The sequence below is a fragment of the Toxorhynchites rutilus genome, chromosome 3, assembly GCF_029784135.1.
Source record: "Toxorhynchites rutilus septentrionalis strain SRP chromosome 3, ASM2978413v1, whole genome shotgun sequence".
NCBI classification, from domain to species: Eukaryota; Metazoa; Arthropoda; class Insecta; order Diptera; family Culicidae; genus Toxorhynchites; species Toxorhynchites rutilus.
The window spans coordinates 204,182,248-204,235,033 of record NC_073746.1 but is presented as its reverse complement, the minus strand read 5'-3'; the positions used below and the strand labels follow the sequence as shown (position 1 = coordinate 204,235,033).

General features: G+C 39.4%; 3 protein-coding genes and 1 long non-coding RNA gene across 7 annotated transcripts; 3 read left to right on the top strand and 1 right to left on the bottom strand.

The window, feature by feature from the left end:
* Window positions 1-989: 989 nt before the first annotated feature.
* On the bottom strand, window positions 990-2,472 carry LOC129778131 (uncharacterized). Its single transcript, XR_008743376.1, has 3 exons — window positions 1,562-2,472; window positions 1,380-1,497; window positions 990-1,315 (listed from the first exon to the last, which is right to left on the bottom strand). It is a non-coding gene; the product is annotated as an uncharacterized LOC129778131 (long non-coding RNA).
* Window positions 1,671-10,631, top strand: LOC129778130 (uncharacterized). 4 transcript variants are annotated; one of them, XM_055784841.1, is made up of 8 exons: window positions 1,671-2,076; window positions 2,129-2,242; window positions 2,307-2,423; window positions 2,494-2,763; window positions 2,826-3,130; window positions 3,196-10,197; window positions 10,261-10,378; window positions 10,443-10,631. In XM_055784841.1, the coding sequence occupies exon 6, from the start codon at window positions 6,142-6,144 to the stop codon at window positions 7,450-7,452; it is 1,311 nt and encodes a 436-aa protein (XP_055640816.1). In that variant the 5' UTR covers window positions 1,671-2,076; window positions 2,129-2,242; window positions 2,307-2,423; window positions 2,494-2,763; window positions 2,826-3,130; window positions 3,196-6,141; the 3' UTR covers window positions 7,453-10,197; window positions 10,261-10,378; window positions 10,443-10,631. The 4 variants fall into 4 exon arrangements, with proteins under 4 accessions (XP_055640816.1, XP_055640815.1, XP_055640814.1 ...); XM_055784840.1 differs by having other exon boundaries at window positions 1,672-2,076; window positions 2,826-10,109; window positions 10,295-10,378; XM_055784839.1 differs by having other exon boundaries at window positions 1,672-2,076; window positions 2,826-10,109.
* Window positions 10,632-22,790: 12,159 nt separating this feature from the next.
* LOC129773863 (uncharacterized) lies at window positions 22,791-24,445 on the top strand. The gene is made up of 2 exons (XM_055777522.1): window positions 22,791-23,009; window positions 23,265-24,445. Exon 2 carries the CDS (start codon window positions 23,306-23,308, stop codon window positions 24,443-24,445), a length of 1,140 nt encoding a protein of 379 aa, XP_055633497.1. The 5' UTR covers window positions 22,791-23,009; window positions 23,265-23,305.
* A 767-nt stretch (window positions 24,446-25,212) lies between these two features.
* LOC129773862 (uncharacterized) lies at window positions 25,213-26,992 on the top strand. The gene is made up of 2 exons (XM_055777521.1): window positions 25,213-25,558; window positions 25,812-26,992. Exon 2 carries the CDS (start codon window positions 25,853-25,855, stop codon window positions 26,990-26,992), a length of 1,140 nt encoding a protein of 379 aa, XP_055633496.1. The 5' UTR covers window positions 25,213-25,558; window positions 25,812-25,852.
* The last annotated feature ends 25,794 nt before the right edge of the window (window positions 26,993-52,786 follow it).

The window sequence follows — 52,786 nt, the reverse complement described above, 5'->3', positions numbered from 1 at the left end:
CGACATCAGTTATCAACCAAAGAAAGCATTTCTTGCTACCGAGAAAATTCGTTAATGCTATTCTGCATACAATGTGTTGTAATTTGAAGCCACCTTTAATTCGGAAACCATGCATGGGTTTGTGAAAACTGAATGATCAATTTAAAAGACCCCAACCACCAATAAGTTCAAGAACAAGCATAAACAAAATACATCAGTTTATATTATATGTAATATTATGTCACTTTAGAATGCATTGATATTGTGAAAAACTTTTAATAACTCTTCTTTGAAATGTTTAATGGCCCTGAAAAGCGCCGTGTTTTACGGTGGCTGGTTTTGCCACCAAAACAGTCTGTATAAACAAACTTTTTCCTTCTTCTACCTGCTGCCGTTTTGCGATTGCGTTTGCCACTCGCTGAAACTAGTTGTTGCCACCGAACCGAATGTGTTCTGTTCTGTAGGCGGGTTTTCTTATTGTCGAGCACTCCGGCGGCCGAAATTCTATAACCGCTATTAGGTATACTGGTGCTCCGGCACCAATCCGTTGATGCGATGTGATGTAAAACGATGCTATTCAACCACACTGATTTACGGTTTGAAAGAGAATGATATATTTTTCAGCGGATCCGCGCGTTTTGTACTATAGCGGTACACGCTCACAGGATAGAGACAAATCGGCAGACTCAGCCAAAGGGGCGAGTCCAACAAGATGAACGAATGAGCGTTAGAAGGCAGTGATGGCAAAAAAATACATTCATTACGATTTGTTCGCTCGTTGGATTCACATGCAGGCTAAAAAGGATCCCATTGCCCAGCAAACATTAAATCGCATAACAAGCGTATATATAACATCATATGCCCTAAAATTTGGTTGGCATATAATGCGCCTAACTGGCATATGCATGCAAAAGTGGAGGCCATATACATACATGGCAAATGCATACCGAATTAGTTTGGATGAATATGCAACTTTGACTGGCCATGATAGCGATTATGTTGAAATGCAATGCGATCTAATATGAATATATTCATGAATTGTCAACGCACCTAATACGACTTTTGCCATACTCATATACGATTTATTACAGACATAGAAAAAAAAACAAATGGCGCAAAATATTTTCGAAAAATGTTTGTTATAGTCTCACGAATCGCCATTTTTATATATGAGTATTTATGTTTGTAGATATAATAATTATTTAATTGACTTATGTTGGGAGTAGAATATGAATGTTTAAAATGGCACAGATTGGTGTTTGGTGAAAACTGCTCCGTTGTGGGTTCGAACTCCGGTCGTCTGGATTATCATGCACCAGCTATCTCGCGCGACTATCTGAAATATAATTCAACAGCGGTTAAAACTCATACATATGATTCGATATGATATAACCTAATACATTTTATGCAGTAGGATCAGTCATTCCTGGTTGCCGATTTTATTATTTAACTATGTTGCAAAGATAAGAGGATCTTTGATTTCCCTATCATAGACACCAAATATATAATATCATTGAACTGGAATAATGAAAAATAAATGACTATCATTTAAACTATCTCAATTTTAGATTATTTTTATTACAATTTTCACTGTACAATTTGTTTTCTCAATCATATCCAACTAAGTTCTGATTACTATTATAATAAATATAATAAATCAATCTGGCAACCTTGCAAAGCGGTGCGATGCAATGTGTCAAATTCGATGTCGTATATATCAAAGACTGGCGTTCAATGGCGTAGTTCACTTCGTTTTGCTGCATATTTCATTAGAAGGAATGTTCACCGTTGTTACTTTGATCGAACATCAGCAATTTCGAGTGCTGACAGTTCCGACGTCCTGGATTAAAGATGGACTATTAATGTGGCCAACGAAACTGCCGAATAACAAAATTAATAAAATGAGACGATAGGGTACAGAGTATCATGGATCTGTTAAATCAATACCAATAATAATAAACCGCAAGTTCCGTAATTTTAAGTCGGCTGAAGTGGAGGCCGATATAATTTTAAAAAGTGAATCGCTTAAGAAAAACAGCAACAATGAACGTTCCGAATATCCGGAAAGAGAGAAAAAGTATAACACGATTTGCCAAGGTAAAATAATCTCTAATTAGAATTTCTAGTTCTGTAAATGTTTTCATTTCAGATATTATAAATTCTCGTGGCCCAAAATCGTGCCTTCTGCAGCATAATATTTACTCCTCGTCTCAAGAACCATTATCCACAATTAACCATGAAGAAATTGCCTCGGATTTACCAGGTAACCACACGAAATATCAAATATTTACATCCTTTGTAACCTTATTTTTTTGTTATCATTCTAGGAACATCTAAAATGACGGAAGCGTCGCAACAGATAACATCATTTTTCAATAACGAATCGTTTTGCAAATCATTCCTAACACCACCCTCCTCAAAATCTTTCCAACAAAATGATTCCAGTGAGTAAAAATATTCATCATTGTATAACACATTTTAACATTCCGTACCTTAATATACCTGTAATTTAAGATGATTCAAGTAATTTAACGAAATTGGAACATGTAATAGACGGATTTGAGAAAAAACAAAGAACAATTATCTTCTGTAGAAGCAGCTGTTACAAAATGTTTCGAACAAAATTTTGCACGCTTGGCATCTTTATTGGAGATTAATAAGAAGACTGAACAAACTAAGCCTAATATAAAAATAGGCTTGGAAAAATGGAACTTGGTAACAAACGAAGAAGAACTTATAGAGTTGAACGATAAACTAGATGATTATGAGCTCCGTACAAATTATGTATGTACCTTTTAATATAAATAATTCCCTTTCTATTATAAGACATTTTCTAATATTTTCAGCTTGAATATTTCTCAAAAGTTGTTTTGCCAAACTCCTATGCAGGTAAAGGAGACGACGCATGCTATATCATCGTTGATTGCCTTTTTTCACGTGAATTTTGGAATTGTTTTACGTGGACCGGAATAAATCGCGGGCAAAAGAAATCCAGTCGAGGATTCCGTCAATTTGGAAATGTTACAAAACTATTATTGGATATTGTTCAAATTGGAGATCCTCTGTACACGTTTCAAAAATTATAAGTTTTCTGTAAAACGCGATTGTTCCGCTACACGAAAGCACGATCTTCAAATAAACAACTTCGAAGGTCAGCTTGTCGTCGTAGAAAAAACACAACAGAGAAGGTTAACTGTAAAAGTTATAACACTTCAGATGAACGAATCCACGGAAACTCTGCTATCGAAGATGAACAAACAGAGAATGATGAATTCATAGATGAACATTACGAAACCATATCATTACTGAATGAAGATATGTATGAAGCTGTGAACAATGAAATATTTGTGCCAACAAACAATGGAGAAAATTCGAACGAAGAAGAATATTTGGATGAAAACTATGACTTATGCTACTGACCTCAACGTTCGGTTCGGTACGGCATACTCGTTGGAATAGTATAAAAAAGGCCATATTAACAAAAATCGTTTTGTTATGGATAAATTATAATTTATTGTTTAATGATCTCTAATAATTATAAGATTTATTCTAATGTATGTAAAAGAGGAATAAATACAGTGTCATCTTCATCAGCTATTGTAAGTAATTTACACATGATCAGGCCTACATCATAGTATCTAACGTCTGACATATTCTCTGTGTGTATCTTAGCGACATATATATCTAGAAAAGAAGATTTCATTGGGTTTTGCAAAAAATCACGTTTTAGTTTCAAACATTTGCCTTTGATTAACCAAGATGATTTGTTCTTTTCAGCTCCAACTACACTAATAATGTTTGAATCGTTAGTCATAAACCAGTTATCTTTGAAATCAGTACTGAGAATGAATGTAGAAAATATTATTTTACATTTGCTTTCACAGTGTTCTACTGAAATGACTTGATTTTTTTTAGTTTTATTCGAATTCATAGTAATAGATACGTCATGTTTCATTGATTCTGATAGTCGATTTGCCACTTGGATAAGAGAATTTACTCCGGGGTGTACTAATTTTTTCAAAAAGTGTAAAGAATTTTCGAAAGGATAAGCTGATAATGTTGATAACATTCCAAATTTTTCCACTTCATCAACGATATGGCATAAGTTATGCATATTACTTGTTATATATTGAATACCGTACAGCAATTTGAAATTATTTATGAAGTCGATGAATAATTCACTGGCGACAGGTAGAAAATGCTTGTATCTTGTGGCAGAACATATACGGGTTGCACAAAATAATGTCGAAAAGTGATTATAGGTAAATACTTGGTAAATACTCTTGGTAAATACTTTTTTAATAGAACTATGCCAACGTAGTTTTAAAAATATCTATATTCAAGACCTTTCCAAAGAGAAATAAATTCTAAAGAACGCATACGACGATGCAATTCTGATGGGAACGTTATGCTACACAAGAACTTCGAGATCTCATTTTTTTCAAATGTACTCCATTTTAGTTTACTAGTTAGAGATCCCGTGCGCCATCCATTGAGAAGCCTACGCATCACCCCCAATTCTAACAGATGTAAAGAATCGGCTACAATGACATCTTCTATTATATCAATTGGTAGTTTTGCAAGAGGAGTATCAAGAACTTGATGACATTGATATTTTTTTTCGCGAAACATCTCGTCCATTGGTTTAGGAGCATTGAGATCTGGATAAATCATTGTGCGGGATGTATGACAGTATTGTCCCTCTGTAGTACATTTAATACAACCAAATTTACCGTTAAAATTCACAACCCCTTTGATGAATGATCTTGCTGGGGTATCACATATAAAACAACGGATCTTAACTGTTAAAATGTGACCATTTACTACTAATCCTGATTTCAATATTGGCAATATTTCATCCACGAAGGGTGAAAGATATTCAAACACACATTTCGGTTTACCAATTCCATGAAAAATACCAATTACCACAGGAGGAATATCTGGCTGTTCATATATGTTGCATACAATAGGCCAGAAGTTACGCATTGAATTTCTGAACAGTGGTAAACCATCTATGTTGATATTAAGCGATATTGTCATAGGCATAGTAAGATTATTGAAAGAACGTTTAAGGCATAATTCCAATCCTTGATGCCAATATTGTCCATTCCCTTACATATTGAGTATGGTTACACTTTTTGGTATCTGCATCAGAGTCCTTGGATCACGTGGCATATTCAATTCCAGGTTCGTTTTCAAAATAGTAATCAGTGATTTCAGTGCAGTTTGAGATATCCGATATTCAGAAGTCCATTTTTGTAAATCCATAAAAAATCTATGGTTTCCTGTAATAGATTGAAATTGAACACGTTTTATGAAATCATTAAAAATTAAAATTAAATTACCATCATCAATTAAGTCATTGAATTGCTCCATTCCTGGAATCAAATTAAAATCCAAATTGTTTTGTTTTGTGGATTCGTTCAACATTCCATTTTCATCTGTTAATTGATTATGAGTTTCGCTCATATTTGTTTCGATCCGTTTAGCTTCTCTCCAGCGATTGCGATGTTTTGTGAGTAATCGACTATAAGAGCCACTTTTTTTAAATGTAATTATTTTGTTCTTCCGCATGTGATCAGACATTGCTGTTATGAAATGAAACTTGTCAATATTAAAGCATTTCATTGACATTTCAATGAGATGTAATATGTTTTTATTAGGATCTAATATGATTTACTGTTTCATGATTTTCTTCAGCATGCAACACGATTTACTGCAGTACTGAATCGATTTAAACTATACGCTTATACGACACACAAACTGCATCAGCGTGATATCCCAGCAAACATTAAATCGTATAATTTTGCACTTGCTAAGTCTTACAAGAAATCAGAATAAATCATAATCGCATATAATATCAATCAAAGTATGTATCGTGTATATTTGAAATCGCACAAAATGTAAAAACTCGATTTTATATATCATTATCAAAATAAGTCGCATTTCGGTATAATAAACATCAGTTTTATGATGTACATTGTCGTAAAATAGATTTAATCTGCATCATATGCGTATATCACGCTGATGCAGTTTGTGTGTCGTATAAGCGTATAGTTTAAATCGATTCAGTACTGCAGTAAATCGTGTTGCATGCTGAAGAAAATCATGAAACAGTAAATCATATTAGATCCTAATAAAAACATATTACATCTCATTGAAATGTCAATGAAATGCTTTAATATTGACAAGTTTCATTTCATAACAGCAATGTCTGATCACATGCGGAAGAACAAAATAATTACATTTAAAAAAAGTGGCTCTTATAGTCGATTACTCACAAAACATCGCAATCGCTGGAGAGAAGCTAAACGGATCGAAACAAATATGAGCGAAACTCATAATCAATTAACAGATGAAAATGGAATGTTGAACGAATCCACAAAACAAAACAATTTGGATTTTAATTTGATTCCAGGAATGGAGCAATTCAATGACTTAATTGATGATGGTAATTTAATTTTAATTTTTAATGATTTCATAAAACGTGTTCAATTTCAATCTATTACAGGAAACCATAGATTTTTTATGGATTTACAAAAATGGACTTCTGAATATCGGATATCTCAAACTGCACTGAAATCACTGATTACTATTTTGAAAACGAACCTGGAATTGAATATGCCACGTGATCCAAGGACTCTGATGCAGATACCAAAAAGTGTAACCATACTCAATATGAAAGGGAATGGACAATATTGGCATCAAGGATTGGAATTATGCCTTAAACGTTCTTTCAATAATCTTACTATGCCTATGACAATATCGCTTAATATCAACATAGATGGTTTACCACTGTTCAGAAATTCAATGCGTAACTTCTGGCCTATTGTATGCAACATATATGAACAGCCAGATATTCCTCCTGTGGTAATTGGTATTTTTCATGGAATTGGTAAACCGAAATGTGTGTTTGAATATCTTTCACCCTTCGTGGATGAAATATTGCCAATATTGAAATCAGGATTAGTAGTAAATGGTCACATTTTAACAGTTAAGATCCGTTGTTTTATATGTGATACCCCAGCAAGATCATTCATTAAAGGGGTTGTGAATTTTAACGGTAAATTTGGTTGTATTAAATGTACTACAGAGGGACAATACTGTCATACATCCCGCACAATGATTTATCCAGATCTCAATGCTCCTAAACCAATGGACGAGATGTTTCGCGAAAAAAAATATCAATGTCATCAAGTTCTTGATACTCCTCTTGCAAAACTACCAATTGATATAATAGAAGATGTCATTGTAGCCGATTCTTTACATCTGTTAGAATTGGGGGTGATGCGTAGGCTTCTCAATGGATGGCGCACGGGATCTCTAACTAGTAAACTAAAATGGAGTACATTTGAAAAAAATGAGATCTCGAAGTTCTTGTGTAGCATAACGTTCCCATCAGAATTGCATCGTCGTATGCGTTCTTTAGAATTTATTTCTCTTTGGAAAGGTCTTGAATATAGATATTTTTAAAACTACGTTGGCATAGTTCTATTAAAAAAGTATTTACCAAGAGTATTTACCAAGTATTTACCTATAATCACTTTTCGACATTATTTTGTGCAACCCGTATATGTTCTGCCACAAGATACAAGCATTTTCTACCTGTCGCCAGTGAATTATTCATCGACTTCATAAATAATTTCAAATTGCTGTACGGTATTCAATATATAACAAGTAATATGCATAACTTATGCCATATCGTTGATGAAGTGGAAAAATTTGGAATGTTATCAACATTATCAGCTTATCCTTTCGAAAATTCTTTACACTTTTTGAAAAAATTAGTACACCCCGGAGTAAATTCTCTTATCCAAGTGGCAAATCGACTATCAGAATCAATGAAACATGACGTATCTATTACTATGAATTCGAATAAAACTAAAAAAAATCAAGTCATTTCAGTAGAACACTGTGAAAGCAAATGTAAAATAATATTTTCTACATTCATTCTCAGTACTGATTTCAAAGATAACTGGTTTATGACTAACGATTCAAACATTATTAGTGTAGTTGGAGCTGAAAAGAACAAATCATCTTGGTTAATCAAAGGCAAATGTTTGAAACTAAAACGTGATTTTTTGCAAAACCCAATGAAATCTTCTTTTCTAGATATATATGTCGCTAAGATACACACAGAGAATATGTCAGACGTTAGATACTATGATGTAGGCCTGATCATGTGTAAATTACTTACAATAGCTGTTGAAGATGACACTGTATTTATTCCTCTTTTACATACATTAGAATAAATCTTATAATTATTAGAGATCATTAAACAATAAATTATAATTTATCCATAACAAAACGATTTTTGTTAATATGGCCTTTTTTATACTATTCCAACGAGTATGCCGTACCGAACCGAACGTTGAGGTCAGTAGCATAAGTCATAGTTTTCATCCAAATATTCTTCTTCGTTCGAATTTTCTCCATTGTTTGTTGGCACAAATATTTCATTGTTCACAGCTTCATACATATCTTCATTCAGTAATGATATGGTTTCGTAATGTTCATCTATGAATTCATCATTCTCTGTTTGTTCATCTTCGATAGCAGAGTTTCCGTGGATTCGTTCATCTGAAGTGTTATAACTTTTACAGTTAACCTTCTCTGTTGTGTTTTTTCTACGACGACAAGCTGACCTTCGAAGTTGTTTATTTGAAGATCGTGCTTTCGTGTAGCGGAACAATCGCGTTTTACAGAAAACTTATAATTTTTGAAACGTGTACAGAGGATCTCCAATTTGAACAATATCCAATAATAGTTTTGTAACATTTCCAAATTGACGGAATCCTCGACTGGATTTCTTTTGCCCGCGATTTATTCTGGTCCACGTAAAACAATTCCAAAATTCACGTGAAAAAAGGCAATCAACGATGATATAGCATGCGTCGTCTCCTTTACCTGCATAGGAGTTTGGCAAAACAACTTTTGAGAAATATTCAAGCTGAAAATATTAGAAAATGTCTTATAATAGAAAGGGAATTATTTATATTAAAAGGTACATACATAATTTGTACGGAGCTCATAATCATCTAGTTTATCGTTCAACTCTATAAGTTCTTCTTCGTTTGTTACCAAGTTCCATTTTTCCAAGCCTATTTTTATATTAGGCTTAGTTTGTTCAGTCTTCTTATTAATCTCCATTAAAGATGCCAAGCGTGCAAAATTTTGTTCGAAACATTTTGTAACAGCTGCTTCTACAGAAGATAATTGTTCTTTGTTTTTTCTCAAATCCGTCTATTACATGTTCCAATTTCGTTAAATCACTTGAATCATCTTAAATTACAGGTATATTAAGGTACGGAATGTTAAAATGTGTTATACAATGATGAATATTTCTACTCACTGGAATCATTTTGTTGGAAAGATTTTGAGGAGGGTGGTGTTAGGAATGATTTGCAAAACGATTCGTTATTGAAAAATGATGTTATCTGTTGCGACGCTTCCGTCATTTTAGATGTTCCTAGAATGATAACAAAAAAATAAGGTTACAAAGGATGTAAATATTTGATATTTCGTGTGGTTACCTGGTAAATCCGAGGCAATTTCTTCATGGTTAATTGTGGATAATGGTTCTTGAGACGAGGAGTAAATATTATGCTGCAGAAATCGTGCCCTGAAATGGGCCACGAGAATTTATAATATCTGAAATGAAAACATTTACAGAACTAGAAATTCTAATTAGAGATTATTTTACCTTGGCAAATCGTGTTATACTTTTTCTCTCTTTCCGGATATTCGGAACGTTCATTGTTGCTGTTTTTCTTAAGCGATTCACTTTTTAAAATTATATCGGCCTCCACTTCAGCCGACTTAAAATTACGGAACTTGCGGTTTATTATTATTGGTATTGATTTAACAGATCCATGATACTCTGTACCCTCTCGTCTCATTTTATTAATTTTGTTATTCGGCAGTTTCGTTGGCCACATTAATAGTCCATCTTTAATCCAGGACGTCGGAACTGTCAGCACTCGAAATTGCTGATGTTCGATCAAAGTAACAACGGTGAACATTCCTTCTAATGAAATATGCAGCAAAACGAAGTGAACTACGCCATTGAACGCCAGTCTTTGATATATACGACATCGAATTTGACACATTGCATCGCACCGCTTTGCAAGGTTGCCAGATTGATTTATTATATTTATTATAATAGTAATCAGAACTTAGTTGGATATGATTGAGAAAACAAATTGTACAGTGAAAATTGTAATAAAAATAATCTAAAATTGAGATAGTTTAATTGATAGTCATTTTTTTTCATTATTCCAGTTCAATGATATTATATATTCGGTGTCTATGATAGGGAAATCAAAGATCCTCTTATCTTTGCAACATAGTTAAATAATAAAATCGGCAACCAGGAATGACTGATCCTACTGCATAAAATGTATTAGGTTATATCATATCGAATCATATGTATGAGTTTTAACCGCTGTTGAATTATATTTCAGATAGCCGCGCGAGATAGCTGGTGGATGATAATCCAGACGACCGGAGTTCGAACCCACAACGGAGCAGTTTTCACCAAACACCAATCTGTGCCATTTTAAACATTCATATTCCACTCCCAACATAAGTCAATTAAATAATTATTATATCTACAAACATAAATACTCATATATAAAAATGGCGATTCGTGAGAATATAACAAACATTTTTCGAAAATATTTTGCGCCATTTGTTTTTTTTTTCTATGTCTGTAATAAATCGTATATGAGTATGGCAAAAGTCGTATTAGGTGCGTTGACAATTCATGAATATATTCATATTAGATCGCATTGCATTTCAACATAATCGCTATCATGGCCAGTCAAAGTTGCATATTCATCCAAACTAATTCGGTATGCATTTGCCATGTATGTATATGGCCTCCACTTTTGCATGCATATGCCAGTTAGGCGCATTATATGCCAACCAAATTTTAGGGCATATGATGTTATATATACGCTTGTTATGCGATTTAATGTTTGCTGGGATACGCATATGATGCAGATTAAATCTATTTTACGACAATGTACATCATAAAACTGATGTTTATTATACCGAAATGCGACTTATTTTGATAATGATATATAAAATCGAGTTTTTACATTTTGTGCGATTTCAAATATACACGATACATACTTTGATTGATATTATATGCGATTATGATTTATTCTGATTTCTTGTAAGACTTAGCAAGTGCAAAATTATACGATTTAATGTTTGCTGGGAAGTCCCCAACTATCAATAAGCTCAGAACAACTGACAAATTCACATACTCATCAGATCCTGGCAAACAAATTATGAAAAAATCTGTTTGTGTTTTATTATTATTTTGGATATTATTTTAGAAAGCATTGAACTGTATTTCCTAAACTCTTTTTTGAAAGGTTTAATGGCCCTGATAAGCGCCGTGTTTTATGGAATGGTTCCAATTTAGAAAACTTTGTACTCGTGGTTTTGAAAAAAAACATTTCGAACGCCCTCGATGCCGCCTTGTTCTGGATTTGCCACCAAAGCAGTTTGTATAAAGAACAAACTTTTTTCTTCTGCTACCAGCTGCCGTTTTGCGATTGCGTTTGCCACTCGCCGCTCGCTGCAACTGCCTGTTGTCTTGATGTCCACCGAACCGAATGTGTTCTGTTCCGAATGCGGGTTTTCTTATCGTCGCGAGCAGCTTTGCCAGCTAACTCGATCACTTCGGCGGCCGAAACTATATAACGCCGACTAGGTGGACTGGTGCACTGGTACTAACGCGCTTGGCCTAGCTACCCTTGCGGGGAACTCGAGACCGTGGATTATCATCCACCAGCTATCTCGCGCGGCTATCTGAAATTTAATTCAACAGCGGTTAAAACTTTCGAGTGCATCAGTATTTCATTGACATTTCAATATGACGGTTTACTTTACGGTTGGAATGGAATCATCATATTGAAATGTCAATGAAATACTGATGCACTCGAATGTTTTAACCGCTGTTGAATTAAATTTCAGATAGCCGCGCGAGATAACTGGTAGATGATAATCCAGACGACCGTGTCTCGGACACAACCCTCCTGTGACTTTTTTCGAGATGACACCAGAGCTCGAAGTTTCATGCAATTTCAAGACATTTGGCATCAATTTGTCTTCGAAAACCCCGATTTCCCTTGATTTTGATTCTTTCGATTCGAGTGATTTTTCGATTTTCAAAAAACTCGAACTTTGACCGCTTTGTGCCACTTTCCCTTAAGTCCGATTGAGCTAATATTCATTTATTAATTTGCGATTGCGTTTTATTTACTACGTCTTCAGCTATAATGCTTGTTGTTGTTGTTGGATGGCTCTAACGTTCCCAGTGGAAATTTGGCCTTCTCTACGTAGGTATTATTCTCGTCATTTTTATTGGTAGTACTTAGTTGAGACTTCTATGCCGAATAACAAACCTTGAATGTATTCTGGAGTGGCAAACTCCTGAATACGTGTGACCATAGTGCAAGTCGGAAGAAATTTCTTTGATGAAAAATTCCCCAGCCAGAACGGGAATCGGACACGAACTCCCGGCATTATAATGTGGGACGCAAACCATTAGGATACGGGACCCAGCAAACATTAAATCGTATAATTTTACACGTGCCAAGTCTTACAAGAAATCCGAATAAATCATAATCGCATATAATATCAATCAAAGTATGTATCGTGTATATTTGAAACCGCATAAAATGATAAAACTCGATTTTATATTCCATTATCAAATTAAGTCGCATATCGGTATAATAAACATCAATTTTATGATGTACATTGTCGTAAAATATATTTAATCCGCATCATATGCGTATATTACGCTGATGCAGTTTGTGTGTCGTATAAGCGTATAATTTAAATCGATTCAGTGCTGTAGTAAATCGTGTTGCATGTTGAAGATAAACATGAAACAGTAAATCATATTAGATCCTAATAAAGAACATTTTACATCATATTGAAATGTCAATGAAATACTGATGCACTCGAATGTTTTAACCGCTGTTGAATTAAATTTCAGATAGCCGCGCGAGATAGCTGGTGGATGATAATCCAGACGACCGGAGTTCGAACCCACATCGGAGCAGTTTTCACCAAACATCAATCTGTGCCATTTTAAACATTCATAATCCACTTCCAACACAAGTCAATCAAACAATTATTATTTCTACAAACATAAATACTCATATATAAAAATGGCGATTCGTGAGGCTATAATAAACATTTCACGAAAATATTTTGCGCCATTTATTATTTTCTATGTTTGTAATAAATCGTATATGAGTATGGCAGAAGTCGTATTTGGTGCTTTGACAATTCTCGCGTAACTTTTGAAAAGGTCCAATGTAACATTTTCGTCAACTCGAGAAAAATGAAGTTGAAGACCCGAACATTATTCCGCGAATTGTCTTAAAAGGTATCGATCTTTATCACTACTTTTACCACTAGCAGTCAATAATAACTCTGAAAAACCAATCGTAAAGTTGTTCCGTGATTTGAGCTTAAATTTGAAGCCTCGGAGCGAAAAATGTTACGTTGGACGTTTTGACTGCCCCTGTTTGCACATTGGACATATTACGTTTCACGATAAGAATTTGAAACTAACTACTGAAGAACAATCGAAACATCAGCATTTCATTCTAAAGACAGATTATTATTGTCATCACTCGTTGAATTGCACTGACATAGATAACAACACCTGAAAGAAACAAAAACTCAAAACGACCGAAGTACGACTTCGTGTTGTTTTGATTGCTTTGTTACTTCGGATGTTTCGAGCGTCGGAGGAAAGAGGCGAGTGCTTAAAATCCGAATCTGTACATTGGATATTTTTTGCATCGGCGATTAAAAGATGAAGAAGATAGATACGTGAACGATTGTTTTTGTAATGCATTCAATGATTGAAAACTAATAGCGTGCATCCATTAACTCGATTTGTTTACATTTGTTACATAGGACCTTTTCAAAAGTTACGCGAGAATTCATGAATATATTCATATTAGATCGCAAATCAATTTCAACATAATCGCTATTATAGCCGGTCAAAGTTGCATATTCATCCAAACAAATTCGGTAAGCATTTGCCATGTATGTATATGACCTCCACTTTTGCATGCATATGCCAGTTAGGCGCATTATATGCCAACCAAATTTTAGGGCATATGATGTTATATATACGCTTGTTATGCGATTCAATGTTTGCTGGGGAGCACTATAATGCTATAATGCGGCACAGACTGAAAACTTTTATAATATTTGCCTTATTCTATTTCTAAAACTTTCCCTATCAATAAACAAAATCAGTAATATTTAATAAATTAAAGCTCATTTCAAGAGGATGGTTTTGTCCGAGCACAGCGCGACGTCTAGCGTTCGCGAAGAGCAAACGCTGGCGAGAACGTCTTGCTGGAACAAAAATATTCATTTGATGCAAGAGATCTGGGCAGTCGATTCGGTTGCTAACTAAATCGAACGCAAACATTATCCGCAGGTATTCTCTTCGCTGAGGTAGCGTCTCTAGGCTCATTAGTCCACACCGATGTTGGTATGGAGGTAATCTAACCGGATCACTCCATGGTAATCTACTCAAAGCATACCGAACAAAGCTCCGTTGGACTCTTTCGATCCGAGCAATATAAACTTCCTGATAAGGGGCCAGACTCAAACACTATATTCGAGTACACAGTGAAAAGGACAGCAATATAGTGTCTTCTGCGTATACATAATGGAATTCAGTTGCTTTTCAGCGTATGAAACCGAGAATTGCAAAAGCCTTTGCAGTGTTTGCAGTGATGTGTTCGTTGAATGTTAATTTGCAGTCCATTGTTAGGTCGGTAAGGTCGGTTATTTTTAACGTTATTAATATTTCCGGATTTGTGGATAGGTGTTACCGCCGAAATCTTCCAGGTATCCGGAAAAACCGCTTTCGTTAACGACAATTAGGTGGTCCTAATAGGTGGCGCGAACAACGTCTACTACAGTGAAAGTTGGACACGGAAAGTTTATATTGTACGACGTCAATGAATTCAGCAATTCCTGGGAGTCAGGTGGGAATCAGCATTATAGACGGATTTGAAAAAAAGCAAAGATCTCGACTGAGCCGTCGATATCATCACTGTTCTTTTGATGGAAGGACATTACCGATGGGATCGACTGTGCGTTTTTCCGCTCTTGAAAAATCGTCAGAAAGAGGAGGGATTTGCCTTGACCTCGTTTTCGATTCCAAAGATATACTCACGGAAAGATGAAGATACACAGTTGTCGTAGTCAGCCCCCAGCTTCCTAAGTTCAGTGCGGTTGTGAGCGTTACGATGACGCAAAAAACGGAGTCGAGATTTACGGAGAACCTTGCGTCGATGTCGAAGCTCAACGGTCCACCACGGTTGATTGTTCAACCGGCGACGATTAGTACTGCGAAGAGGCGTATGCGCGCTTATGATCCTGAATAGAACTTCATAGAACGCTGTAACTGCAGCGTTGACGTTTGAGTCGTTAAGAATTACAGCCCAGTTCTGCGAACGTAAATCTACGATGACGGCATCGTAATTGCTGTAGGAGTCAAGCCACTCAAACACCAGCCATTTTGGAGATGCTTCAGATATCAGTCGCAGAGAACACGACTTACCTTCACCACAGTCCGAATACGAAAAACGGTTGATGGGTTATACCTATGATATAACCGCAAGGTTGACGTAGGACTGCCGTTGGTAATCATTGGTGTTTTTTCAATCGTGTAATCGCACTTCGAATGTTCCTCATTGGGTAAATCATTGATCTAGTGAATGAATGAAACAAATTACGAATTCAATTGCAAACAAATCCCTATTTAGGTCAATTCATGTATTATGGCGTCGTGCACAAATAACGTATCGCGATAAGGGGGGGGGGACGAGGGGGTCGAGGTTGCGTTACTTTCTGTGTATTAGAGATAGGAAATTGCGTTACGTAGGGGAGGGAGGGAGTCCAAAATCTGGATTTTTGGCGTTACGTAATTTATGCACGACGCCTATAGTAGTGGTTATCGCCGCAAACAGTTATCAATTTGCCTAATCATCTAACGGTATGCGAAGAAGTTCAGTGACTTCTTCTGGCGACATGAAGAGGCATGCAGTCCTGAATAGCCGAGCCAAAGCGTTGTATTTCTACCCGATTTTGTAGACCGTGTTTGCTAAACGCATTCCGGAGTGTAAAAATGCATGGGGTTATAAAACATGTGTTGCTGCTTGAATCTGTTTTGAAATGCCGATTTTCCTTGGCTCCATGGTTTTGAAGTCTGTGTTAGGGAAACATTCCGACTTGCAAAAACGCAAACGAGTACAAAAATACCCGCTGCTTGTATCTTATTCTGAAATGCCGATTTCCCTTGACTCCATGGTTTTGAAGTCTGTGTTAGGGAAACATTCCGATTTTCCAAAGCGCAAACGAGTACAAAAGTACTCACTGCTTGTATCTACTTTGCAAGGCCGATTTCCATTGGCTCCATGGTTTTGAAGTCTGTGTTAGGGAAACATTCCGATTTGTCAAAGCGCAAACGAGTACGAAAGTATCCGCTGCTTGCATCTATTTTGCAATGCCGATTTCCCCAGGCTCCATGGTTTTGAAGTCTGTGTTAGGGAAACAGTCCGACTTGCAAAAACGAAAACGAGTACAAAAGTGCCCACTGCTTGTATCTATTTTAAAATGCCGATTTCCTTTGGATCCATGGTTTTGAAGTCTGTGGTAGGGAAACATTCCGATTCGCAGAAACGCAAATAAGTACAAAGGTACCCGCTGCTTGTATCCATTTTGAAATGCCGATTTCCCCAGACTCCATGGTTTTGATGTCTGTGTTAGGGAAACATTCCGATTTGCAAAAGCTCAAACGAGTACAAAGGTACCCGCTGCTTGTATCCATTTTGAAATGCTGATTTCTCCAGGCTCCATGGTTTTGAAGTCTGTGTTAGGGAAACATCCATTAATTCCTGCGATGGTACCTCAATCGCTGTTCAATTATAACTGAGTGGATTTCCGAGCGGTGCTCGCTTATATATCGATTGGTGATTTCAATAGCCTGTTTTGAAAGCAATTTTAAGGCTATTGTGTAGGATCTGGCATCACTGCAAGAGTGGTGAGAAAAGGGATAGACACCTGAAGCGAAGAAAGAGGGGGGAAGCGAGTGAGAGTTCGGACACGAAGGTCGTGAAAAGATTACGCTCTGTGGATAATCCAATAAAAAGTTAATAAAAAGATTGAGGTGTTTTTAATTCTACAAATTGGCGACGAGAAGAAAAAAAAACAGGAAGTGGGTTATATCTATGATATAACCGCAAGGGTGACGTAGGACTATCGTTGATTTAGAGATCATTTGTTTGAAGTAGAATCTAAATCCATTCTGAATGAATGAATAAATGAATATTTGGGGGACTTCGAAAACGAGAGCGTTACGTTGGAGGCACAAGGATTTATGCATTCAATATAGGATACGAAAAACCTTGTTCTGAAGAATTATCTTCAGAAGCTTTCCTGCTAACTGTACTTGAGTGACAAATCACAAACCCAAATGTATTATATGGATATTTTATGAGCTTGAGCTTGAGCTTGGGTAGACTGTACAATTCGTAGTTGCTCTCCGTGATTGACCTGAACCAACCAAATTGCACAAAGAACACACAGAATGACGCTTGGGACTAGCAAATCATTCTCGTTGTGCAATTTTCGGTGAATCGAGCTTTAAATTGTCAATAACGACGCCGGCCACGTCCTTACAGTCACCAGGGGAAGGGAAGGAATGTTAGTATGATATTCGCCGCCCGAAGGCCAGAAGGGTCGCCTCTATAGCGTGGTTCCCTAGCGTTTATCATGGAGCGGATGGTTGTTAGTGGGCCGAGGTAAGAATCAGGATTCACTGCGGTAAGTGATGTGATTATATAAACGCTAACTAACGACCACTCTACGAAACGAAAATGTGAAACTCTGATGTCACTACACGCGGCAGAAATTATTTTTAGGTATCCTGAGAAGGAAAACCTATAAAATTAATTGAACTCCTATATACCATCTTGATAAAAAAAAAAGTTCACGGAATAAATACCGTGTGGCGCTTTTAGTCACCCGTTTTATTTTTCTTCTATTTTGTAGGTTGGCTCATCTGTCATTGACATTGTATGAAATTTGTAGTGGGATACACTTTAATACACTTACACTTCTAAAAGTTACGCTGTATTGGGTACATCTGCTATTGTGTATGCCTGTACAAATTGCAATTTGTACAAATCAAAGGGAAATTGTTGTATAGTCTTGTATGTTTCATTTTCTGAATAAATTCCGGGAACTTTTTGATCAAAATGGTATTCTAACGATTCTTTTCGCATCGTACCCATCGCACTTTTTTATCGCAATCCAACTACGACGGTGGAGAATTCACTGGGGGAAATCTGAGAAGCTAACCATAAAACATGTTTAAAAACAACCTATAACTATAATCCGTTATTCCACACGCATAGTCTTCATTCAACCCCATTCGTAGTAACGGAGATCTTTAGGAAACCTGAGCAATCAGAAATCAATCGGACCTGCGAATAATTCCGTAAACCATCGAGTGTATTCTTTTATAGAATTTCGATTGCGACGGTGGTTGGATTGGAAGAGAGTTATGAATTAATGAATTGAAAGATTAAAAAACTAATGATTTTAAAAAATAAAAAAAAAAGAATTGAAGAATTAAAGAATTTATGAGTATAATAAAAAATGATATGAATTTTTTGAATCTATGGATTTTAAAATTTATGGATTTATGCATCTGTAGATCTAAGAATTCCTGAGTTTATGACTCTATAAGTTTTTCACATTTCCATTCCATTACTGCAACTGTCTCCAGAAAAGAAAGAAGCAAAATAATAATGAGAACACGAGAGACAAGTACACCAGAACAATTGCAATCGTTTGCTGTGGAGAGAGAAGCGGGTTTAAACTCTTTAGATGGTCTACAATTTAGACTGTAAAGTAAATTAAGCTGTATGTGTGTATGGAAAAAGAAAACTTAGCTGACGCCACTGCATGCTCAGTCCATCCATGTTCGATGGCTTTCGGTTGTGATACACTCACTACGATAACCTCGCACTCGATGTATTAGACGAAGGCAAACAAACTGTTCGTCATGCCAATGTTTACATGTGTCGAAGGGATGTCGGACGCTAAATCGATCACGCGACAACTGAGAGAGCAACAAAAACTACGAGTTTTCACTACCACAAACGCAACATCAAAATGGCTTCCCCCAATATTTCACTTCACCGTGCCATCTCAAAAATATAATCAAAGAAATTAATGAAACTATATTAGTTTCGAAATCACTAGGGCAGAGTGAACTATTTTTCGCCCATTCAAAATATGATCTCAGCACAAACGATGCGCTGAGATCGATGCGCTGCCCCCTGCTCAACACTGTGAAAGAACAAGCAATCGCAAACGAAATACGCGGAACAACAAAAACACACGTCCGCACTCGACGACCGCCCAATTGAAACTCAGTATTATATGGATATTTTATGGATAGAAAACATTAAAATAAACTCTTTCGCTTGAATGTAATTTTCAATTCCAAGGGGAACTGGCAGATTATTTTCCAGCAACGATTAGATATTTCCACATTTTCCTCGATACTGGAAGCCCACCAGTGGTTAATGCCAACTCGATAACCACCTGTTAATAGCACTTGATTGAAACATATTTGGTCACAGTGTTACATGGATAGAAAACATTCAATTAAACTCTTTCACATGAATATATTTTGAAAATTCCCAAAGGAACTGGCAGATTATTTTCCAGCAATGATTAGATCTTTCCGGAACTTTCTCGATGCTGAATGGCATCCAAACGGAAAGAATTCTGCGCGTGTATGTGTCGATCCTTCGCCGTCCACCTCCTCCAGCACGTTAGGCAACGATGTTGTCTTGTCGATGTCCTCACGAAAAATGAATGTGTCTCACCACCAGAACGAACGTGATGAATTATAGAGGTTTTAAACTTTTCAGTTCAATCGCCTCTCACCACCAGAATATCGCTTAAGTATGCTTTATGTGTGTGATTGAATCGAGAGAAGGTGTGGTTTACGATGGCAATGTGGAAGGCAAACTAGAGGGGAATGAACTCTCTGAGCTCGGAACTTTCGGCGACTGAGCAATAATCGATTGCGGGCGCATACAATATTGGATACGGAAATATCCTACTGATGGGGAAGAATAATCTTCTGAAGCTATCCTGTTAATTGTGATTGATTGAAAAACCACAAAACCAAATGTATTTGGTCACAGTGTTACATGGATAGAAAACATTCAAATAAACTCTTTCACATGAATGTATTTTTAAATTCCCAGAGGAACTGGCAGATTATTTTCAGTAACGATTAGATATTTCCACATTTTCCTCGATACTGGAAGCCAGTGGTTAATGCCAACTCGATTACCAGCTGTTAATAGCCGCGCGTGTATGTGTGTGTAGCGATGTCTTCCCAGGGAACCGTTTGTGGCATCACTCTCCTCCTGATAGATTCCCTTCTGGCCTAGGGTGCACAAACAGGCTCTTGGTGAAACCCTCCGCGCTTTCATGATAAATAAAGAGCTTCACCGCAACAGCGACAACATGCTCCAATCGCTGTTCAATTAAAACTGAGTGGATTTCCGAGCGCCGCTCGCTTATATACCGATTGGTGATTTCAATAACCTGTTTTGAAAGCAATTTTAAGACTATTGAAACAAGTTTTTGGATCAAAAAGTAACAAGTATATAACGCGTAGACATTTTATCTTTCGAATGAAGTGTTTATCATACCATTTCGTTCAGTTGTTTAGGAGCTATTAACGCTCAAAATCTCGGTCTCCGGCGTAACGCTTTCGTTTTCGAAACTTTGATTTTACACCCCGGTATAGAAATGAAAGACGTAGTCCTACGTCAAAACCAGAGTAAGTTGTGAGGATAAAATTTATAGTACAAAATGTTCGGGAAACAAATTTTTTTTCATTGTTCCGGAGGTGGCTTTCTGAAATGCCAAGATGGCGAAGATGGTGTTCTGCAAATTTTTCTTTGTTCTTTTGTTTTTCGTGGAAAGGAAAATTAGGCTTTGATCCTTGCTGAAAAAAAACATTGCCGCTGTAAGAAAACAAAAACAAGGTGTCGTTTATTGCTGCTTACATGTGTATAGGCGAGAAGGATTGTTTTTGTGTATTATGACGTAAACTGCTACGCGAATGTATTGACGTTTTTTTCTGAAATGTGAATGGTTTGGTGAAATATATTCAAGGATTCGATGGATGATCTATTCAAACAGCATTACTCGTGCGTGAATGTAACTTCTATGAAATTCGCAAGGAGCGATGAATTTGTATAGGCCAAAGAAAACTTCTGAGAGGTGAGAGATTCGCAAGGGGCGAATGATTTGCATGGGGCAAATATGATTCACAAGGGGTGAGAAAGATTCGCAATGAGCGAATAATTTGCATGGGGCAAATATGACTCACAAGGGGTGAGTGAGTTTCGTAAGAGGCGAATAATTTGCATGGGGCAAATATGACTCACAAGGGGTGAGTGAGTTTCGTAAGAGGCGAATAATTTGCATGGGGACTCACAAGGGGTGAGTGAGATTCGCAATGGGTGAATAATTTGCATGGGGCAGAATATTTGGAAAAGACGAATAAGATTCGATTGATGTTCTAATTATGAAGATAGTTTGAGAATTAAGTTTTTTTTGCGTATTACTGATCTTACGTTTTGTTGCAGATGGATGGAACCAGACCTTTACCACAGTTCCGCTGCGAGGAATTGGAAAAATCGAAACTTCATCACGAGTGGAGAGATTGGAGAAGCAGTCTTGAAAGATATTTTGAAGCGAATGATATCACAGATCAGCATAAGGAAAAAAGAGCTAAGCTACTCTATTTGGGAGGCCCACAGTTGGATAAAATTTTTATGAATCTCCCGGAAGGAAATAAATTTCCGTTAGTAGCCACAGAAAAAAACTACTACGATGTGGCTGTTGTAGCACTCAATAATTATTTCCAGCCGTAGAGACAAGACATCCTTGAGCGCCATCGTCTTCGTCAAATGAAACAGCTGCAAGGCGAAAAGTTCTCTCATTATATGGTTCGGCTCCGTCAACAAGCAGCGTTGTGCGGGTTAGAGAAATATTCGAAGAAGACCCAACGAGTGTTGGTCGAGATCATGATCACGGATGTTATCGTTGAAGGTTGTCTCTCAAACGAACTTCGTCGTCGTATGTTGTTAAAAGATCGCACTTTAGATGAAATCGAAGACATTGCTGCTAGTTTGGAAGGAGTCGACGCGCAAATTCAGGATTTAACCGTTAAATCCAACCAGATGGTCGAAAAAGTGTATATGGTAAAAGGAAAATTAACACATATATTCAGTCGTGAAAGAGAATCATCCGAACAATCATTTCCCAAGCGTGTAGCAAGCCGCATTGGATCAAATGTTGTTTGTTTCAGTTGTGGCAGACAGGGACACATTTCATCGTCGGATTCGTGTCTGTAAGGTGCATGCTGGGCTTAACAATAATAGATTCATTTCTCTCACATTTGAACTACTGGTAACACTGTCATGCAATGGTGGTACGACAGACGTCAAGTTTGACAGTACGGCACAGCGGATGTGGGTACGTCAGCGCTGGCGGGCATCTTTCTCCGCAGACTCTTGACGAGGTAAGAAGTGTTTCGTAAGCTAGTCGATATCCGTGTCGATTGATTCTCAAGCAATGGCGTGAGCTGGCTTCGTACCGTTTGGCCCTGCGGACCGTAGATATTTACATTGGCGATCCTGCCAGGAGAATCAATCGGCACGGATATTTGGAAAACTGTTGATTATTGGTGGCGTGTAAAGAAAACCGCCCAGGAAAAAGGCGTGTAAAGAAAACCGCCCAAAAAGGTGTGTAAAGAAAACCACCTGAAAGACTTTGATAACTAGATGCCTGAGTGAGTAAAGAAAACCACGAAATGGCGAATTGAAACAAATCCTTTTGTGTGTAACGGAAACCACAAATTGGAAATGGTGAGTTTTCAGCCGTCAGAGCAAAAATAAAAGAGTGTGTAAGGAAAACCACTCTAGATAACAAAATGACGTGTTCAAGATTGTGTGTAATGAAAACAACAAAAAAAAAAAAAGACAAATATGGCGTGACGAACAACAGCAAAAAAAAAAAAAAAAAAAAACAAGCCACCCATAAAGAGACTACAAAAACAAGAAAGTTGAAAATGTACGACAGTAAGGAAAACAAATTGTTATATTTTATTCCATCATTTGCAGATATTAATTCTGATTTGCTGGTAGACGTCACAAATTTGGAAATGGCCGCTGAGGGAAAATACGTTCGCATCAATCAGTGCAACTATGGCACTTATGATGTTTCGGATCATGAGTCGGACCAGCAGAACGCTGGGAGATTCGTTCATGCCCCATCATTCTATGACGACGACGAAAATGAAGAACAAAACTGCGATTTTGAATCTGACCATTATGATGACACCAAAGATTTAGATCAGGAGAATAAAATGCTGAAACAACAGTTAGCCGAAATGCAGAAGGCAATCGATATGGTTTCATCAATGCGCAAGGATAACCTAGTATATAACGCAGAAATCGATCCCGCTGAGGATAGTTGGAGGAGCCACCGCACGACGCCGTCGTCTCTGACAGGAGGGAATGGCCCAAGCATCAGGTGGGATCAAATGAAACCCTTCCCCAAAAATATACCTGCGAATAAAATGTGGGAGGAGTGGATAAAATTCATTGAGAACGTCGAGATAGGTGCCTCTCTATCGATTACAAACGACCCCGTGCCACGATCACAGCTACTTTATTTGTACATGAGCGACGATTTGCAAAGCATTGTTCGAGCAGCGAAACTCCGACCGAATCTTATGAAAGTTGTGAACAAAGCAATGTGCACTGCTCAGTCGAACGGACAAAATTTCAACGAAGAGCTACAAGCGGCTGTAAACGCCCATAATGCAGCAGCTCACACAATTACCAGAATTCCACCCGAGGAAATTATGTGTGGTAGACGTATTCGACGGGGACTACCACTGATAAACCGTGGTAAAGTAGACATTGACGAACGTTTGTTGGACTCCAGAGACGCTGAAGCAACTATATTTCAAGGCTCAAGCGGACTCCCGAGTGCTAAACCATGCGAAATCCACCCTGGAGACGAAGTAATACTAGAACGCCGAACAAAAGCGAAAGGAGATACTAGATTCGATAAAAAACGATACACCGTGATTCAGGAGGATAATGGCAACTTAATTCTTAGTGATGCGGACGGTTGTCAGGTTCGTCATCACGTTACACAAGCCAAAAAGGTACACTTTTGGAGAGATTCGAATTCCAAAAGACCTCAAGAGGTAGCGGCTGCACATCGGCCATCCAGAGACAGACGAGCCCCGGGTCATCTAACTGAGTATGTTCACCAAACCGAAGATCTCTAATCGACTAGGATTCGAAGGTGTAACTGTAGACAAACTTTTCGGCAATGACAGAATCGAAAATTAATAAAACAAATGATAAAATGATACTCACAACAAATTTATTGACATCAAATAGTTTTTGTTTTCGAATATGCAAAAGATTTCTTTTTTTTTTTCAGTTTCATTCTCGAGGAATTCCGTTCGATAAGCAGCGCATGTTCTGGTTGTCCTTCCGGCTCGTTCCTCCCTTTTTTTTTTTGGACTCCACCTACTCTGCAAAGAAAAATAATAATAAAATAAAAACCCTCTTAAGAAACGGGCTGCAGGTGGCAATATTTTAGTTTTCACTGCAGCTGAAAACAACATTGAAGATATACGTCAAGGGGTTTTCTATAACTGACAGTACTAGTTGTCAAATATCAACAAGCAGTACGAGAAGTAACGCATACGTGACGCGTGAGTGACAGACCTTGAATTGAAGAGCTCGAACATAGGCAGTATACACGGAAAGAAATTTATTATATTTTTTATTTATTTGTTTCTCGCATTAATTTTTTCTTTAAATCATTTCATTTATCGTAGCGCGAGATAGTTTTTTTTTTGAGGAGAAGAAGGATGTAAGGTGCATGCTGGGCTTAACAATAATAGATTCATTTCTCTCACATTTGAACTACTGGTAACACTGTCATGCAATGGTGGTACGACAGACGTCAAGTTTGACAGTACGGCACAGCGGATGTGGGTACGTCAGCGCTGGCGGGCATCTTTCTCCGCAGACTCTTGACGAGGTAAGAAGTGTTTCGTAAGCTAGTCGATATCCGTGTCGATTGATTCTCAAGCAATGGCGTGAGCTGGCTTCGTACCGTTTGGCCCTGCGGACCGTAGATATTTACATTGGCGATCCTGCCAGGAGAATCAATCGGCACGGATATTTGGAAAACTGTTGATTATTGGTGGCGTGTAAAGAAAACCGCCCAGGAAAAAGGCGTGTAAAGAAAACCGCCCAAAAAGGTGTGTAAAGAAAACCACCTGAAAGACTTTGATAACTAGATGCCTGAGTGAGTAAAGAAAACCACGAAATGGCGAATTGAAACAAATCCTTTTGTGTGTAACGGAAACCACAAATTGGAAATGGTGAGTTTTCAGCCGTCAGAGCAAAAATAAAAGAGTGTGTAAGGAAAACCACTCTAGATAACAAAATGACGTGTTCAAGATTGTGTGTAATGAAAACAACAAAAAAAAAAAAAGACAAATATGGCGTGACGAACAACAGCAAAAAAAAAAAAAAAAAAACAAGCCACCCATAAAGAGACTACAAAAACAAGAAAGTTGAAAATGTACGACAGTAAGGAAAACAAATTGTTATATTTTATTCCATCATTTGCAGATATTAATTCTGATTTGCTGGTAGACGTCACAAATTTGGAAATGGCCGCTGAGGGAAAATACGTTCGCATCAATCAGTGCAACTATGGCACTTATGATGTTTCGGATCATGAGTCGGACCAGCAGAACGCTGGGAGATTCGTTCATGCCCCATCATTCTATGACGACGACGAAAATGAAGAACAAAACTGCGATTTTGAATCTGACCATTATGATGACACCAAAGATTTAGATCAGGAGAATAAAATGCTGAAACAACAGTTAGCCGAAATGCAGAAGGCAATCGATATGGTTTCATCAATGCGCAAGGATAACCTAGTATATAACGCAGAAATCGATCCCGCTGAGGATAGTTGGAGGAGCCACCGCACGACGCCGTCGTCTCTGACAGGAGGGAATGGCCCAAGCATCAGGTGGGATCAAATGAAACCCTTCCCCAAAAATATACCTGCGAATAAAATGTGGGAGGAGTGGATAAAATTCATTGAGAACGTCGAGATAGGTGCCTCTCTATCGATTACAAACGACCCCGTGCCACGATCACAGCTACTTTATTTGTACATGAGCGACGATTTGCAAAGCATTGTTCGAGCAGCGAAACTCCGACCGAATCTTATGAAAGTTGTGAACAAAGCAATGTGCACTGCTCAGTCGAACGGACAAAATTTCAACGAAGAGCTACAAGCGGCTGTAAACGCCCATAATGCAGCAGCTCACACAATTACCAGAATTCCACCCGAGGAAATTATGTGTGGTAGACGTATTCGACGGGGACTACCACTGATAAACCGTGGTAAAGTAGACATTGACGAACGTTTGTTGGACTCCAGAGACGCTGAAGCAACTATATTTCAAGGCTCAAGCGGACTCCCGAGTGCTAAACCATGCGAAATCCACCCTGGAGACGAAGTAATACTAGAACGCCGAACAAAAGCGAAAGGAGATACTAGATTCGATAAAAAACGATACACCGTGATTCAGGAGGATAATGGCAACTTAATTCTTAGTGATGCGGACGGTTGTCAGGTTCGTCATCACGTTACACAAGCCAAAAAGGTACACTTTTGGAGAGATTCGAATTCCAAAAGACCTCAAGAGGTAGCGGCTGCACATCGGCCATCCAGAGACAGACGAGCCCCGGGTCATCTAACTGAGTATATTCACCAAACCGAAGATCTCTAATCGACTAGGATTCGAAGGTGTAACTGTAGACAAACTTTTCGGCAATGACAGAATCGAAAATTAATAAAACAAATGATAAAATGATACTCACAACAAATTTATTGACATCAAATAGTTTTTGTTTTCGAATATGCAAAAGATTTCTTTTTTTTTTCAGTTTCATTCTCGAGGAATTCCGTTCGATAAGCAGCGCATGTTCTGGTTGTCCTTCCGGCTCGTTCCTCCCTTTTTTTTTTTGGACTCCACCTACTCTGCAAAGAAAAATAATAATAAAATAAAAACCCTCTTAAGAAACGGGCTGCAGGTGGCAATATTTTAGTTTTCACTGCAGCTGAAAACAACATTGAAGATATACGTCAAGGGGTTTTCTATAACTGACAGTACTAGTTGTCAAATATCAACAAGCAGTACGAGAAGTAACGCATACGTGACGCGTGAGTGACAGACCTTGAATTGAAGAGCTCGAACATAGGCAGTATACACGGAAAGAAATTTATTATATTTTTTATTTATTTGTTTCTCGCATTAATTTTTTCTTTAAATCATTTCATTTATCGTAGCGCGAGATAGTTTTTTTTTTGAGGAGAAGAAGGATGTAAGGTGCATGCTGGGCTTAACAATAATAGATTCATTTCTCTCACATTTGAACTACTGGTAACACTGTCATGCAATGGTGGTACGACAGACGTCAAGTTTGACAGTACGGCACAGCGGATGTGGGTACGTCAGCGCTGGCGGGCATCTTTCTCCGCAGACTCTTGACGAGGTAAGAAGTGTTTCGTAAGCTAGTCGATATCCGTGTCGATTGATTCTCAAGCAATGGCGTGAGCTGGCTTCGTACCGTTTGGCCCTGCGGACCGTAGATATTTACATTGGCGATCCTGCCAGGAGAATCAATCGGCACGGATATTTGGAAAACTGTTGATTATTGGTGGCGTGTAAAGAAAACCGCCCAGGAAAAAGGCGTGTAAAGAAAACCGCCCAAAAAGGTGTGTAAAGAAAACCACCTGAAAGACTTTGATAACTAGATGCCTGAGTGAGTAAAGAAAACCACGAAATGGCGAATTGAAACAAATCCTTTTGTGTGTAACGGAAACCACAAATTGGAAATGGTGAGTTTTCAGCCGTCAGAGCAAAAATAAAAGAGTGTGTAAGGAAAACCACTCTAGATAACAAAATGACGTGTTCAAGATTGTGTGTAATGAAAACAACAAAAAAAAAAAGACAAATATGGCGTGACGAACAACAGCAAAAAAAAATGGGTGGGTTATATCTATGATATAACCGCAAGGTTGACGTGGGACTACCGTTGGCCTAGTTATCCTTTGTTTGTATTGATTTAATTATTGATTGGATGGAACAATTTTCAAATTCAATTCAATTCACAACTTTAACCTAGGAAACGTTGAATAATCGACATCTAATTGATCACGTTATATTAGATTTCGATCATAGAAAATGGTTCTACGGAATATTTGGATGCCTCTCAATCACCACTGTCATCATTATAACGAAAAGTAGAACCAAAAAAAAAAAAATGAACAAGGACGTCCAATCTTGCTTTTCGAAGAAATTACGTGACGGTCCACGTGGTATCAATCCTACACAACGAGTAACAAAGAGTCATCGACAACCAGCCATCATCGAAGACGGTACTGTACCATATATTGCAAACGATTCTTATCGTCGCGTTGTGGTTTAGCGGAGCTGCTGGAAGCCATAGTTAAGGGCTGGCTATACCGGGCTACATCCAGATGAAAAATAATTTAAATCTCCGACGTCGGGGGACTGTAACAGCGGGTGACAATGCCAACACAGCACTATAGTAGAAAAAACACAAAACACTGGAAGTAAAATCGAACTCACTTGAGCGAAAATCACTTGCTGAAAAACACTTTAGTAATGTAACTTAAATGTCACTTGAGAATAAAAAGTCACTGGTAAAAATATTTCGGGAATGTCTAGAAAATGTTTATGATATCTACCTATGCCCACAGGGCGTCCTAACTTTACTAACCCTATGTGAAAAAGCAAACTATTTTTTTCGCTTACCGGTAGACAGATGATACTTTCCTTCGGTAATGAAAACCACCGATCAGTGGTAGGGAAACGTAGGGGAGCCTTCCAGGCAATGGCAGGAGGCAATGATCCGGATCCAAAAAAGGCAGTGGGGAAAATCCTGAGGAGATGTCCACCATAGCAGCAGACGCCGACGACAGCGAAGTGGAAAGAACTCTTCCTTCATCTATCCTCCTATATTATAGTGGACCGATGAATCGAGAGACACCAGCGATAGCGTCAACCACCAGGGAGCGATGCAGTTGTATAAAGATGCCGAAAACCGGGTAGAAAAAACAGCGGGAAACGCAAGGAGCAGTGAAAACTGCCGGTATAGGTGACAATCCAAACCAAACCAACTGTCGTATTGGCATTTGGCTCTCCTTTTCTTCTTCTCGCACGAACTGTTGCTGAAAAAGAAAAATTGTATTTAGAACCGCTTGAAAGCTTTGAAAAAAGCTTGCATTCGGTAATGGCGGGAAACTTTTTCTTTAAACTCTTTCGAAAACGCTAAACGCGAGAAAGTAAAACCTTTCGGTTTGATTTCCAAAGCACTACGATGGCGAAGAACGATGCGAGTTATCTTATTGTTGGCAGCTCGAGCTCGAGAATTTCGACGGCCATGTACTCCAGAACCGCGGCGAGGTAGACTGGTGGACCAGCACCAACGCGCTCAGCATGATTACCCTTACGAAGCAATCGGTGAAATCGTTCACCGATTGCTTCGTAAGCATCGAAGAATTGCAGACCAGCACGGTTCGAGCAAACCTTTTCTCTAACTTTTTCTCCTTTGCCAGACATTGTTGTATTGTTGATGCGATGCGATACGTTGTGGTACATCCACAGTGGCGTACAGTTTCGACGACAAAGAGAGACTGAGTTGGCAAGAGCGTCGCGAACATTTCTATGGTGTCTTCGTTTTCTTATTTCCCTTTGGATGGTGCGCTCGGTGGTTGCTACGATTGTTCCCGCAGTGGTATTGATTTCTTCTTCGTTTTTGTTGAGGAAGCCTGATGTATTTTGCTGCTGCTCTGGTTGCTCCGTTTGGTTCCTATTTTTTCTTCTTCGTTTTTGTTGAGGAAGTTTGATGTATTTCACTGCTGCGCTGGTTGCTCCGTTTGGTCGGTACAATTTGAGGAGAACAAATTGGGCCAATCAAAACGAGGGTGAAACGTGTTTAGATAACGCTTGCTATTTTACAATTATTCAATTGTTTATCATAAAAATGATGTGAAGTTATTCTTCGTGATAGATGCGTAGAAATATTTCTATTCAATTGATGCAAACATCTTTGCGATCTATTAAGAAATGCTCAAGTTATAAGCGTTTGGAATCTTTCATTTTTTCCTGCATGCTCAGTGTTTAGATTTACATTTTACCCCCATATCTTCCGGTTAGACGTAGTCCCACGTCAAAAAAAAAAAAAACAAGCCACCCATAAAGAGACTACAAAAACAAGAAAGTTGAAAATGTACGACAGTAAGGAAAACAAATTGTTATATTTTATTCCATCATTTGCAGATATTAATTCTGATTTGCTGGTAGACGTCACAAATTTGGAAATGGCCGCTGAGGGAAAATACGTTCGCATCAATCAGTGCAACTATGGCACTTATGATGTTTCGGATCATGAGTCGGACCAGCAGAACGCTGGGAGATTCGTTCATGCCCCATCATTCTATGACGACGACGAAAATGAAGAACAAAACTGCGATTTTGAATCTGACCATTATGATGACACCAAAGATTTAGATCAGGAGAATAAAATGCTGAAACAACAGTTAGCCGAAATGCAGAAGGCAATCGATATGGTTTCATCAATGCGCAAGGATAACCTAGTATATAACGCAGAAATCGATCCCGCTGAGGATAGTTGGAGGAGCCACCGCACGACGCCGTCGTCTCTGACAGGAGGGAATGGCCCAAGCATCAGGTGGGATCAAATGAAACCCTTCCCCAAAAATATACCTGCGAATAAAATGTGGGAGGAGTGGATAAAATTCATTGAGAACGTCGAGATAGGTGCCTCTCTATCGATTACAAACGACCCCGTGCCACGATCACAGCTACTTTATTTGTACATGAGCGACGATTTGCAAAGCATTGTTCGAGCAGCGAAACTCCGACCGAATCTTATGAAAGTTGTGAACAAAGCAATGTGCACTGCTCAGTCGAACGGACAAAATTTCAACGAAGAGCTACAAGCGGCTGTAAACGCCCATAATGCAGCAGCTCACACAATTACCAGAATTCCACCCGAGGAAATTATGTGTGGTAGACGTATTCGACGGGGACTACCACTGATAAACCGTGGTAAAGTAGACATTGACGAACGTTTGTTGGACTCCAGAGACGCTGAAGCAACTATATTTCAAGGCTCAAGCGGACTCCCGAGTGCTAAACCATGCGAAATCCACCCTGGAGACGAAGTAATACTAGAACGCCGAACAAAAGCGAAAGGAGATACTAGATTCGATAAAAAACGATACACCGTGATTCAGGAGGATAATGGCAACTTAATTCTTAGTGATGCGGACGGTTGTCAGGTTCGTCATCACGTTACACAAGCCAAAAAGGTACACTTTTGGAGAGATTCGAATTCCAAAAGACCTCAAGAGGTAGCGGCTGCACATCGGCCATCCAGAGACAGACGAGCCCCGGGTCATCTAACTGAGTATGTTCACCAAACCGAAGATCTCTAATCGACTAGGATTCGAAGGTGTAACTGTAGACAAACTTTTCGGCAATGACAGAATCGAAAATTAATAAAACAAATGATAAAATGATACTCACAACAAATTTATTGACATCAAATAGTTTTTGTTTTCGAATATGCAAAAGATTTCTTTTTTTTTTTCAGTTTCATTCTCGAGGAATTCCGTTCGATAAGCAGCGCATGTTCTGGTTGTCCTTCCGGCTCGTTCCTCCCTTTTTTTTTTTGGACTCCACCTACTCTGCAAAGAAAAATAATAATAAAATAAAAACCCTCTTAAGAAACGGGCTGCAGGTGGCAATATTTTAGTTTTCACTGCAGCTGAAAACAACATTGAAGATATACGTCAAGGGGTTTTCTATAACTGACAGTACTAGTTGTCAAATATCAACAAGCAGTACGAGAAGTAACGCATACGTGACGCGTGAGTGACAGACCTTGAATTGAAGAGCTCGAACATAGGCAGTATACACGGAAAGAAATTTATTATATTTTTTATTTATTTGTTTCTCGCATTAATTTTTTCTTTAAATCATTTCATTTATCGTAGCGCGAGATAGTTTTTTTTTTTTGAGGAGAAGAAGGATGTAAGGTGCATGCTGGGCTTAACAATAATAGATTCATTTCTCTCACATTTGAACTACTGGTAACACTGTCATGCAATGGTGGTACGACAGACGTCAAGTTTGACAGTACGGCACAGCGGATGTGGGTACGTCAGCGCTGGCGGGCATCTTTCTCCGCAGACTCTTGACGAGGTAAGAAGTGTTTCGTAAGCTAGTCGATATCCGTGTCGATTGATTCTCAAGCAATGGCGTGAGCTGGCTTCGTACCGTTTGGCCCTGCGGACCGTAGATATTTACAGTGTCCTGCAAAAGGGAAACAGTGTAGGAACTATGGACGCGTTGGACACTTCGAGTCAAAATGCAAACCATCCAAAATGAGACAGCAATCGTCAATTCAATTTCCACCTCATAAGAAGAATCGAGTCGTCGAAGAAGTAAATTCTGAAGAACCGGAGAGTAGTAACAAGGTGTTTTACGCGTTTTACTCAGGAAATCAGTCAAATGTACTCGAATTTAAGATAGGAGGTATTTCTTTCGAGTTGCTGGTAGATTCCGGAGCGGATGCCAACATGATAACAGTTGAAGCGTGGGAACAATTGAAGTTAGCAGGAGTCAGAGTATTGATGTCTACGAAGAATACAACTCGCAAGTTTCTCTCGTATGGTAGTAATAAACCATTGACTGTCCGCGGAATGTTCACATCAGAAATCGAGATTAACGACAGAGTAACGGTTTCCGAATTTTATGTCGTAGAGAATGGACAAAAATGCTTGTTCGGCGATAAGACTGCTAAAAAAAGTCACAGAAGGTTGTGTCCGAGACACGACCGCATAGTTGACGTAGGATTACGTTAGGCTATCTGTCGCATGCTGATTTTGGATGTTTGAAAAAATATATTGTTAAACTCTTTGATAATGATCTGATGGCCCTGAAAAGGGCCGTTTGATTTGGTTGTTGGGTATTTTTTGTTCATTTCACCAGTGTTACAATCGAGCTTTCGGTATCAGTGATAGAAAGTTGTTTCAGCTCCGATGCACGTTTACGAGATTGGCGCTCATATTGCGTATATTCCGACATATTTACTCGCGTAAAACTTTATGGAGCAACAAAAACAACAATTCACTTCTGTTGTTTTTTTGGCAGCGGTAGCTTTTTCGGAGCCGCTGCTGCTTATTTCTGTTTTTATTTTGGTGGTTTTCGTTGACACCATCACGTCGAGCTAAACAGCGAATAGGGAATTTGATACACTGGATATTGTCATGTAGAACCTTGCGATACGCTTCGATCCTCCTTTGCCTTCCTTGCCGCATGAAGTCATGTTGGTTGATGTTGATCGGATGTGACCACACTTAAAACACTAAAAACATATATGTTTACCGATCTGAGCGTCGAACAAAATGAGAAATCTGACTGAGCAGCAGCATCAGCAGAAAGAGAGAACATGCCTGAAACTTTCTGCTCATGATGTTTGCTGTTGCCATCAGTACTGGACCGATGCGGGACACAGCTCGATTGTTGATGTTAGGCCTCGATGTTTACCGCCGCTGCTGCTTCTACTGCCACTTAAGTTCGATATGAGACACAGCTCAATTGTTGGTCGCTCAGATTCGATGCTCGTCTTGAAGTTCACTGCTGCACTTTCACGATTCCAAGAAGCGTGTGCTCGCACTTCTGATGGAGAGAGCGTGCCCGAAGTGCTCCGCTCGCGATGCTTGCTGCTGCCACTAGTAGAGTAGTAGTAGTTTGTCGCTGCTTATACTGCCATAGAAGCTTGATGTGAGGCACACCTAGCCTATTGACCACACAGCTTCGATGCTCGTCTATATATTAGCCGCGTCCACCGCTGCTGCTCTCCACTGTTGTCCGTTCCACGTCCGTTGTAAAAATGAATAAAATCCACGAACGCTCCATCCTTTTATATCATTTGGTATGTGTGAAGTAGGCGCCTCCTCCTCGATTGTCATGCAGCTTGCCGGTGAACGAACGAATCGGGCGCGAAAAAGAAATGACGTCAATTTCGATCAATCAGACCTAGGTATCTTCTGTTTGGATAGTGGTTGAGATTTTTTAATTTCGATTGTTAGTTACATGATATATATTATTTTATTCAATGTGAAAAATTATTATGGAGTGCCGACAACGTATGATGCAAACATCTCATCAATCCATCATGAAATGAATGAGCAATAAGCGTTTGAAATTGGACGGGTCGCTCATTTATTTTCTAACGATCATTTATTTTCTAACCGGGAAGCAGTTGACATATTACGCTGCACTTTTATGTACATGAAAAACCACTTTTAACATGCGGGGAAAAAATCTTATATGAAAATTGCCAGATGTCAATGTTGCCAAGCGTAGTTATTGATGGTTAACCCTTCCGTTACGAGCGTCGTCTATAGACGACATCCGCGCGACGTCCTGTGTGTACGAATGTCGTCTATAGACGACATCCACGCGACGAGCTGTGTGTACGAGCGTCGTCTTTAGACGACATGAAATTCATACTGCTCTTCGATCACACCAGCGCGATGTGCATACTTTTCGGCGCAGTGCTTCGTACAGGGGTAGCACTTCGGCAGAGCACACTGCCGTAATGAAAGGGTTAAACCGACGCCGAACCGAATAGCGATGAACGCACCCATATCACGAAGTTCGACATTTGATTTGCTATTGTGGTGCTACTCGCCTGTGTAGTTCGCGCTTTTAGAAAATTACTTGAGGCATTTGTCTGAAACGTGCTGTGTATGACCGGAGCCGTTTCGCTATATATATATATATATATATATATATATATATATATATATATATATACATATCTGAGGATGTACTTCCTTTCCTGACGTATGAATGGGTTCCCCTAAGTAGTGGAATGATGTATATATATATATATATATATATATATATATATATATATATATATATATATATATATATATATATATATATATATAGCGAAACGGCTCCGGTCATACACAGCACGTTTCAGACAAATGCCTCAAGTAATTTTCTAAAAGCGCGAACTACACAGGCGAGTAGCACCACAATAGCAAATCAAATGTCGAACTTCGTGATATGGGTGCGTTCATTGCTATTCGGTTCGGCGTCGGTTTAACCCTTTCATTACGGCAGTGTGCTCTGCCGAAGTGCTACCCCTGTACGAAGCACTGCGCCGAAAAGTATGCACATCGCGCTGGTGTGATCGAAGAGCAGTATGAATTTCAATATATATATATATATATATATATATATATATATATATATATATATATTTACATTTCTTACATTTCTTAACACTAAGGAGGTCTTTTTAAAAAAATTTAAATACAACTGCACTATTTGACGATCAGAATTCGAATGATTTTATTATTACAGCTAAAGACCTAACTGTCCTGCCTTTTTCCACTGCTAACCTAGCGCCTAGTGATGATCCGATTACATTCTCCGTGCTGGTGCTGTCATCGGATGCCGCCGCATTCCTGTGGTTGCAGATAGTGTCCAGGCTGGGTGCTGCTGACTCGGCTGTCTGGGTGTCATCGTGATGTTCTGCTGATGCGTGGGGGCCAACGGTTGACGGCATCGGGGTGGCTCCGTCTATAATTGATGTCGCTGGGGTGGTTCCATGTTTAACTCGTCCCCCCTTAGACATTGCTCGTCCCGAGCAATTTCCTGTTTTCGCAAAGCCATAGTGTTTGAGGATAAGCAAAGCCAGGAGAACGAATGCGAGGATAATAAAGCCGCTGAGCGATACAAATCCGATCTTGTTTTTTAGGTCCATCGTTTCAAGGTGTTCCCGATTTTTCAGGTGCAGTTCTTGGATTTCTGTCATGTTGACGTTCCTCTCGATGGTTGAGATTTTTATTTGTCCTGATAGTATTGGATTGATGATTGGTTGATTAAACCAAAGTTCATAATTTTCGTGTAGTTCATTATTCACGAGCAAGGAGCAATTGTGAAACGTTACCATATGAATACCGGTTAACGTTCGGTTGCTGATACCGCAGGTGCTGTTGATGTTTACGTCTTGGTGAACGGCTACCACCAACAGTGTTCCTGGGGAGATTATTCGAATCTCGACTGCAGGTGATTTCTCTGACGAAGGACATTGTCCGGGTTGTCCTTTCAAGAGTGATGCTTCACAAAGATGATCGCTTATGTCGACTAGTTGTCTCTTCTCGCATATTGTGACCTTGTTGATCTCCTGACAAGCTGATGTGATGGCCAGAATTTGGTTTGTATTTTGGAAAACTACGTTGTGCATCAATTTGATCGACTGGTTGAATCGAGGTAAGGGTTCCAGGATTATCTTCTTGAAGGCGTTTGGGAGAAGTCGTGGAATGTTAACGCAGATGACTATCGATGATCTCCGATGCAGCACTGTTGTTGTAAGGTAACTACTGGCATCGTCCAAATTAGTGATTTCTATGCCCTGTTTGCTCATCTCCTGCATAATTGTTGTTTTCTCTCTAGTTGATAGAATCAATGGATTTATAATGTTCACCTTTGCCAACATGATGGCGTATTCTATAGATTTCAAATTTTCCAAAAAGGAGTCTAATTGTAATGTTAACAATATTTTTCGATTTTCTGCTATTATTGATCCGTCTTGTTCGACAATTCTTCTAATAAAGTTTTCTTGATCTCTGATTTGTTTATTGATTAAATTGATTCGGTTTTCAAATTTTTCATTAATTTTAGTCTGCCGATTGTTTTGTTTTATAAAAATGTTTTCATTTTTCCTTAGTTTGTTTAAATCAGAATTGATTACTTTTAAATCTTCAGCGTCCAAGTTTCCAGTTATAAATTTGATTACGCTCCCTAACATATCAATTGCTCTTCTTCTTCTGTTTCTCTTGGTATTTAGATTGTTATAAATGGATCTAAGTTCGGTTACTTTTGTTTTGATAATATCAGAGTATTGGCTCGAGTTGTCCGGAATTTCGTTTACGATTTTTTCTATTATTGATAGTGATAATTCAAATTGAGCAAAATCAATAACGTGCAACAGTTTATCATGTCCGTCAATAATCCTTCCCTCCCCCATTTGTAAAAGCAACGCTCCTGCGTTGTTGGTGATATCATGTATTTGGATAGAGGATGGTGTGGATAATGGAATTATAAGGATGGTTAGGATGGATAGGATTGATGGGATCCAGTGGAGTGCATTCATTCTTTTCGTCCCGTCGTGTGATCTAAAAATAAAAATTTTAGTTTATTAATATGCTTGTTTTATTCCTAAGAGTTAGTAAAAATTTTTAAGTGGTTAGAAGGTTAGAGGTGTAAGATGGTCGCAAATTTCATCCATCAGTTTTACTGAGGAATCTGTTGATTCTTTGGCCATGTTGCTCTCCACGGCGGCTGCAGATGCAAGAACGAATAAACTCTCGCATATTCTTCGCCATGCCGCGGCTGCTTCTTTTTGATGTTGATACTGATGCTGAAATATAACGTTTTTGATGTTGTTTAGTTGTGCATAACACAAGCTAAACGTTATTCGATCTTTGAGATGATGGTCCATCCTGGAATGAGAAAGTTCATTAGATACGTTTAATGTTATCTTTATGTAATTCCCTATTATTATTGTCGATAAGGGTTCTACCTCTATTTTCCGCGACAGTGATTGGGGAATACTTGGGTTTAGTTTTCTTTCTAATACCCTGAACTTTGTTGAAAGCTATCTGCTCTTCGGGGAGTTCTGGTGCAGGCTCTCTTTGTTTATTGTGATAGTTTAGGTTTTGTTGCTTTGACTTCTCATGAGCCAACATGACTTCGTCATATATTTTATCTCTTGCTTCAACCAAGAGTTCCATATTTAGAGGTCTTTCTTGATTACTTTTTAATCCATAGAAAGCTTCTCTGGGCTTCATTTTAATTGATGAATGAATAGTGTTGTTGTATTGTGTACACGCGATATTCAAAACTTCTTTCGTGCTCAAGTCCCTGTAACTGGGTTTGATGCACCTAAAAATTTCTCCGATAGTGGAGTGGAATCTTTCCACTAATCCATTGCTTTGGCTATGGTTTGGTGGAACGAAAAACATTTCCACGTTGAGGTCATGGAGGAGTCCTCGTACTTCAATTGCTCGTAGTGCCGGCTCATTGTCGCAAACTATGAGACGAGGGGTTCCAAATATTCTGAAGAATTTAGTCAGTCCCTTTCTTATATCGATAATATTTCGGGATTTAATATGAATGAGTGTGCCATAACGGGAAAATTTGTCAATGGCGGAAAGGAAGTACAGTTTTTCTGCTATGAAGATGTCGACATGCACTATATCCAGTGGTCTTTCCGGGTTTGGAGTAGACCCTAGAGCAATTTTGTATGGATGTCGATCGTACTTATTTTTATTGCATGTTTCGCAGAGTTTAACGTATTCCTTTATTTTCGCTTTCATTCTTGGAAAATAAAAACGCTCCATTATCTGTTTGTGGTTTTCCCACATGCCTCTGTGAGAGCGGTCATGTGTCTGTTCCACAACTAAATTTTGTTCCTCTACTGTTTTGAGGTCAATCAAAAGTTTTTGCGAGAGGCAAACTTTGAAAGGTTTCGCTCTGCTAAAATGGTTTTTGTAGGTTATTTGGATGGTATTCATGACATTTTCAGGACAGTAGATGCAGTTAATCCTTTTGGGATCCATGTATTCCTTGAAAATCCGAAAAATAATAGGCATACCGAAGATGAGTCTAGTGATCGTTCTTCGGTACACTCTAGGGAATATTTCTTCATAATTGTCTTGAGCATCTGGTCCAATTTTCATGACAATTTGATTATAGAATGAATTGACCGGTGATTCTGTGCATTTTATAAGATCCGAGTCGTCCGTGTTGGCCGAATGTACAGTTTGATAATCAGACGACGTATTTTCATCATCCGAGTCGGTAGCAGAAGATGCTTCGGTATCAGGTGATGTGTTTTCAATCATATTGAGTTCGTTACGAACTCTAGAGAGGCTATCCGCCACTACGTTCTGTTTCCCAGGACGATAGCGGATTTCATAGTCGAATTCTCCGAGTGATAGACGCCAATGCACAAGTCTATTATTGGAGTCTTTCAAATTAAGCCCGTAGGTTTGTGGTCCGTGTATAGGACAAATTTCCTTCCGTAAAGATAGGGGCGGAAGTACTTACAAGCCCATACTACAGCTAATAGTTCTTTCTCTATTGCTGAGTATTTTTCTTCGGACTTGTTCAAGGTTCTGGATGCGAAAGCTATCGGCTTATCACTTCCGATTGTTCCTTGTGACAGTACAGCGCCAACAGCAAAATTGGAGGCGTCTGTGGTCAAAATGAATTGTCTTGAGAAGTCAGGGTACTGCAAAATATTGCTACTAGAGATAATGCCTTTGCATTGTTTGAAAGCATCAATAAACTCTTTCGAGTGATTAATGCTTTCCCCTTTTCTTAAAGCATTTGTCAGTGGCTTAGCAATTTTCGCGAAGTCCCTTATGAATTTGCGGTAATATCCTAGGATTCCTAGGAAGCCGCGTAGTTCCTTCTCATTTGAGGGTAATGGCCATTCTTTGATAATTTGGATTTTATCCGGATTCGGTTTGACACCATCTGGAGTGACAATGTGGCCTAAGAAGGCAACTTCCTTTTGCAGGAATTCGCTCTTGTCCAACTGTATCTTCAGATTATGTCTTTCCAAAGTACTGAATATTTTCGTCAAATTATCAATATGTTCCGTCAGACTGGTTGAAAACACTATAATATCATCCATGTACACAAGACAGGTGATACCAATGTGTTCTCTCAACACATTGTCCATAACGCGCTGAAACGTTGATGGTGCGTTCTTTAGCCCGAAAGGCATTCTCAAAAATTCATAGTGCCCGTTCTCGACACTAAAAGCAGTTTTGGGAATGTCCTTTTCGTCAACCTCGACCTGGTGAAATCCAGATGCGAGATCTAGCGTAGTGAAGTACATGCAACGTCCCAGTTTGTCAAGGATATCCGTAATGTTGGGAATGGGATAACGATCGTCTATCGTCTTCTCATTCAACTTACGGTAATCTATTACCAATCGCCACTTTCTCTTGCCGGTTGCGTCCAGTTTCTTTGGCACAATCCAGACAGGAGAAGTCCAAGGGCTATTGGATTGACGGATTATTCTTTGGTCCAGTAGTTCCGAAATCTGTCGCTTGACTTCCTCTCTGTGGCAGAAAGGGTAACGATATGATTTCGTATGAATGGGCATTTCATCCTTCGTTTTGATAGTGTGTTTAATAGCACTAGTGAACGAAAGCTTTTGCCCCTTTGTAAAAAATATCTCACTGTGTTTAGAGATAACCTTCAAGAGTTTCTCTCTTTCGTCAGCATTGAGGTGGTCAATCCTCAGCTGATCGTAAAGAGATCTCTTTAGGCTTTGATTATCATAGAGGAAATTATCGGGTGTACCGATTTCAAAGTTATTTACTTCTAGTTCGAGAATGTTGGAGGGTAGATTAATTTTACATGACTTGTTGGAATTGTTAGTGACGTACACTTGGGTGTATCCGTTTTTCGCTGTGTACAGACCGGAATGAATAAAAACGTTCGAAGTAATTTTTATGTCTTCTTCTAAATAGAAATCTCCAGTTGCATTCGAGGAAAGGTTCACTGGTTTATTTTCGTGTGCGTTCAAATACAACGGCTTTGAGTCCGGGTATTTGCGCTTCATAGGAATAACACCGTTTGGGAATTTTAACTCATTGTTGGAAGTGATTATGTCAGCGTTTAGGGTTTTTAAAGATTCATAGCCTATTAGGCCATCGAAAAAAGGGTGGAAGTCGAAGATAAGAAACATTTGCTTTGAAGTGCCTGCGATTTGTGGAAATGGATTCAATTCTACAAATCTGTCAATGACATGAGAACCACTAACATTTCTCACGGTTGTTGGATTTGTTAACCTACAGTTTTCAAAATTTACATGCTGTTTAGCCAAATAGTTTCGATTACTTCCTGAATCAATGAGGAAATTCAACTCTCCTTTATTTGTTCGAAGAGTGATATAGGGTATGAAATTGTTTATGTCGTCGGCCGATGAGTTTCGGCTGTATGAAAATTTAAGTCATCGATCGTTAACTTATTTATCTGGTTTGTGACAGTATCTGTTGTAGGAACATTTTCGGTTGCTGGTGGTTCCAGCTCTTTCGCGTGATCATCCGACTGATTTGTCGTTTGATGTTCATAATAGTTATAGAAATCAGACTCATCGTAATAGTCATGATAGTCATAATACGGGTAGTAATAATCTTCCGGTGAGGGGTAAAAGTTCTGATTGTAGCCGCATGCTTCCTCTTGCATGTGGAAGTTGGGCCTATTAATGTAATTGATTCGATGCGATTTAACGGAGGGAGACTGGCGAGCGGTGTCATTTGGGTGTGCCATTTTCGGTGGAAAATTATTCCTACTTGTTACGAAAGGTGGAGGCTTAAATTGCTGGGAATATGGTCTTTGATTGGGATGGAACGGTGGTTTATGATTGGGGTAGAATTGGGGCCTTGGATTAGGGTTCGGTTGGAACGGCGGTCTGTTAAATTGTGGTTGTGTGTTAAATTGTGGCTGGTATCTATGGATTGGTCTTGGCGGTGGAAATGGCGGTTTTCTTGGAACTTGTGGTTTGGGGATGGCTCCAGTCAAGGGATTGTGGGTTTTAAAAGGATTTCTCGTATATTGGTAATTCTTTTCCTCAAGACAAAGTCTGAGGGCTTCTTTAAAAGTTTTTGTAGATTGTGCTCTTATTATCGGTCCTATGGGCTCCTTTAGCCCTGCCACAAACACTCTCAGGCCTATATCTTGATAGTATTGTTGTTTCGCGACTTTCACAGCCACGTTTGTTTCATTCAAATGCATTTGATTAACTAGGAGTGCAATGATATTCGAAACTTTGTCATAGAATTCCTCTATGTCATTCGTTTGAACAAGCTTGAATAGGTCTCTCGTCAGAGAGACTTCATCTCGCTTGTCGTTGAAATGTGTTATGAGACAGGTTTTTATTTCGTCCCACGCAAGTTCCGAGCCGTACAATTCTACTACGGTGTCGGCTTCCCCTATAATTTTAGTACGGATGACTTGCATCCATACTTTATAAATTGGTGAATGTTTGACGACATCCAGTAATGGTAGGATGCCATCCACAGTTTTGATAAACTGGTGTAGTTTGATGGGATTTCCATCAAAACTTTGTAAATCCCGCAGAACTGAAGGTGTCTGCAAATTTTTTAATACCTTTTCAATAGGGGTTTCCTGTGTTTGGGGCGTGCCCCTATTGTAGGATCTTTGCAACTGTGTTGCAATGTCTTGAATGTCATGTTGCAAGGCATTGATTTGCTCTTGCCAATGATTTCCTGAAAGATTATTTCTTCTTTCATTCCCAGCTCCGAGTTCCTCGATGGAGTTCGAAGCTACTTCTGCAGATAACACGTCTTGCTCCTCCAGCAATGCGGAGAGCCGTTGACTGCGTGTTTCTGGCATTATATAAGCACTATTTTAAATTAGTTATTGTTTTTAAAAATTATTGTTTCACTTGTTAATAGTTAATGTTGTAAATAGTTGATACAAAATATTCTTTCTGTTTTTATTTTTTTTTAAAAAAAGGTAAAATTACTCACCTTTGAACACGAGTACAGCTACAGTAATTCACTTCACGATTATGTCTAATTCACTAATTTATTACGTCTGATTCACTTATTTATATTTTAGGTTACTATTTTTGTTGGTTGCGATATTCACTCGCGTTTTTGGTTCGCGGTTTTTAGGAGGATTACGCACTATTCCTACGATATTCACTCGCGGAAGCTATCTAAGCTGACGTTAAACACTTCTAAAAATCCGCGCCGACTGCGCCACTTACATTTCTTAACACTAAGGAGGTCTTTTTAAAAAAATTTAAATACAACTGCACTACTTGACGATCAGAACTCGAATGATTTTATTATTACAGCTAAAGACCTAACTGTCCTGCCTTTTTCCCTAAAACTGCTAACCTAGCGCCTAGCGATGATCCGATTACATTCTCCGTGCTGGTGCTGTCATCGGATGCCGCCGCATTCCTGTGGTTGCAGATAGTGTCCAGGCTGGGTGCTGCTGACTCGGCTGTCTGGGTGTCATCGTGATGTTCTGCTGATGCGTGGGGGCCAACGGTTGACGGCATCGGGGTCCGCCTCCCTTACCGCATCCAGTCAGGTTGGTTGATGGAAAGTATGTTTCTGACGTGATAAGTTTCCTGTTAGTTGCACATGATCAAAGAAAATGTAAAAGTAAACAGTATTTTTGATCGTAGTTTTATATCATTTTTATGATAAGTGGAAAACAATAAATTAAACTCTTTCGTTTCAAAGCAATATCGAAAGTCCTGAGAAGAACTGGATTGGTTAAATGGGTTGCGTGCTAATGTAATGAGGTTTCAGTCGGATGTAGTAGTTGTTAACTTTTTGGCAGCGGTAGTTTTTTCGGAGTCGCTGCTGCTTTCCTTGGCTTTGGCATCTTCGGCTTCTGTGCGACGGTTTGCAAGGGTTTCGTTGACACCATCACGGTGAGCTAAACAACGGATAGCGGGTTTGATACACTGGATGTTGCCATGTGGAACCTTGCGATACACTATTCCTTAACCGGGTCCTTTGTCTCCTTTACCTCCATAACCGCATCCAGTTGTATTGGTTGATGTGAACAGGAGTACCAGCAATGCACACTAGAAATACATATGTTTATCGATCTGAGCGTCCAATGAATGAGAATGAGAAATCTGACTGAGTAGCAGCAGCAGCAGTAGAGAAAGATAGCATGCCTGAAACTCAATTGTTGGCCGCTCAGATTCGATGCTGCACTTTCACGATGCCAAGAAACGTTCTCGCACTTCTGACGAAGAAAGCGTGCCTGAAACGATCCGCTCGTGATGCTTGCTGCTGCCACTAGTAGTAGACCGGTTTCAACAACCGTTGCTACTGTTTGCCGCTACTTATGCTGCCATAGAAGCTCGATGTGAGACACAGCTCGCATTTTGACCGCTCAACTTCTATGCTCGCCTATATATTAGCCGCTTTCACTGTTGCTGCTCTCCACTTGTTGTTGTCCGTTCCACGTCCGTTGTAAGAATGAATGAGATCCACGAATGCTCCTTGCTTTTATATCATTTGGTATGTGTGATGTAGGCGCCTCCTACTCGATTGTCATGCAGCTTGCCGGTGAGAGAACGAATCGGGCGCGAAAAAGAAATGACGTCAATTTCGACCAATCAGGACTGGGTATCTCTGTTTGGATAGGGGTTGAATTTTTTCAATTGTTCGATAGGTAGTTATATGATATATACTATTTTATTCAATGTGAAAAATTGTTATGGAGTGCCGTAATCGTTTGATGCAAAAATCTCATCAATCCATCATGAAATGAATGAGTAACAAGCGTTTGAAATTGGACATTTTTCACGATGCGATCGATTTTCATTTTTCAATTTGTACCCCAATATGTTCCCGAAAGACGTAATCCTACGTCAAAAGTTGGAGGTGCTCAAGGTGGGAGTTAACGTGAATCAGGTGGAGAAAGTGGAGCCATTCGCTTGTATTAAGGATGTCGAAGTCCATATACACATGCAACCAGACATCAAACCTATTGTTCAGCCTGTTAGGCGACTGCCGATTCCACTAGAAGCAGAAGTGAATCAGAAACTGGATGATATGTTAAGCCATGATATCACCGAGCAGAAAACTGGGCCTACTACTTGGGTTTCTCCACTGGTGGTTGTCGCGAAAGCCAACGGAGGACTTCGGTTGTGCGTGGACTTTCGGAGAGTGAACCAAGGAGTTCTGCGAGAACATCATCCAATGCCTGTGATCGAGCAGATTTTGGCTCGTCTAGGCGGAGGCGTTTCTTCAAGTTAGCGTTGATGCGGAGTCTCGCGACATCCTTACTTTTATTACGACCAAAGGATTGTTTAGATTCAAACGGCTTCCTTTTGGTCTCATTACCGCGCCTGAAATATTTCAAAAGGTTATTGATGAAATTTTATGCGGATGTGATGGCACTCATTGGTATCTCGACGATATTTTTGTTGTTGGTCGGAATATTGAGGAACACAATACTAGACTTGAAAAAGTAATGAAAAGTCGAGTCGAGTGAAGTCGAGTTTCTAGGCAACAAAATAACCAGATCTGGCATAGCACCATCTCAATAAGTTTATTCCCAACCTTGCGACGCTAGATGAGCCATTGAGGGCACTGATTAAAAAGGGAGTGAGATTCTTTTGGGAACGTTCACATGAGAATGTTGGTTCAAACTAACAAGTATGGAGAAGAAAGAGTTATCAGCTTTGCCTCGAAATCATTGACGGAAACTGAGAAGAGGTATTGCCAGACCGAAAAAGAGGCCTTGGCATTAGTGTGGGCCGTTGAAAAGTTTCAGTTTTATCTTTTGGGAAAGAAATTTAACCTGGTTACGGACTGTAAAGCCCTGTCCTTCCTTTTCTCTCCTAAGTCCCGTCCGTGTTCTAGGATAGAAAGATGGGTGCTCCGATTACAGTGTTTTGATTATGATATCGTTCATATAAGAGGAGATCAGAACGCTGCTGACGCACTTTCGCGTCTCTCCATTTCAATTCCGGAACCATTCGACTCAGCAGAAGAAATTATTGTACATCATATGTGAGTGCTGTGAGGGCTGTGAGTGCCACCACTGTGGCTGTTACCTGGTCAGAATTGCTTGATGCTACGCGAGACGATGCAGATATTGCGAACATTTTCAAGTGTTTGGATAATGAAACCATTGATTTACTACCTGTCGCTTACCGTATTATTTCTGTAGAGCTCTGCAACGTAGGAGGCGTCCTGCTGAGAGGAGATCGCATAGTAGTTCCTGCTTCTTTGCATAATCGGATTATCAGCACTGCACACGATGGACATCCCGGTGTAAATCTGATGAAGTCACACCTACGTACAGCTGTATGGTGGCCGAAAATGGACGCTGATGTAGAATCATTCGTGAAAAATTGCCGAGGTTGTGTTTTAGTGTCAGCTCCTGATGTTCCTGAGCCCATGCTTCGTAAAGAGTTACCTTCTGGACCCTGGGAGGATATTTCAATTGACTACCTCGGACCGCTCCCGGATGGTCAATACTTGCTCGTCGTTGTCGATTGCTATAGTCGCTATCTAGAGATATGCGAAATAACGTGTACTGATTCCAAAAATACGATTGAGAATTTGTAGAAGATATTCAGCCGTTTCGGCCTACCATCGCTGATTAAAGCAGATAATGGTCCGCAATTTGCTAGTCAAGAGTTTAGGACTTTTTGTGAGGAGCACGGTATAAAACTCGTGAATACAATACCTTATTGGCCTCAGATGAATGGCCAAGTTGAGCGGCAAAATCGTTCCATTTTAAAGCGCTTGCGGATCGCGCAGGAGCTCGGTAAAGATAGGAGAGATGAGCTATATAAGTACTTACTAATATACCACGCAACGAACCACTCGGTGACAGGCCAACCTCCGTCAAAGCTAATGTTCGGAAGGTGCATGAAGAGTAAATTGCCACGAATACCAACGCACATAGACGACGAAGCGATAAGAGATGAAGACAAAATTAAAAAACAGATGGGGAAGGAGTATGCTGATAAGAAACGTCGAGCAGAATACAGCGATATTAAAGAAGGAGATCGAGTCTTTGTAAAGAGAATGCGGAAAGATCATAAACTGCAAGCAGATTATTCACCCGAAGAATTCCAAGTGCAGAAAAAGGTTGGATTTGACGTCGTTGTTCGTTCAGAATCTGGAGTAGAATTTCGGCGAAACGTAACGCACCTGAAAAGAGTTCCAAATAAGCCAGTAGAACCGGAAACATCGTCTCATCGATTGTCACCAAAGGATTCAACTCATACGAGCAATTCATCAGAGATCGTTGAAGAATCTTGTCGCTCAAAACGTCAACGATCTGAGCCAGTGAAGTTCCAGGACTATATGTCCCTTTAAGTTCAATAAGTTAAAGGTGTAGGATCTGGCATCACTACAAGAGTGGTGAGAAAAGGGATAGACACCTGAAGCGAAGAAAGAGGGGGGAAGCGAGTGAGAGTTCGGACACGAAGGTCGTGAAAAGATTACGCTCTGTGGATAATCCAATAAAAAGTTAATAAAAAAGATTGAGGTGTTTTTAATTCTACATATTGAAACAAGTTTTTGAATCAAATAGTAACAAGTATATAACGCGTAGACATTTTATCTTTCGAAAGAAGTGCTTATCATACCATTTCGTTCAGTTGTTTAGGAGGTATTAACGCTCAAAATCTCGGTCTCCAGCGTAACGCTTTCGTTTTCGAAACTTTGATTTTACACCCCGGTATAGAAATGAAAGACGTAGTCCTACGTCAAAAAGCCCGAGAACTCATGCTGCGTGATTGGGTTGAATAATGCAGGGCCGGGACAAACCTCAAAACGGGCGAAATATGAATGGCAGGGCTACGTCGCATTGGTGCGGTGTGTATAGAAGGGTAGGCTGCGCATTTCAGGCAAAATACGTTAGATGAAAATGGGAGATTACATTCACTATCCACACATCATCCCTCTCCCAAAAAAAAACTCAGTGAAACTCAGGTGTAAATAGTTTATTGTGCTGTCAAACACATGATAGAACATGTTGCTTGAACTTGTTAAATTCAAAATTTATTCATCTTCAATAACTCTTATAAAGTTTTTCAAATATTCAGGAGTTCTCTTCGCTAGTAATGGGTGTTTGACAACGCTAGGCTGTGGAATTCTTACCTAGGATATATGTACAGTAGTGTCCTGGTGGGTTCTACCAACTTCCGAATGTTCTCAAGAGATAGCTTTTTCCGAGCGTTTCCAATGGTGCGCTTTCATTGCCTGCGACACATGTCTTTTCAAGGCCTGGCAGCTTTCATCGCTCAAAATTAGCATGTCGTTTAGTTCTTCCGTTGCCGTATATTTACGTGGGTCGAATCCTGATTACCCTATTGCACGAGACTGACGCTCAACCACAACTGTATCTCTTTATGCAATACGGCATTAACGAGTCTTCTTGCGTCTTGTCGAGCCTTCACATCAGTTTTCGATTTCCGATCCCTCACATCGAGCAGAATATAATCGAAAGTTACTTTCCCACGGTAAACCAGGAGAAGTCTCCATCTGAATTACCTACCCGTCACTACTTCCTTTGGCAGAATACCTGTTACGGAATGTGCTGCAGCGTTATACGCGTGAATTACCGCGTTTAATTCCTTTTCGTGCCTTTGTTTCACTTGCAGATACTGCGATCATCGCTTTATTTACCAGCTTCATGCAGCTCTCTGACAGACCGTTCTGCTGGGCTCGAAGCTGGTGGAACTCACCGATTTGGCGAATACGAATATAGAACGATAGCACACAATAAACAACACCAATATACCCCCGAATTTAGAGAAGAGGCTATTGAAGTCTAATCCAATTGTCTCCCATACCGTCTATGGGGCAAAAATTCGTGTCAAAGGAGTGCGCTTCTCAGATCTACCGTTTATTGTGCAAACAGGACACGACTTCACCCATTCTTTCATATCCTTCATCTTACCCGGCCGCCAAATTCGCTCTTTGTTCGTTCTTCTTTTTCCAATAATGTAAGCTAGATTCAAAATCTATTGCTTTTTCCGCGCGGTCGTCTCGATCCGCTACCGTGTTCATCTACCATATTCATCTACCATATCTGTCAAACGCGGTCGTCCCGATCCGCTATCAGTTTCACCAATCGCGGTCATCACGATCCGCTACATGAACCAAAACGCGATCGTCCCGATCCGCTGCCAACACCCAAAGCGCGGTCGTCTCGATCCGCTGCCAGCACAAAGTGTGGTTGTCTCGATCCACTACCAAATTAACATTTTTTCCATTAGTTTTTTTACTACCGGATTTAAGTTTAATTAGACCGCGAAATGGTAATAAAAAACGAGAAAAATGACAATATTTTCAAGAAACTGCATTAGTAAGCTAATTTTACGGTTTAAAAACTAATACATTAATATTTTTAGCTAATTATCACCGTGCGAGGAAGATAAATGACGATTTCCGTTTCCCGATAATTTCATTCCGTTTAGTTTACTTCACCGCACGAGAAAAAAATACACCTTTCTCGTCTCCCTTAAATTCATTCCGTTTAGTTAACACAAACACAGTCTCCGTCTCCCGGTACATTTCTATTCCATTTGTCTTATATTACCGCACAAGTTAAACAAATCACATGTCTTCCGTCTCCCGGTAAATTCTATTCCTTTTGTCTTACATCAATTACATTATAGCACAAAATTGTAACTCCAGAATGGCCGGTCTCTAAGTGGTTAAAAGACAATATCCTATTTGTTCTTTTCAGCTGGAAAAAAAATTCAGCTCCTGGCAGGATCGCCAATGTGGAAGTCGAGCCACTCAAACACCAGCCATTTTGGAGATGCTTCAGATATCAGTCGCAGAGAACACGACTTAAGGCTGATTTAGACGATGCCAGTCAGCGCTCTAGTTGAAGTATCCAGTGAATAGAGAACAGACCCTCTGTTTAAGTTAGAGGCCAATTACTTGTTCGATACTGGTACAAGTAACTTGAACAGAGTGTCTGTTCTCTGTTCACTGGATACTTCAACTAGAGCGCTGACTGGCATCGTCTAAATCAGCCTTTACCTTCACCACAGTCCGAATACGAAAAAAGCCCGAGAACTCATGCTGCGTGATTGGGCTGAATGATGCAGGGCCGGGACAAACCTCAAAACGGGCGAAATATGAATGGCAGTCGCATTGGTGCGGTGTGTATAGAAGGGTAGGCTGCGCATTTCAGGCAAAATACGTTAGATGTAAATGGGAGGTTACATTCACTATCCACACAATTGCATCGGTTGAAATCAAAATCTCTGTCTGCTTCTATCGTATGTCGGTCGTCCAATGTACTTTGTGTGCTCAGAAGGAGAACAAACGGTTTGTGGTAACGGCCAAAAGGTAAAATCGCAGATGGCGCTTCGATCAGTTCAACTTCACTGCTGTCACTAACAAAGGCCAAGTCAAGTAGCCTATTGTTGTCATTACGCACGTCACAGATCTGCTGCAGTTTTTATGGGGCAACTGGCACCCTAATGCTCATTGTAGATGTCTACAGTCCGCAGGTCTCGTTGTTGGACATTTAAATTGCAGATGCTCGAGTTCGACGATCCTGTAGTGATTAAAGTCCGATGAGTTTGCACCGATGCTCATAGCTGGGGAGATTACGAGGATTATCCCAAAGTAGATGCCGCAAGGCAAACCTCACAAACATGCGCTGAACAGCCTCTGCACGTAAAATGCAATGCTGATAGTATGGTGCCCAAACAATGTGTGCATATTCTAAAATCGAGCGAACTATAACACAATATACAGCTTTCATGCAGTGTATAATCCAGAAAGGTTTTTTTGTAGAAGGAATGAAACTTCCGTTGATATGTAAAGAGCCAACACGAAATTATTGCGACACATTCAACAGGGCATAACTTTTTTACCATTGGGTAAAATCAACCAAATTTTGCACACTTTCTCATTGATGTGTATTGTCTACATGCTGTCAAACTCGAAGTCGTGTTTTTCGATTCAACGAAAATGGAGGTGAACCAACGCGAGTCGAGAGAACAAATTCTTTCCAAACACCTGGAATTTCCTGACCCGTCGCACCGGCAGTTGGAAAAAATGTTGAACATTCACCATTCAACCGTCTCCAGAGTGTTGAAGCGGTTCCAGGAGTGGTTGACGTTGGACCACGGCAAAAGAGCTGGAAGAAAACCGGGACCGGAGAACAAAAAGACGGAGGGAAAGGTGAAGCGGATGATTAAAGCAAATCCCAACGTCTCAAGCCGTGATTTGGCTAAAAAGATCGGCATGTCGCAGAGCTACGTCCAGAATGCAAAGAAGAGAGCTGGACTTCATACATACAAGGTACAGAACTTCCCAAACCGCGATGAGCGGCAACAATCGACGGCTAAAACTCGGGCACGGAAGATGCTGACGAAATATGGCTGCTGTGTGATGGACGACGAAACGTATATAAAAGCCGATTTTAAGTAAATTCCGGGGTTGGAGTTTTTCACCGGCAGGAGCAAGTTCGATGTGGACGACAAATTTAAGAAGAAGAAAATGTCGAAGTTCGCCTCCAAATATCTCGTTTGGCAGGCCATCTGCTCTTGCGGACTGAGGAGTGAGCCTTTCGTGGCAAAGGGCACAGTAAATGGCGAGATCTACAAATCTGAGTGCCTCGAGAAGCGCCTTTTGCCGTTCTTGCAGCAGCACGACGAAGCTCCGCTATTTTGGCCAGATTTGGCATCATGCCACTATTCTAGTGTCCTGGAGTGGTATGAGGCCAATTCTGTCCATTTTGTTCCAAAGGACATGAACCCACCAAACTGTCTGGAGCTGCGCCCGATTGAGCAGTACTGGGCAATAATGAAGCGGGAACTTCGGAAGAGCAAGAAGACAGTCAAAGACGAGAAGGTCATGTTAAGAAAATGGAAAAAAAAACTGAGAAACTGGTACCGGATGACACTGTAAAGACTTTGATGGAGGGCATCAAGCGAAAATGCGTTCAATTTTACACTCAAGGCTCCATCGATTAACTTTTCCTTTGATTTTTGAAGTAAATATATGTATAAAACTACCCTAAAATTTTGGTTTGATTTTAAACATTATAAGAAAATTGGCTTGACATTTTCGGTGTCGCAAAAATTTTGTGTTCGCCCTTTATGCTATATGCTCGGGAAACATAAGCGTCGAATCTAACATGACTCAAACGTGTCGTGTCGAAATAGATTAGGAATAGAAATAATAAGGCCATGTTCTCACTGCAGCAGGGCGTCAAAGTGGCGTGTTCACTTCTCGCAACGACATTTTAATTCACTCACATTGCACCGTGCCAGCAGCGTGTCTTCGGCGTGTTTTATACAAATTGTCAATGTGTGTTTTTGAATGAAAGAATAAAAATTGGTTTTTTTGTAAATATTCCAACATCGTTGGACGAACCGGGACAAAAATCGGACGGTGAAAAACGTAAAAAAAACGCAAAAAAATCAAATTATGTCACTAGTATAAACAAATATATTGTGCTATACCAGATTTCCAAAAGATCATAAATAATTGATCTTAATGTTTCTAGAGAAAATTACAACCCTTGAAACCAGAATTGGTTTATTTTCTAGATGTTCCCACGCATACGTTGTTTATGCTTATTCATAATTTCATGCATGACATATCTTCACTGGGTCATGTCAATTCACAACTAATCCATTATAGCTGAACCTTTTCCATCTCACACAAGTGTTGCAACTTAATTAGGGCACTTGTGTTCCCAAGCATTAAGCGTTGACTCAATAATCGATATACATGTTGCACCATACTAGAAACGGCCTCATGGCATCGTATTTTATGGAACACCCATCGCGCTAAGCAATTATATTTTTTCGCTTTATCTATGAGCCATCCGCACACGCCTAGAACATAGCGACAATGC

What these genes read in the sequence shown, in the direction of transcription:
- LOC129773863 (XM_055777522.1), top strand. Translation starts at nt 23,306, where the DNA reads ATGGCCGCTGAGGGAAAATACGTTCGCATCAATCAGTGCAACTATGGC.
- LOC129773862 (XM_055777521.1), top strand. Translation starts at nt 25,853, where the DNA reads ATGGCCGCTGAGGGAAAATACGTTCGCATCAATCAGTGCAACTATGGC.
- LOC129778130 (XM_055784841.1), top strand. Translation starts at nt 6,142, where the DNA reads ATGTCAATGAAATGCTTTAATATTGACAAGTTTCATTTCATAACAGCA.